Consider the following 56,941-nt stretch of genomic DNA (forward strand, 5'->3'; position numbering starts at 1 on the left):
TTGACATGACTTGGACAAAAATGTGCTGATCCAAAACCCTAGGCCAAAATATGTAAAGTACTCATGCCATTACCTTCTTTTCAAAACCCTATTTGAAAAGAAGGTAATGGCACTAGCTTCTTTTAGTTTTCTTTGCTTTGACCGAAAATGGCACAAAAGAATGTAATTGCATTGCCTTCTTTTCAATTTGTTTAATTAAAAGTTAAGAAGACAATAGTATTGCCTTCTTTACTAATATAATAATTATTTAGAATTGCAAACGTCATTAATTTGTTTAATATATGTGATTATATGATGTTCAAAGCAATTAAAGAATTGATAATGTTCTTCCTAATTCTATATTAATTAGAATACAACCCTTGCAATTTTTATTACTTCGAATTTATTTTTTTTAAATTTTATTTTATTAAATATTAATTAATAACATAAAGTTTTCAAAAAAAAAATCAAATAAGCAAAGATTTTAAAATTTTAAATAGTCATTGCCACAGAGTATTAAAAAAGGTTTTCAAAAAACTTTTATTGAAAAAGCAAAAAAATTGGGTTGTTGAAAGGGATGCACGCTAGCCACGCCTAGTCGATCACATCAGCTACATCAGTCATGCCTAACTTTTATATTAAATTTTGGAAAATAATTGGTTTACTCTCATTTTATACTCACAAATTGTACTCTCTCTCACATGTTTTTGATGTAGTCACATTTTTTTAGACTCATATGATGAAAATAACAAATCCTGATTTGCCACCTCAAACAGTAAAAATGAGGGAGTAGAATTTGGGAGTTGTAGTAAAACTCTTAAACTTTTTAGGGAGCATTGAACGGCTACATCAACTTTTTTTTATTGAAGGGAGCATTAATTGAATTGATTGAACGGCTACATCAGTTTTTTTTTTTTGAAAGCTGAGCAACTTCAATATAATAAAAACAAAACCTCATTTCTTTTGAGGTCTGGTCAGCCGCTGCAAAACCTCACTACTTTTACTTTAAAAATTAAAAAAAAAAAAAAAAAAAAAAACCTTGCCGGAGAACAAAGAACACCGGAGACGAAGAACTCACTGCTAAAAGTTGTCGGAGCCACCGGAACCGGATAACTCACCGCTTCGTCTCCTGGCCGGAGACGAAGAAGTTTTATTCATCTCCGGCCAAGAGACGAAGAAACGTTTCTCCGTCTCCAGGCCAGAGACGAAGACGCTTTTTTTTTTTTTTTTTTTTAAGAACAAAATATGTTTTACTTTTACTTAAATTTAACAAAACAATGTTTTCATAATTTTATTTTATTAAAATAATATTTAAAAAAATAATCTCATATCGGCCAATTCAACTGCAAATAGGTAAACAAGTCACTTTTAGTTCAATTCATAAATAGGTCACAAATACATAAAATATTAATCATATTTTTACATTGCATCAATCATCACTAATTTAAATATTTCGGCATTGTAGTAGTTGATGAATGTCTAAAACTAATGCTTTTTTCCTTGCACATTTTGGTATTTATACTGGTTAATCGTTATATTATGGAGCCAATTTGGTAACTTATGTAATGATTGTTTGTGCTTAGGTGACTTGACAAGAAAATGATGTTTTGAGCCAAACATTGAGTTATTTGATCAAGATTTCAAGTCATCATAGCATGATGACTTTTTTGTGAGGCAAAATGAAGAAAAGAAGATTGAACAACACTCTTTCATGTGCCAAATATTTGTGCCTTAGTGGTATTGATGATATAGGCAATTCAATAGAAAGACAAAGCAAAAGATAGTAAGGTATTTTTACCATATCTCGGTCTAGGAGTGTCCAAATCAAGTGATTTTTATATCATTGGAAAGCTAACTTCAAGGGATACAACTTTGATGAATACAACAAATGCTAATTAAAAGTTTTTGGGGTGAAAAATAGCCTAGAAGTTGAAGCAGGTGCACAGATTTCATTCGTGGCAACCAGGCGATGTACACTGCCTGGTGGCCACTGGGCAGTACACACTGCATTTTTTGCCACGGGTGAAGCCACGCACGCCTATGGCCACACCCGTGGCCAGCCCTCTGCAACTTTTTGCAGCGCGTTTTGACCCATTTTAAGAGGATTTTTCCACCCCAAAACTCATCTTTCATTACATCTTTCATTTCCCTTTCATTCCTTAGTTAGGTTTAGCTCTAGTATAGCTTAGATTAGTGTAGATTTCTTGTTCCTTTCCATTTCCAAGCTCAAGAACACATTGCAATCTTGGATTTCAAAGCTTCAATAGAGAAGTTTTCTTATTATCTCTTATCTTTACTTTTCATCTATGCTTTCAATTACTCCTTTAATATTGTGCATCTATTGTTATATTATGAGTATCTAAGTGTTTTGGGACTAGGATTTGGTTTGATTTCTTTATATTGATGCCTATTTGAGTTGTATTGCATAAAGGGGATTATTTGGGTGATATAGGGTTGTTGTGTGAAATGGGTTTGTTGAGAAATTTGTGTATGATTGTTGGATCCCAATTATATGCTTGATTTGGAGTGTGTTTGTTGCTACGAGAGTAGAGCTTGTACATTAGCCAGACATTCACACACTTAATACCCAATACGAGAGTATTTTGGGTGTTAAGGGGAATCTTTGCCTTGTATTCTTGTTTGGGCATCCTTGGGTTGAATTGTCACGAGAGTGGAGTTCAATGTGAGGTTGCAAGTCCAAATAGCTACTGTTAGTGTTTTTTATATGTCCAAAAACTCCATATTATAATTAGCAATATTATTATGGCATACTAAGATAGGTTTAGAGTCTGTTCGTTTGGTTCTACAGCTAACTGATCAATCAGAAGCAACAACAGAAGAACTGACACTGGAGATCTGATTTAGGAAGTTGTTTCCTTAAAAGGCTCACGCGGTTTTACCAGACCAGTATGGAAAGATGATCAGCGTATATTGTCAAGGAAGGTATGGACCTAACCTTCTGAGATTACATTCCTATTTTACAGTCCTACCTTCTACAATCAAAGTCAACTATGGAGAGTGTTTATTGAAGGATCTATAAGTATCCTTATTTGACAAGAATTAGGGTTACGCCGAAAATAAGAAGAAACACTCCATATCTGCTATATGAGACTAGAACTTTGATTGACATGCGTCTTCTCAGTACAATATGTTCATGGTGATTAAGATGATGAACTTGAGAAGAGTTACTGCTGCTTAAATGAAAGGACACTGTGATCACACTGTTGTGGGAATAACCTTATAGAGCGTCATTGAAGTGGACTGCATCAGAGTGGGCTCTCCAAGTGAAGGGATTTCATTGGACTTCTGTATGCATGGCTCTTCATCTTCAACAATCCACTAAACCTGTGTAGACTGGGTTTGTACCTTGTGTGGGGCACTTGGGTAAGATTATTGTATATCTACCTTTGTACATTGGATTATGATTTAGTGGATTGGTCGCCTATGTGATCGTCCCCCAGACGTAGATACACACCGTATCGAACTGGGTAAACATTCTGTGTCTTTGGCTTTTGCGCGGTTATCTTTCCTTTATATTCTCTTCATGATTTATCGTTACTGATTGTCCCCTTAACTGAATCAATCAGTAATCTAAGTCAGTTATCTAATTCTGTCAATTTACTTAAAATGAGGAATTGCAAAATTACATGTGGTATCAGAGCTTTTAAGTCTACATAGTGACTTGATCCGAAGGGCTGTTTTAGTTTTGCATTCTCTCATTTCTTTTTGTGCGAGTCTGTCTGTGTGTTCGTTGGCTGGTTGTTGTATTCAGGATGGATGCAAGTATGAAACCACCAGAACTAGATGGTCACAACTATTCTTTCTGGAAGGCTCGTATGGAGATATATCTTCAAGCACAAGGTACCAGGGTTTATCGCACCATCTTAACTGGGTGGAGTCGGCCTACTACCCCAAATGCACAAGGAGTTGCTGAAGAAAAACCCATGGAGACTTGGACAGACGATGAAATGAATGACTCTGATCTAAACAACAAAGCATTGAACTCAATTGTAGGATCACTGCATGAATCTGTTTTTACGCTTGTTACAGGAGTAAAAGAGGCTAAACGGGTATGGGAGATTCTTGAAACCAGATTTGAAGGAACCAGTGATGTCAAACAGTCAAAGCTGCAAATGGTTCTGTCAGAATTCGAAGCACTCAGAATGATTGAAGACGAAACCATTTCTACCTTCCACAGTAGGGTTCAGAACTTGATGAACCGAGCCTCAATACTTGGGGAACCGTTCACTGATGAGAGAGTGGTCAAAAAGATCCTTAGATCTTTACCTAAACGTTTTCGAATGAAAGTAACTGCTATTCTGGAACACACAGGTTGGGAGAAGAAGACAGTCGGAGAACTCATGGGAAGCTTACACACATACGAACTGGAAGTTCTTGCTGATGATGATATTGGAAGCAATAGGAAAGGAAAGTCGGTAGCTTTTGTGGCTGAGGCTGATCGAGAATCTGACACAGACGACATAGATGATGAAACCTTAGCTCTTCTAACCAAAAACTTCAAGAAAATCTTAAAAGGTTTCAACAGAAAGGGTCAAGGTCAGCCTACCAGGACACAATACAAAGGCAACAACTCCTCATATCAAAAGGTAGAAACATCACCTTTCTCACAAAACAATCAATCTCAGACTGGGCGATCAAGACAAATCAGAAACAGTTCCACAGACTCAGGAAAACCTCTCAATCGGTCAGTACAGTGTAGGGAATGTGAAGGATACGGTCACATACAGGCTGAATGTGCAACATATCTCAAAAGGAAAAAAGGATATGTCTGTAGCTACTCTCAGTGACGATGAGGAGGAAACTTCAAATGATCAATCAGATGATGATGTGGGAAACTTTGTAGCTTTCTTTACTGCTACAGACCTTCAGTCAAACGGAGATCAATCAGATGGAGAATCATACATATCAACTGATGATTTTGAAGAGAGACATAATCAACTTGAGACAGAATTTGCAAAACTTGTTGCTAGCTGGGAACAACTTGTGAAAGTGAATAAAAATCTGAATGATGAGCTGAAGCAAAGAGATGATCTTCTAAAGAAATTAAATGCAGAACTGATCATAAAAGAAGATCTCATCACTCAGATACGGTCCAGAGAAGGAAAATTAATCAAGGAATTGGAGAACTTGAAGAAAAATATCCAGATGATGGACACCACATCTACCTTAGATAAGATTCTAGACTCTGGCAGAAATCCTAATGATAAAAAGGGTCTGGGATTTGAACAAGGAGAATCTTCGAATAACGCAACAAAGTTCATCAAAGAGGGAATGTCTAAGACCACAGCTGATCGCAGATATGAACAAGGATAGTCATCTCAGTCAGTACAAAACAAGGGAAGGAGGTACGATCAGAGTACTGATACTGACCTGGGCAGATCAACTCATCAATCTCATTATTCGAGGTTCAAAAATAAGATTGTCAAAGTTAGATATTACACTCCCATTTGCCACTACTGTCAAACAAAAGGTCATACTCGACCTGAGTGTTACTTTTTCTACAGAGATCAAAGGAAGGAAAAATATCAGAATAAGACTATTACACCATTCACTATACAGGTTTGGGTCAGAAAGTCAGAAGTTATCTACTACCCCACCATTGTTCTGACTGCGTCTACAACTGATGCTAGATGGTGTTTCGACAGTGGATGTCCCAGACATATGACTGGGAATATCAAGTGTCTGATGGCGGTTCAACCTAGCAGTGGAGCTGTAACATATGGAGATGGACAAAAAGGTAAAATCGTTGGGAAAGGTATACTAAATGTACCAGGTTTACCTCAATTAGAAGAAGTCCTGCTAGTCAGTGGGTTGAAAGCGAATCTAATTAGCATCAGTCAGTTGTGTGATCAAAATTGGAATGTGTGTTTCGATCGTAACTGCTGCAGAGTTAGTGACAAAGCAAATCAACTGGTCATGGAAGGAACCCGGTCCTCAGACAATTGCTATGTTTTGACAAATGAAACTGCATGTCACCTATCCAAATCTGATGAATCGAAACTCTGGCATAGACGACTAGGTCACATAAACTTTAGAGATATGGATAAGCTGATCAAACTGGAAGCAGTAAAAGGTGTACCTAAGATCAGAATTGATCCAGAAAAAATCTGTGGCGCATGTGCCATTGGAAAACAAATCAGAACTCCACAGAAAGCTGTTAGAGGTATCACCACTGAGAAATGCCTAGACCTTGTCCATATAGACCTCATGGGACCAACACAGACTGAAAGCATTGGGGGAAAGAAATACATATTTGTGTGTGTAGACGACTTCTCTCGATACAGTTGGGTATACTTTCTGAGAGAAAAGACAGAAGCTTTCAAGGCCTTTAAGACGCTGTGCATAAGAGTCCAGAAGGAAAAGGATGAATCTATTATAAAAGTTCAGAGATTAAGGAGTGATCATGGAAAGGAATTTAAGAACTCACTATATTCAGACTTCTGCTCCGAGCATGGTATATCACATGAATTCTCAGCTCCTAGAACTGCTCAACAGAATGGAGTAGTGGAAAGAAAGAATCGAACTGTACAGGAAATGGCTAGAGTTATGTTGCATGCTTCACATCTGCCACAACGCTTCTGGGCTGAAGCAGTTCACACAGCGTGTCATACTATAAATAGGGTCTACCTTAGACCAGGAACAACGAAAACTCCATATGAGATCTGGAAGGGAAAGAAGCCAAATTTGAAATATTTTCATGTGTTTAGGACTAAGTGTTATGTGCTGGCTGATAGAGAACAAAGAGGGAAGTTCGAACCCAAAAGTGATGAGAGCATCTTTCTTGGGTACTCTCCAAACAGTCGTGCCTACAGAGTGTACAACAAGAGGACTCAGTCTGTGATGGAGTCAGTAAACGTGGTTATCGATGACAATCCCGAAGAATCAGTAGACTCAACAGTGATAGAGTCTTCTCTAAGCGAGTCAGATGCGAATAATAACAACAGTCAGCTCAAACCACAAGAATCGTTAGACGAAGATCAAGAAAGTTCGGAACAGGAGATAGATCTCATAAATGATGTTGGTAAAGACAAACCCACCAGAACTCAGAAAAACTATCCATCAGATAACATTATTGGAGATCCATCAGATGGGATGAAGACTAGGAGCAGAATAAGAAATAATCTGACAGAAATATCTGGATCTGCTTGCTATACCTCAAAGATAGAACCCAAAAATGTCAAAGAAGCTTTACAGGATGATCTGTGGATCAAGGCAATGCAGGAGGAGCTACATCAGTTTGAGCGGAATCATGTTTGGAATCTTGTACCAAGACCTGATGGTGTCAACGTAATTGGAACGAAGTGGATCTTTAAAAATAAAACTGATGAAGCAGGAATATAGCCAGAACGCTCAAGGTTATACACAGATTGAAGGGATTGACTGTGACGAGACTTTTGCTCCTATAGCTAGACTCGAGTCAATCAGAATCTTGTTGGCTGTCGCATGCATTTTGGGATTTACATTATATCAGATGGATGTCAAGATAGCATTTCTGAATGGGTATCTCCATGAAGATATCTATGTGGCTCAACCTAAAGGTTTTGAAGATCCAGAACACCCTTCTTATGTCTATAAGCTTCGAAAAGCTCTCAATGGCCTTAAACAAGCTCCACGGGCCTGGTATGAACGACTGACACATTATTTGCTCCAGCATGGGTATAAACACGGAAGTGTTGACAAAACTCTGTTTGTAAAAACTACTGGAAGTCATGTAACCATAGCCCAAATCTATATTGATGACATTGTGTTTGGATCAACCCTGCAGAAATACACTGATGAGTTGGTAAAAGTGATGGAGGAAGAGTTTGAAATGTCCATGGTTGGTCAACTGACATACTTCCTAGGTCTACAGGTCAAGCAAAGTTCTAAAGGATATTTTATTTCGCAAGAGAAGTATGCTAAGAATCTTGTCAGAAAGTTTGATTTGGAATCATTTAAATCATCCAGAACACCTATCTCCACCTCTACAAAAGTATCGAAAGATGAAACTGGTATATCAGTGGATAACACAGTCTATCATAGCTTGATAGGCAGTCTGCTGTATCTAACAGCCAGTCGACCAGACATAATGTTCAGTGTTGGAATCTGTGCAAGGTATCAATCTGACCCAAAGGAATCACATCTGATAACTGCAAAACGCATTCTAAAATACGTTAAAGGAACAATACAGTATGGACTCTGGTATTCCAAGGACAGTGAACTGAATCTGGTTGCATACTGTGATGCTGATTGGGCAGGGAATATTGATGATTGGAAAAGTACTTCTGGAGGATGTTTCTTCGTTGGTAAGAACTTAGTATCATGGTTAAGTAAGAAACAGAACTCAATCTCACTAAGCACTGCAGAGGCAGAATACATAGCTGCAGGTGGTTGCTGTACTCAGTTGGTTTGGATGAAACAGATGTTTCTGGATTATGGTCTGCCTCAAGGAACAGTGACACTTTTCTGTGACAATGTCAGTGCTATTAACATCTCCAAAAATCCTGTTCAACATTCTAGAACGAAGCATATTGACATCAGGCATCACTACATCAGAGACCTGGTTGAATCCAAGGAAATTGAATTAGAATATATTCAGACAGACAAACAACTGGCGGACATTCTGACCAAGCCATTGGATGCTAATCGTTTTGAAATTCTCAGGTCTGCTCTGGGAATTTGCAGAATTGACTGATTAAAGCAGTCGGTCCGTCAGAGAGGAGTTGGTATATACGGGTCATTGTTATGATTTGACTTTTCCTAAAAGACTCCTCTCTATTTATGTTAAGAAGATTATTTAACCATATACTTCTCAGAGATATCTTAAAAGATATTAATTCTTTTTCGAATTTCAAATTTCCTTGGGTTCCGTTTCCTTCCTAAAAAGGAGCTGTACCATTGTGTCAATCAATCGCGTCTGCATGATATTTGACAAGCCGCATTAATTAGGGTTCATCACCCTTAAGCCTATATGATACCGGGTCAAGAAGAACAACTCATCCTTGAACACCTCAGCTCTCAACTTTCTATCTCTCTTGCAAATCTGCCTTCAGTGATCTGCTCTTCCCCTCGCACATAACCTTCTATGGCAGACCATGTAAGAAACATCATTATCAAACTTGGAAGCAAGACACATTCTTCAGAGGTGGCTCTTAAGCACATTCAGACGCTGCTGCAGTTTGCTATGAAGAAGAAGCTCAAACTTGATCCTCTTCTTCGCGACGAGACTTTAGTAACTATGATGACCTATTACCCAGAGTTTTATGCAAAATGGTCTGAAGATGATGCGATTGAACTGCTTATGATGGTTTCTGAAGCCAGTGATGAAGTTTCTCCAGTATATATTCCAGAACCCTTGGATGGTAATCGGGCCGGGGTATTCCTTCAATACTTTGCACATCGAGCCCTAGAATTGGTTGAGGCCTCTCGAAGGCAAGCGGAGGCGCAACCTCTGTATCTCGCAGCTGCTCAAAAAGAGGCAACACACAGACAGGAGATCCTCCGAAACAGGTCAAACCTTTCTGAAACTCCTATTGAAATTTCACCAGATAAACCTGATGTTTCTGCTACCCCATCTTATGTGCCTGTTATTTCTGAAAATTTAACTGCTTTGGATTCCGAGAAGCCTCTTATGAATGTTGAATCTTTATCTCTGCCTTTGAGTGAATCTGTTGGTATGAAAACTGATGTCTTGCATGTGTCTGATGAGAAAGCAAAGTCCTCTGATGAGCTAAATCCACTGAGTTTAGTCGTTTATTCTTCTGATCATATTGCTCTGCCTCCTACTGAGAATGTTGATGACACTAAAGAAACTTGCTCTGTTATTGATACTCCTGTTTTACCTGCTACTGTTGAAACTGTTGATTTATCAAGTCCCCACAAGTCTGAGAAAACAGGTGGAATTCCTGTTTACACTGCAACATCTTTAGGAGAGAGTCTGGAACATGTGCGACACTTTGCTGGGCTACCATCGGATTCCATCCCTCAACCATATCGAGTGATTCATCCTTCCGAATCCTCCAGTGAAGATGATAAAATACTGGCTGAAGTGTATGGATCTCAAGCACTTCAATCTGATGTTCCATCTGTTGAGGCAACTACTCATCCTGACTCCGCGAATTTCAAATTCGAGAGATTTCGAATATTATTGGAAGCTCGTCTGCAAATGTTTCTGATTCTAGCCACTCTGTGACTCCAGTTCAGTCCCCAACCAAGGAAACAAGACGGTCAAAAAGGAAGAATGTCCCAGTAAAGGTTGTTGTTGAGACCGGTGATGATAATGCTGATGTGGATCAACCTGAGAAGAAGAGAAAGTCGAGTGATAATGTTAAACCTGAAGGAAACCCTCCTGTTCAACAAGTGTTCAAGACTCTGCGATCGTCTGTTAAGCAGAAAGGATCTACTGCTGTTCAAGCTACCTCTGTACCAGCCCCTTCTGTCAGAAAAGGGAAGCCATCCACACGATCAAGAGGTCGAAGTATCACCCCTGAGGTCCCACCTGTTGAAGAAACTGACCCATCTGTTTACCGGCCTCAGTTTGTATCTTCTGCTGCACAGTCCAAATGGGCCACTATGGTTAGAAGGGATCTTATTGTTCAAAGATCGGTGGACGAGAACCAGCTGAACTCCGTTTGTGACATTCTGCCCTTGCTGAATGAAGTCGGATTGTTGAAAACTGTCACGGACATCTGCCCTTACTCTAAGCTGCTCACATATGAATTCTATTGCAATCTCAATGATGAGATTGACGTTCTCACAGGGCCACGACCGATGTAGATTTTTATCAGAGGAAGGTGGTATGTTTTTGGGCCGGATATAATTAATGAATACTATGGCTTGCCAGCAGTTCAAGAAGAAACTGTTACTGACTGGGACTTAGTTGCCAGAACTCTGACCGGTGGGCAAACAAAATCATGGCCTACGGGTGACAAGGACTATCTGCAAAGCTCCCATCTCACGTCCAGATATGTGATTTTACACCGCCTAGCTCTTCACAACTGGCTCCCATCAGCCCATTTTCACACAGTTGGCAAGCTTCTGGCTGGGTTCTTATTTCGAATTGGAACAAAGATGCAACTTGATCTGGGCAAATGGATTTACTATCACATCCTCACCCTTATTCACCCACGCGAACAGAAGGTAAGACTACCCTTCCCAAATCTGATTTTTGGCATTCTTACCACTCAGGGCCTTGAGCCTATGCCCAGTGAAGTGATCAGCCCAACGTTGCTTTATACTGTTGATAAACGTCTTCTGTCTGGAGATCACATTCGGGGTGTTGTTCCTGTGACTGCCCCATCCAATTTTGAACCTGATGTTGTGCCTGATGACTCTCCTCATGCTAAGGATGTTCAGCTTTCCATACAGTTGAAGGCAAGAGTTGCGGACCTTGAGACGGTGCATAGCATTATTGCAAAGCAACTGACAGGAGCCCGTACTGAGCGGGCCACTGTTCTTCTTCGTTTGAGCCTGACTGAAGCTGCTGCTGCTGCCGATCCTGTGAAGTCTGACAGTGACTCTCCCTCCAATGCTTAACCTTTGGCTACCATTGACAAAAAGGGGGAGTAGTATGAACTCAGGGGGAGTGTTTTTGTTTGAGTACCTTCTGGCCCTGGCTGGGCGTTGTGTTTTTTATCCTAAACTGTTTTGGATCCTATGTTTCTGCTTTTATTCTATGTAATCTGTTCGGACATATGGGTTGCTTCTTTATAATAACCTATCTCAGTTCATTGTGGTTGTAGTCGAGTTGTTTTGCCAAATAATAACCAAAGAGGGAGTTTGTTAGTGTTTTTTATATGTCCAAAAACCCCATATTATAATTGGCAATATTATTATGGCATACTAAGATAGGTTTAGAGTCTGTTCGTTTGGTTCTACAGCTAACTGATCAATCAGAAGCAACAACAGAAGAACTGACACTGAAGATCTGATTTAGGAAGCTGTTTCCTTAAAAGGCTCACGCGGTTTTACCATACCAGTATGGTAAGATGATCAGCGTATATTGTCAAGGAAGGTATGGACCTAATCTTCTGAGATTACATTCCTATTTTACAGTCCTACCTTCTACAATCAAAGTCAACTATGGAGAGTGTTTATTGAAGGATTTATAAGTACCCTTATTTGACAAGAATTAGGGTTACGCCGAAAATAAGAAGAAACACTCCATATCTGCTATATGAGACTAGAACTTTGATTGACATGCGTCTTCTCAGTACAATATGTTCATGGTGATTAAGATGATGAACTTGAGAAGAGTTACTGCTGCTTAAATGAAAGGACACTGTGATCACACTGTTGTGGGAACAACCTTATAGAGCGTCATTGAAGTGGACTGCATCAGAGTGGGCTCTCCAAGTGAAGGGATTTCATTGGACTTCTGTATGCATGGCTCTCCATCTTCAACAATCCACTAAACCTGTGTAGACTGGGTTTGTACCTTGTGTGGGGCACTTGGGTAAGATTATTGTATATCTACCTTTGTACATTGGATTATGATTTAGTGGATTGGACGCCTATATGATCGTCCCCCAGACGTCGATACACACCGTATCGAACTGGGTAAACATTCTGTGTCTTTGGCTTTTGTGCGGTTATCTTTCCTTTATATTCTCTTCATGATTTATCATTACTAATTGTCCCCTTAACTGAATCAATCAGTAATCTAAGTCAGTTATCTAATTCTGTCAATTTACTTAAAATGAGGAATTGCAAAATTACAGCTACGAGAGTGGTATTTGGACACTTTTGTGCATCTCACTTACCCTATGCCTTGATTTAATTCCCTAATCTTTAGTACAATATTTGGCATCTTAGCTTGAATCAACCAAGTCCCGGTCCTTTGTTTTACTTGTCTTATTTGTTATTAGCCTAATCATATCAAACCAACTCCTTACCAATAGGTCTAGCTTCTAAAAGAATAGTTCTAGCTTGTGTTTAACTTCACTTTGCATCAATTCCTAACATTACAAGAGTCATCTCCAGTGGAACGATATCTAAACTCTATACTGTAATTTGATACTTGATGGATGCATGAAAAATGTCCATATCAGTAGTCCTCACTAGTACCTACATTCAAATTGCAACGAACAATATTTAGTCTAATTATAATAAAATAGTTTAAATATACAAATCTAAATAATTTATAATTTCCATTATTACTTTCTCCGAGAATGAGTTCCACAACTTGGTGCCACATGTTGTCGCGATGATCGCCTTAACGGTCTATCACCTCCTTCCTCTAGTGGCTCAAGAGCAGTTGGCGGCGCAAGTTGAAGGTCCAACCCCATCCCACATTGATTAGACAGTGACTCCGTTTGAAAATTTATAATGGGAAGGTAAGTTGGTTCATTATTAAATGTTGGTCGTGGGGACCTGACCATCATATGTGGGATGGCGAACAGGAGTGGTGATTGAGGAAGATGATAAATGCTGCTAGACGGAGTGACGTATTGATTGTGTGCGGTTTGCTCACCATACTGTATATCACTACTCTGACCAATATCGGTAATGTGATGGTAACTGCTACCAACACCACCATACTATATACCACTACTCTGACCAATATCGGTAATGTGATGGTAACTGCTACCAACATCACAATATTGTATACCACTACTCTGACCAATATCGGTAATGTGATTACCTTCTTCTTGAAAACCCTAATGAGAAGAAGGTAATCAGCTTAGTACTTTACACATTTTTATCCACCTTTTTGTTTCTACCTATTTTTGTTTCTTGCTTGTCAAATTTGCACAAAAAATTCAACCACCCTATAAATTCCACCAAAGCTCCCAAGTTTTTGGTGGGTATTATTTAGCTGGTTGGGTGGGACAACTGACCTGAAGATCTAAGACTGGTTCATTTTCAAAGTCAATGATCAAACCCTTAATCTTTGATTAAGGATTGATGAGTTCCTTCCACTCAACCACACTCTCCAGGTTAGAATAAACTCTTTATTATTTTGTGGTTACTACTATTTACTGGACTTTTGTTGGAAGAATTATATTGCAATTTCATCATTTTTCCCTACTTCCAAAACATGAAAAATTGGTAATTTATATCATGGACGAGGATTCATATAGTATTATATATGGACCTTGATTTAAAACGACAATGTGCAAAATTTATACTTAGGTACATAATTTCATAAAATAAAACACAAAAAATCACAACACAAAACATATAACATTATAGACCCTGAATTGAAATTACTAAATTATCCATGTAATTAACACCCTTTTTAACGAAGGACAATATTTAGCAATAACCCTTTTTTTATTTATATTCTTAAAGTATAGAGAAATTTTATCTCATACCCCAATAGACTTGTAATAAAATGTATATTTTAATTAAAGTAATATACATTTGGAATGAAAAATTAAAATCTATGTTATAATAAATAAGGTTTCAAAAATAAGGTTTGATTTAAGTGAATAGAAGACAATGTGTCACTAAAATAATTATAATATGACATTCATACTGATTAGGGCGAATATTCAAAAAAAATAATAGCTTTTAATTTTTTTAATAGTTGAAACAAATCAAATTAAATAAATATTATCATATTTTAATTCTTACCATAAAAAAATAGTTACAAAAAATATTAAAAAATGAAACAAGTTCTATTTTGCATCCAGTAATTTAATTGTTATAATAATAATAATAATAATAATAATAATAATAATAATAATAATAATAATATAAACATAAAATGTCCATCATTATTGTTGTTGTTATTATAATGTTAAAAAATATTTTGCAATGAATAGGTTAATAATAATAAAAAGTTAAGAAAATAATTAATTACTAAAATTTGTACATAAATAAAAAAGTAGAAAGGGAAATATTGTTACATTGAAAATGTCTTATCATCAAGGTTACAAAAATCATTAGGCATTCCTCCGGTGTACACGAGGCGCCTACCGCCTAGGTGCTAGTTTTTTTGTTTAAAAATAAATTGTTTTATTTTTTAAATTATTTTAATGATACTAAATTATTTCAAACTAGACAAATGACCATTTCATCATATAAAATAGGCACACAGTTATCAAGTTGGGGGGAAAACGAATATACACATTTGAAAAATATAAACGTGCATGTATATAGGAAACATTTGATGTTAACTTCACTAATACAAATAAAATGAACTGTAAGTTGAATTTGAAATTTATGTCATTCATAAATAAATTATATAAAACGTGGAAAAAGCAATAAAGGAAAAAAGAATAAATAATATGTAAGTGTAAAAAATGTTACACATTGACCCACTTAAGATTGGCTTAAATTAGTTGTCAAAATAGTTAGTGGATTAGTCTAGCGTCTGGAGTAGTTGAGTCAGGATCAGCGCTAAGAAGTAAGCCAGGAGAAGTGAAACTCATTCAACTCTTTATTTCAGTCAAGACCCTATTCATAGGGTGATTTAAATTAATCAGGAGGAGCTGATTTGGAGGAATTAAAGGGTGAAGAAATTCGGATCATGAAGGCTTTACATTACCTCTATAAAATGCTACTTTGTTTAGCATTTCAATTTGCGTTTTTACAAGCCTATGTACTGAGATTATTCCTCTCTTTATTTTGATTATCTACTACACTGTTACGAGTGAAGAAGGTGGCTCAACGAGGTCATGAAGTGAAGAAGATCGCCTGCAGATCGCCTCTCTTTGTACTCCTGTTTATCATAGTGGATTTGGGTTGATGTGAGTGGCCCCGCAGACGTAGGAGTGAGGCTCTGAACTGCGTGAACATTTCCTGGTGCACGGTTCCTTTTATTGCTTTTATTGTTTATTATCTTTATTCTGTCTAGAGTAGTCGAGGGAGTAATCCAGTTTAGTAATTGATTTAAAATTTAATAGCTACCTTAGGTTAATTCTTGCATTCAAAATCCATGAGCTTTTTCATAATACATCAACATCTTCAAGCACGGACTATAACATTGTTGTGGTGTAAGCGTCTCGGCTGTTATTCACCCCGTATAGTCGAATCAACCGTACCCTTATTGTCCAAGCAGTATTATATGTATTTATTTCATTGAGTAAAATGAAAGTAGTGGCCATTATGACTAGGTTTTTGAGTATCTGATTGAAATAGTTGGAGATACAATGAAAAATGAGGAATTATGGTAAAATAAAAAAATAAAAAAATAAAAAATAAAAAAAAAAGTCTTGAAATGTATGATTTAGATATTAGGGTCCGTTTGGAAAGCAGGAAAATGACTTCTAGAAAATGGTTTCTGGAAAATGAGTCATTTTCCGGAAAACATTTTCATTTTCCAGTGTTTGGTTGCATTTGAAAAACTGTTTTGGTGTGTTTGGTTCATTTTCTGGAAAATGAGTAGAATGGTATAATTAAATATTTTAATTATTTTATTCTAAATTAAAAATTCATTTTATCATTTTATATCTTTAAAAAAAAAAAATATTATGGTTTCTGGCGGAACCCAGTTCCGCCAGAATTTAAAAAAAAAAAAATGAAAGAGAAGAGGCGGAAGATGACTTCCGCCCAAATTTGGCGGAAGTCATTTTCCGCCAAATTGGGCTCATTTTCCCCAGTCAACGGAAAATGTTTTTCGTTGACTGGATTTTCCAAGTGTAGCCAAACACCAAAAACCCGGAAAATGACTTCCAGAAGTCATTTTCCGGATTTCCAAACACAGCCTTAGTCTCAAAATCAATTAGATACAAATTATAAATAATTTAATTATTAATAATAAAAGACATTATGGCTTTCAAAAATATATTGAATTTAATCCATAAATGAAGTGAATTTTTTTTTATATATATAGATCAGAGTATTTTGTACTATTCATTGGATAATTTTTTAAAATATTTAATATCATATTATTGTATCAATAGATAAAAGTACAAATGAGTACTATCATGTATCGTTCATCTTAGTTTTCCAAATTTTAATTGTACATTAAAAAATTAACAAATATTTTAATATCCTACAAATTAGAATATAGATATATCATATATTTACTAAAAATTTGAATCACTATTATTAGGTCAGGTTAATATAACCCTTCAAAAAAAAGTCAGGTTAATATAATAAACAACATTAAAAAATAATGACCTTAACTATACACGAGCTAAATCACATATACAACTAAAACTACAAAAAAAAAAAAAAAAAAAAAAAAAAAAAAAAAAAAAAAAGAAAGAAAGAAAGAAAAGAAAGATTAAGGCCCTGTTTGGTAAAAAATTGGCCTATAGGCCAATTTTGGCTTATTTGACCACTATTAATTATTTGATTTAGTTAAAATATCAATATAAATGTTTGGTTAATTAGCTTTTTGCAACTTCAAAAGGCTAAAATTCAAAAAGCTACTCTAAGCAACTTTTTCAATTAGCTTTTTGAGAAAAGAAATTATACCAAACAGCTATCAGCTAACAACTAATTTACCAAATCTTTTTCTACAATCAGTCATTGTTATAAACTATTTATACCCTCTAATTAACACAATCAGCTAACAACTAACAGCTATCAGCTAACAGCCATTTTACCAAACAGGGCCTAAATAAACCGCTTAAAGTCAAAGTGCCAATAAGTGATTGCCTACCACCGTTTCGGAAAATTATGTTGTGGATCTATGTTCATCTGATCTTGTAAGGTGAATCCGGGTTATATACATAATTTTTAAAATTCTATATTCACAATTACAAAATTCTATATTCACAATTTTATAACTCTATATTCACAATTAAAGAACTTTATATTTACAATTACAGAACTGAATATTTACTCGTTGATTTTTTTTTTAAAATCATTGCTTGTGAATATTAAGTTCTAAAATTGTAAATATAGAGTCCAAAAATTGTGAATATAGAATTTAAAAATTGTGAATATAACCCGAATCAACATTGCAAGTGGTACTCGATCCATGGCATAACTATCCCACTGTTTCCAATCGTTATACCCTGCATTTGCTCATAGCACTGTGCGCCCCGCGCCTCCCAAAACGACGTCGTTTTGTTAAGTTATCTGGGGAGTCGACGCGACAGAGTGTATGTGTATTATGTTATATAATTATGCACATTATGTTATACAATTATGTACATTTTATACAATTATTATGTACATTTTTTATACAATTATGTACATTCGAACACGCGATTTTTTTTAACAGTTAAAAATTTATGTGTATTCTGTTATACAATTATATACATTCTCATATACAATTATGAACATTTTAGTATACAATTATGTACATTTTCAAAACATGATTTTTTTTTAACAAGTTAACGGCAAATACGGAAAAGTGAAATTTTCAAAATATATATATATATATATATATATATATATATATATATATATATATATATATATATATATATATAGGTATGTATTCAAATGAGGACTGGGGTATTATAGAGGATTGTGAGGACGATTTCGGTGCGTTGGATCGGCTTAATGGGTGGTGTAGATTAAGTGAGTTTTTAAAAATTAATTGGGTATTTTGGAGGGGGTGCGGTTTTTTTTTTAGGTTGTAAGGGTAGTTAAGTAATTGTTTTTTTTTTTAATTTGCCCTTTTTATTCGGTGGGTGGTGGTGTCCTGATTAGGTTGTCTCTCTCTCTCAAGATTCCGTGGTCCCCTAGTGCTGCCCCCATTCCAACAGCGGTTCCCTCCCTGCGTGCAGTTGATTGTCACCGTGATGGCCGGCGTTGGTGGTCGTGGACGGGCGAAGCGGACGGCGGCGAGTGGTGGCTCTCGGCGCTCGAAGCGTACGGCGCGGTCTCCGGCGGCGACTAGACCTGGTTAGTTTACTAAGCTCTAGGTTTTTTTTCCCCTTCTTCTCTGTCCAGTGTTTTTTTCTTGCATTTGTGCGTGCTTTTACGGTTTGTGGGGGTGGGTCTCCGGCCGCTAGTAGACGTGGTGCATTTATTAAACCCTAGGGTTTTTTTTCCCCTTCTCGCCCGACCGTTTTTTTTTTTTTTTTTGTTGCAATTGTGCGTGGTTTTGCATTTCGTGGGGGTGGGTCGGTTTGCATTAGGCTGGAACCTGGAGTAATTTTGGTGTGCATGAATGGGTACTGGGTTTGTTTGAAGTTTAGGTTAGTTGGTTTGTGTTTAATCACCGTCATCATCTTGTTGGTGATTTTGCAGCAGCAAAACTGTTGGGAAACAACTTAAACTTCTCTGTTAGTGGTTATGTGCCTCTTGCGTGGTTTTTGTGTTTCCTCTACAATTTTAACAATATCCAGAACAAATCTCTTTGTTTTGCACCCAACCAATCTTTATAATATTACAAATTTTCATTCTTAAATCTCTATGCTTAATTAAAACAGATTATTTTGGGATAGCAGTACTAAGAATTTAGATGTGTATTGTAATCAAGGCTGGCTCGTATTCTAAATATAAATGTACTAAAGAAGTTGCAGAGAACTGTAGGCCACTTCTTTAATATGCCATGCTAGGCACATCTGCGTCATGCACAACTTTAGAAGCCATTTTTTATATCTCTGTCAAATGTCTAGATACAAAAGTGTATTTGGACATATGGCAGCCAAGCTCCTCAGTGTGCAATATGCACATTGGGGCTTATGTGGCATCCCCAATGTACCCAACATGTGCCATTCGTTATTCATTTGGAATACAGCTTTTTTTGTGTAATTTTTTGATTATGTCTTTTAAACTATTTTGCAGTTGATTCTCCCAGTTGCTTTATCTTTGTATATTTTAATTATTCAAAGTGTTATAAGTAAGAATTGATTGTATACTAGTTACATAATATTTTAGACCGGTGTGTTTGTGGGCTTCGGTGGCCTTTTTTGTGTGCAGTGGTTTGTGGTTCTGTGTTCCCTTGTGCATTTTGGTATGTGCTCGGGTGGTGTGTGCTGTGTCGTTCGCTTTGCATTTTGTTTTTTATTAACTTTGTCTATCTGTGTTGGTGGGTGGTAGCTAAGAAGGCAAATGATGGACCTCTACAGGTTTGTTCATCTGGGGGGTTTATTGATGATGATGCTTTTGTTGACCCTCTGCCGATTCCTGTGATTCCTGTGCTTCAAGAGCCTATTGTTGATGCCCCAGAGGGGGATTCCGCGAATCGTGTGCAGTCAGAGGTTGTCGTTGATGCCCCAGAGGCTGTTGGTGATGGCCCGGAGGCTGATCTCGTGGATCCCGTGGACGACGAGCCTGTCGTTGCTGCTCCGCGGTCTGAATGTACTCCGGAGGAGAGTTTGCGGTTTCCAAGTGCCAAAATTAGGGTCCCTCCAGTCCAGTTAGTTAAGGCGTTGGCGGATCTTACCTCTCTACAGAAGAAAGATATTCGTGATCTCGGGTTTGGTTCGTTGCTGGAGCTCAAGATTAAGGAGACCCCCAAGCTCGGTCTCTTCGATTGGGTGAGGGTGAGTTTTTAGAGATCTGGGAGGAGGATGTTGCAGCTATCATGGGGTTCCCACGTGGGGAAGTGGTTGTTACACGCCGTGCTCGGCATGCGAAGAGTAAGTTATTGACTGCTTGGCGTGGGACGTTTGAAAAGGATTGTTATGATGTTAAACCAATGGAGGTAGCCCAGTGGATTCGGGATGATCTTGAGGGTGGGGACTGGTTTAAGCGGCATTTTATGGTGATGGTCATTAGCTCCCTCATATCTTGCATGAGTAATGGGTATTGTAACCAGATGGTATTTCACCACTAGGATGATGTTTCTGCGATTGGTAGTTTGAATTGGTGTCGGTTTGTTATTGAGGAGCTTCTTTCTACGCATGCATTATGGCGTGTAGCTAACGACCACCGGTTTACTGGCCCCATTCTTTTCTTGATTGTAAGTTTGTTTCAGTTTTAAGCCCTCTACCTTGTTTTTATAGCTTTCATTCTATGTCTCGTTGTTGGCTGATGTGTTTGCCTTGTTTTTATTTTGGTTTTTGTGTTCATTTTAGTTGTTGTACTTTGATCGGGTTCGGCATGGTCCTCGTGTTGTTCCTCGTGCTATTCCAGCATTTCGAGGGTGGACTTCCAAGTTGTTGCGTGAGCGAGAGTTGTCGGAGATTCGTGCTGGGGGGTTTGGGGTTGGTGAGTTGGAGCCTGTCCAGGGTGTGGATGCTGATGTGGTTCATGATCAGGCTGCACATCGCGATGATCCGGGTGTGGAAGTACCGGTTAATCTAGGGGGTTCGCCTGGTCCTTCTATGCCTCCTGGTTGCCTGCGCAAGGTATATTTTTGTTCTTTCGTAATAGGGTAGTGTTATATGCTCAGGTTCTTTTTTGTGTGTGCACTTAGTGATTCAGTGTTTTTGATTATCTGTTGCTTTGTTTCTTGTTTGTTTTCATTGTAGTCTTTGGTTGAGCGCTATGCTCATGAGATTGGGGTGATTTCTCGGAGCATACTTACCCTTGTGGAGTTGGGACGGGAGGCAGCCGTATGTTCTGCTCCTGATGCGAATTTATGCTAGTTGGTTGAGGTTGGTCAGATGCTTACTGGTCTAAAACCCAACCCTCTATACCTTTGGACTCCGATGGCACCACCTCGCAGCCCACATTGTCTCAGTTTGATGATGATTTATGGGCTAATCCTGATAATGTTCGTGAGTTGGCTGAGGTTGAGCGTGCCCTTATGGCGAGGCTTCTATTGAATCATATGCCATCGTTTAGTCTTGGGCTTACGCAAGAGTTTGGTGGTGTTGTTGTGGATTTCGGTGCTGATATTGCTATGGGAATTAATCAACAAAGTAGTGGTCTTGGTGTGGGTGTTGACCCTCCGGAGCAGGTATTTTGCTTCTTTGTTGGTCTTTCACTTTTTGTGTGCCGTAGGTGGTTTCTGTTTGTGCCCTTTTTGTTTTTAATGTGTGCTCAACTCTGGTCGCTTTGTGTGTGTTTTTAATAAGTTTTCATTGCTCTTGTGGGCCATTTGAACTGTGTGCAGGAAGTTTCTCGTGAGCACGTGCAGGTGGCTCGTCCTTTGGGTGTGGTTGGGGATGTCCCCGTGGTAGTAGACCGTGGGGATCATGTGCCGGTTGCCTCTCCAGCTCAGGGTTCAGATGAGGGAGCTCCGGGCCATAGTAATGTGGTTGAGGGTAGTGCTGGGCATGTGTTTGATACCCCTGCTGAGGTAAATGTGTGCTTTTGGTTGGTATTTATATTCGTATTCTTTCTTTTTTTTTAAAAAAAAAAATTCTTTTTAATCTATTTGCAAATTCATAGCAAGTTGTTCTATGTCGTGATTCTTCCCCGGTCTGTGTTGCCCCGTTGAATCCTGTTAGGCCAGTTCGACCCATGCCGGATTCTATCCGTGCAGCGGATCTATATGCTGATGTGCCCTTGCCTTCAGTTGATGTGGTTGATGATGGTGTGTTCAGCAAGTGGGTGTTGGAGTGTGGTAGCGACGCATTGTAAGTATTTGTTTAATTGTTAGTCGTTCGGCAGTTTCCCTGGTGTTGTTTTTTCCCCCTTTTGTTGAGTTATGGTGATGGCTTAGGGATGAGGTGTTGTTTTCTCACGGTGGTTGCGTGGTACTTCGTGGGGATTTACGGTCGTTGACTCCAGGGTCAGCTGTTAGTGTTGCAGTGCTTGATGCTTGGTCTGTAATCTTGAATTGTTGTGAGTTTGGCAAGAGGCCTGGTGCACCATCGCGGGTTTTTGCCTCGACTTCCTCCACTATAAGTTTGTATGTTAGTGGTCTCTTGTTTTTCTCTCCTAATTTCCTAGATTGTTTTTGCCGGCATTTAACTTTATGGATTTTGTTGTCGGGTTTTCAGCTTGATATTGGTGGGCTTGCTCTGGATTCACAGTCCGAGGCCGTGCGTTTGTTTTCTCTTGCTTTGTCCGCTCATCTCGCCCTCACCCCTTATAAGCAATGGGGGAGGTGAATCTGGTGAGCATTTCTGACCACTGTCGTCTCTCTTAAACGTGTGTTAGGGGGTAGTTGTTAGCAGTGTGCATTGCTTTTTGTGGTTGTGTGCTGCTTGCATTGTTCTTGTGTGCCCTTAAAAGCCATGGTGGTAGGGCAATCTTGTTAGTGTGCACTGTTTCAGTGGTTGTGTTCCTCTTGGGGGGGTTTTGTGTTCGTATATAGTTTTGTTCTCGTTTACTTGCTTTTTTTGGGTTATTTTTTTATTATGTCTTGTAAACTGTTTTGCAGTTGTTTCTGCCGGTTATGCAAAGCAATCTTTTCTATGTTGTGTGTGTGGACTTTGTGAATGAACGCATTGACATTATTGATAGTTCTGCTTCGACGGAGGCCACTTCGAATAAGTATGGTGACACTCCTGATAATTTGGTATGTTGTGTTGCTATTCTTTTCTTTTTCTGGGGTTTTTCATTGTGCGTTGCTTTTGGGGTGGTAGATGATAATCATTTGTTTTTTTTTTTTTTGTAGCAATTATTGTTGTTCGATTTTTTCCAAGCTGTTGGCCTGGGGTATAAACAGGGTTTGTGCCTTCATTTAGTGCCTAAGAGGATGCAGATGAAGTGGCGTGACTCGCGTAACAAAGTTGACAGTGGTGTTTATGCTATGCGCCATATGGAGTCTTATGGTGGTGAAGGGGTGTCGAGATGGGAGTGTGGTCTAGTCAAAGGCGACGTAGCTGGTCTTGAGCGCTTGCGGTTTCAGTACTTGAAGGCGATTTGCGTTGCAGATATCAATGCCAACCATGCAAGCAATGTGGCAAATGCAGTGCGATATCTTTCCGGAAGCGGGAGTAGGGCCGTAGTGTAGTTATATAGTGTTTTTGGTGGGTGACTATTTTGTTGGGTAGTGTATGGGTTTTTGTATTTTGTGCAGTGTCACGATTTCTGTATTCCTAGTCGTTTTGTTACTGTTTTGACCCTTAAACTCTGTGTATATCTTAGTTGCTGGGTTTTTTTTGTTGTATTAATCTATTGTTGGCCTTCAGTTGTTGGTCTTTTTATGTGTCTCTTTGTCTACTGTCATGTTCCCTTCGAGGATTTATTGTGTGCACTGTGTATTTGAATATGTGCCCTTGTTTGTAGTTTCATCTCGTTGGATCCCCGCTTGTTTTGGTTTGTGTTTTTCTATTATGCAGCAGGTGCGACCTTTTTGGTGTAACTTTTCTTGTGGTTTTTTTTTTAAAAAAAAAACTAAGTGTGTAATTTTTCTGGGGTGGTTTTATTTTTTATTTTTTTTATTTAACAAAGTGGGTTAGTATTCTTGGATTATGCATATTATGATGTTGAATTAAACTGTATGTTCGAATATGGCTCTTATCTATTGGTAATGTGGCCTACGAGGATCTGGTTTGTGCACTAGTTAATAATGTGTGTGCCCCTGGTGTGTAGGTTCATCTCTTTAGACTCCCGTTGGGTTCGGTCCGTGCTTTTTTATACTTTTGCAGTCGCGGCGTTTTGGGCGTAATATTTTTAGGGTGCAGACTGTCATACGGTTTTAAAACTTTGTAATTGCGTATTGGTTTTTTTTTTTTTTTTTAAACGGTGTGGTGTTTTCCTAGGGTAATGCATAGTAGGGTGTTGAATACAGGATTTTTGAACTGAAATCTTAGGTTGGAGTCACTAGGTCTGTTAGTGTTTATTGGCTTGGAGTATAGGGGCGGGGGTAGTTGATGTATTTATTTCTTTAGCAATGTGTGTAATTATTATCGGATAATGCGTAATATATTGTTGAATAAAACGGCATGTTCTTACAGGAATCTAAGCAAATAGTAATGTGCCCTACCAGGAAATATTTTGTGCACTAGTTAATAAGGTGTGTGCCCCCTTTTCTGTAGTTTCAATTCGTTGGTCCTCCGTTCTTTTTGGTCTTTGTTTTTTTTTTTTCGTTGGTGGCTTTAGCGGGCAGTTTTGGTTGTCATGGCGCGCTTCTTCGTCGCAGTAATGGCATATAAAGCAAATCAAGTACAAATGAGCGTTTTACCTTGTTGTTCACAAGCACATCCAAAACTTCATCATGTAAAAATAATCTACTTCTTTTCTCAGGTTGCATAACAGATTCCTGGCGAACAATTTCTCTTCCCATATCTCGAATTAAATCATGCATACAAAGATCTTCTTTTAACAAGCATCTATCAATTAAAGTTCTAACTCCACTTTGAGCAAAGAAACCACAACCATTCAATATCCTAACAATCTCTTCTGAATCGAAATATCCATCCGTAAAAAAGCAAGCAATATCAAGAAAGATCCTTTGACTATCATCGTCAAGTGCATCATAACTAATTTTGAGAATCTTCAAAATATCTTCATGAGGAATCCTTCTTAATTTCTCAAAGTCATCTTGCCATTCTTGAATTGACTTTCTCCCGCAAAAATGTGAACCTAAAACTGTAAGTGCCAAAGGAAGTCCCCCAGCATAACTTACTATCATATTTGATAGTTTTGCATAAGCCTCCAACGGGACTGGATTCCTAAAGGCATGCAAACTAAAGACTTGCAAAGATTCGCAGGAACTTAACCTTTCAACTTCGTACTTTTCATCCATTCCAAGGCAATTTAGCAAGTGAACATCTCTGGTCGTAATTATAATTACGCTGCCTGGACCAAACCAATTTCGCTCTCCAACTAATGCTTCTAATTGACTTATATGGTTTACATCATCAACAACAATGAGAACCTTTTTTAATCCAAGTCTTTTTTTGACCAAACTAGTTCCTCGGTGAACATTGTCAACTTCAAATTTCTTTGTCTTGAGAGTTTCACAAAGAAGCTTCTCTTGTAAGCGGTCTAAACCTTTTGATCTAACATCAGCAAGAAAGCTACTACCTTGGAACATTCTATAAATTTTGTTAAATATGGCTTTTGCAAGGGTTGTTTTCCCTACACCACCCATGCCATAAATCCCAATGATACGAACTTCATCCTTTGCTCCACTCTGTAATAAAGCATGAATTTTACTCACACGATCATCAATTCCAACAGGGTGTTTAGCAACATTCAAGTATGTATGGTTCACTTCCTGCTGGACCACCTCCACAATTTCATTGATATACTCTGATTCAGACCTAACCAATACTTCAAATTCTTATAAATTCTAATAATATGGAGCATTTATAGCCTAAATTCGAATTAAGCCGTCAAAATATTGAATTAAATTATCAATTTTACAAAGCGGTTAGACACATATACATATTTGGTGTTGCTGATAAAATCTGAAAAAGACAAAGAACACAGAGGCATATATACCTGTCTCCGACTTCTTTCAAATGCCATCCTATAAACCCTGCAATCTTAGTGAGTGCAGCTTTCCACGCACAAATTCTATCTGCCCCAAATCGTTCTCCATGTTGAGTGAACGCATCACCAAAACCGCCAGTTTGTTTGCGTACCTGGGAAGGATCAACATGGTAGAATATGGGAAGAACCACCTGGTTTAACATCTCCTTACATTCCAAGATCTTCACCAGCTCCTCCAGACACCAACTGGAGGAGGCATAAGTTTTGGAGATTATGACGATTGAAATCTTAGACCCCTCAATCGCCTCCAAGAGCTGAATGGGGAAGTAGTCCCCTTTACGAAGCTCTTCATCGTCCTTGAATGTGTAGACGCTAAACCTGTCCAATGCAGCATAAAGATGATCTGTAAAGCCTCTCCGCGTGTCCTCACCTCTAAAATTCAAGAAAACATCGTATGTCCAGCGAGAAATTGTAGAGTCAACGGGCAGTCGGTCGCATATGGAAGCAGAAGCCATGGAGTTTTAGGAGAGTGAAGCTCCTTTTTGGTATTGCCTTCTACATTTGCGTGGGTGATAGAGACTAGAGTGGCCCCTTTTGGTTTGACAAACCAGAGCAATGGTGAAGTGGGTGATGTCGCCTGTCAAATCAACAATAATTTAACTTATTTTACATTTAGAAATAATATAAAAAACTAACTTTAGAGTTAATTCCAGCAAGCAATGGTTTTGGAATATGGTAATTTTTCACAATTGATTCTAGATTTTTAATTTGAAAAATTTAGCCATTTAAGTATTAAAATCTTATTAATTGTAGTCTTTTCGTTCGATCCTGGTTAATTAGACATCAATTTGAATGAAAAAAGGGTCATTTCCCCTACTGAACATATATTTCATCTTCATTCATGTCTGAATTATTATGTCCATGCCGAAAACGATGCATATCTCGACGAGAAATCCCGGGGGGACATGGCCGACAGCCCTCCATAGCTCACAACTGACAGCCCTTCCTCTTCACTATATTCGTTCCTTCTATATTCTTCCTCTTCTCCGACGGCAAGACCATGGACCTCCGTCACTTTCCTCCTCCCTCCTCACGCCCTCTCTTCTCCCTCCCTCTTCCGTCTTCTCTTTGTCGACGGTGCAACAGAGCAGACCACGTGGACTACGTGGCTAGGCGGTAATGACGGCAGATGGTGGTGGAGACCATAGACGGGATTTTTCATTCTTGGATGTTCGTCAACTTCATCAACACCTACTGCAAGTAAGTGCGTTTTGCATTATTGTCATGACCCAAGTTTGGATTTTTATTGTTTTTTTTCATTTGTTTTTTTACGTATGTATGCAGAAGTGGTCTGTGGGGTTGTCACGAATGTTGTCGCTGCTCTTTTCAAATGGTTAGTGTCGCTAAAATCTGATATGGAACAAGGTGAGAATAGAAGCTTTTTAAGAATTTCCTCTTTTGTCTGTTTGTTTTGTGTAGCAACCATTAAAGATCTGGTTTTTCTTGCCTTTCAAATCTTTTTCCAAGATTAAATTTGATAAATAATACAATATTGAAACTATCTTTGATGGAAACAAATTGGGAGTTGAGCCATACTCCGTGGAGGTTTCGCCGGCGGGAAGGTCTTCATTTTGGATTATGAAAACAGCAACATTTTCAAGATCACAACACCACACTCTCCGTGTAAGATATTGCCCATGCCAATTTTGAGATTTTTTTTTTACAATTTTTCATCAAGTGATTGTTCATTACAAGGTTGTTTGCCATTGCAGATAATCACCCAATGTTGGCCGTTGGATCACCTGAAAGGTGTTCTGGGTATGTGGATGGGAAGCTGAGAGAGGCAAGGATGAACCACTCAAAAGGGCTAGCCATGGATGACAGTGGAAACATGTATGTTGTAGATGTCATGTCGAGGGAAAACGATGCAGCATTTCAGACAACACCAGCAGTTCAGCAGACACACCATCATCAGAAGAAACAACCATCAAGTCCTCAGACTTGCACGGAACAACGTTGTGAAAGGAATGAGGTTGTGTTTGGGGCTTCCGTGTTTCGATTGGCATTACGGAGAGGGGGTTGTTGTTTCTGGCTTCCGAGTTTCGGCTGGCTACTTGGATGTCAACCGACGCTTGGGAGCGTATCCCGACGTCGGAGAGCCATAAAGAGGATTGGTTGGCCAAGAGTACAAGTGCACTAAAAAAAAGTTCGGGAGTGGTCGGAGCTCGTCGCCGGTCCAGAATAGGAGACCTTTATCCGCCGCTTCAACAAGCACGACTCCAAACCCACCAAGTTCCAATACTACCCAGTGAGTTACGCGTTGAATTTCGACGACGGGTTTGAGCAGAGTGGTTACCTGCAGGGACAGAGCCAGAAATTCTGTTGAGGGCGGGCGAAACAGTATAGACGGATTCAGGAATTTTTTTCAGAAAAGGCGAAACATTAAAACAAAAGAGATAATTACAATATATGGACGAAAAATAAAACACATCGAAACTTTATAAAAATATTCATAATTGTAAAACTATGTTGATGCTAAGATTAGAACCCTTAACCTCATTATTACCAAAGATATACTTTACCACCTACTCTAACTCCCTTCTTGTTAACATTTTATAGTTTTTTTATACTAATACTAAAATATGTACTATATATACATATATACATACAAATACTATATATGGGGTGGGGGTGGAGTGAGGGGGGGCAGCCGCCCCCCATGCCCCCCCTCTCCCTCCGTCCCTGGTTACCTGTATGACGACCATGTCCCCCGGGATTTCTCGTCGAGATATGCAACGTTTCCAGCATGTACATAATAATTCAGATGGGAATGAAGATGAAATATACGCTCAATAGGGGAAATGACGTTTTTACCCTTCAAATTGACGTCCACTTAACCAGATCTGACGTAAACACTACAATTAGAAAGATTTTGATAGTAAGTGGTTAAATTGTCCAAAGAGAAAATTACACTTTTGGTCCTATAACTATTGTGGTCTTGTTAATTTCAGTACTCGACTTTAAAAACTAACAATTTAGTCCCGTAACTATGCATTTTTAACACATTTGATCCACCCGGTCAAATGTCGCCGGAAAAACGTAAATGTTTTTAAAATTTTTATTACTGGGGGCAAAACTGTCATTTTACATTATTAAAAAAAAAGTTATTTGCTCCTTCTCCTTCGTGTACACAATTAATCTCGCTGCCGGAAGGGGAAAGCATCGACTGTTTCGCCGGGAAAAAAAATTGCTTCATCTCGCTGCCTGAAGGGGGAGGGGAAGCAGCGACGGTTTCGCTAGGAAGCCAAGCCCGCTTACGCAGTGCTTGAAGGGTTTGAACTCTCTTTGAATCTCCTTTTTCTTCTCCTTCTTCTTCTTCCCTGATTTTTGAACACTCGCAGCGACGGAGCCAAAGGGGGGGGGAGGGGGGGGGGCAGGGGGACAGCTACCCCACCCCCACCCCATATATAGTCTTTATATATATATATATATATATATATATATATAGTATAGGTTTTAGTATTAGTGTAAAAAAAACTATTAAATGTCAGCAAAAAATGAGTTAGATTAGTTGGTAAAGCACATGTTTTGTAATAATAAAGTTCAAGGGTTCAATTCCTAGCATTAACATAGTTTTACAATTTTTTTTACTCATTCCGCTATGACTTCAACACAGTCACATTTTTAACAACTTTTTTAATATTTCACACACACACACACACACACACACACACACACACACACACACACACACACACACACACACACACACACACACATATATATATATATATATATATATATATATATATATATATATATATATATATATATATATATATATATATATAACATTTTTTTATATTAATAATGAGATGTGTAATTTATAATGTGTTTTCAATTCAAATTATTTTATCAAATTAATTATGTTTCATATTTTGTTATGAATATTTTTTTTTTAAGTTTCGACGTGTTTTATTTTTCGTCTATATCCAACAATATTTTTTAGATAATTTATTTATTTTTAAATTATCTTTTTTTTTTGTTTTAATGTTTCGCTTTTACTGGAAAAAATTTATGAATCCGTCTGTACTTTTTCGCCCCCCTCAACAGAATTTCTGCCTCCGTCCATGAACACTCCTCGTTATTTCTTCTTTTTTATCTTTTTGAGTTTTCATTATTCTAGGCGTGCTGCAAGTCCAGCATCCTTTATTTGTTTTAGGGAAAATGGCATTTTTTCCCACTGTGTTGTTTACTAATAGCACATTTTTTCCCTGTGTTGTTTATGTAACCACTTTATCCCCCTCAATTGTTTTTGAAGTGGCTATTTTCCCCCCTCTCCGTTAAGTAAGTGTTAGGGCGGTTAAATATGAGGGTAAAAATGACATTTCACTTATTATTATTATTATTATTATTATTATTATTATTATTATTATTATTATTATTATTATTATTATTATTTTTCGCCGATGATAGCTTGCTTTTCTTTATAGCTACTTCTGAAGAGGCTGCAGCGGTGAAGGAGTGACTCACTGTTTATGAATCCATATCCGGCCAATCTGTGAATTTTAATAAATAATGTATATATTATCTTTAGCCGGAATACAGGAGATTCGATGTTGCTCGAAATGGCGTTATTGGTGTTCTGAATGTTAATGCCGCCGCAAATATTGGTACTTACTTGGGTTTGCCAATGGGAATTGGTCGTAATAAACGGGAAAGTTTCTCCTATCGGGAAACAAAATTAAGGCATCGTCTAGCTAGGAGGTTGGTACAAGAAGATTCTTTCCTGAACAGGTAAAGAAGTGTTAGTTGAAAAGTGTTGCACAGGCATTACCAACTTATACTATGAGCATTTATTATCTTCCTTCATCATTTTGTGATCACATTGAAAGGATAATGAATCAATATTGGTGGTGCAACCGTGGTAACCAAGGTGGGGGTGTCCGTTGGATTTCTTGGAAACGGATGTGTAAACCCAAATCGGTTAGAGGACTTCGTTTTAAGGATTTAAATAAGTTCGACATTGCTTTACTTGTGAAGCAAGATTGACGTTTATTAACAAACCCTACATCTTTGGCAGCCCAGATTTATAAGGCCAGATATTTCCCGAATGATGCATCATTTCTTGGAGGCAAAAATAGGAGCCAACCCTAGCTACCGATCAATTTTAGCCGGCCAAGATATACTGCGAAAGGGTTGCTTTCAACTTATTTGAGATGGTTCAAAAACGTTAGTCTAGAAACATCCGTGGTTATCCGATGTCCACGATCCCTTCATTCGAACTCCATCACTTGTTCAACATCAGAATATGAAGGTAAGTGATTTAGTAAACCAAGAAACGAAAGACTAGGATTTATCTGTTCTGACTGGTTTATTCGAAGCACGAGATGTTGAGCAGGTTATCAAAATCCCTATTTCCAGTTCCTTCGACGACGTGTGGTGTTGGAGAGGAGACATCAAAGGGCAGTATTCAGTGAAGCATGGATACAGACTTTTGAATACACTGCAAGATGGTGAGCCGGTCTGTCCTAACCGGAGAAAAGTGTGGGATTTAAAGGTTCCTCCTAATTAAGGTCCTAAATTTTATATAGCGTTGTATCCATGGAGTTCTTCCGACCATGATGGCCCTCTTTGCACGAAGAATATAATGTGTGTGGTTACTATTTGTCATCTTTGTAGGCAGCATCCTGAGACCCTACTACACCTCATGTTCGAATGTGTCTCTGTAAAACCTCTGTGGAATGAGATGGCTTGCCCACTGCCGGTTGAGGAGGATGACTTTGCTACATGGTCTATGAAGTGGCTGACTCAATCTGATCATGGACTGAAGCTCAAATGCATTGCTAATTGTTGTTAGAATTTAATGTGTTTTGTGGCTCAAATTTGTGGCGATTGCGTCATCCTCAACACCATCCATGTCGCACACGTTCCTCTCCTCAATCCGCAGCCACGTTTCCCTACCTCAATGTACATGCCACATTTATCTCTCTTCTTGCATGTATAAATAGTTTTAGTTTCATTGTTTTCAATGCATCACATATCAATTGTAATTCATTCTACAAGCATTTCATTTGCTTTCTTTTATTTCCTCACGTATATATATATATATATATATATATATATATATATATATATATATATATTTGTTTTCTTTTACTCTTTTTGAGATTAATATATATATATATTTGTTTTCTTTTACTCTTTTTGAGATTAATATATATATATATATATTTCTATAACACTTGTTAGGAATATAGCGGAATAATGCGGAAGTGAATAATTGAAAATTGAGAATTATAGAAGTTAAATGAGTTAATACCCAAAATAGTCCCTCGACTATGCCATAATTACCAATTTGGTCCTCAACTACCATTCTTATCCAATTAAGTCCTCAACTATGTAACTTTTACTCAATTAAGTCCTCAACTATACAATTCTTACCCAATTTAGTCATCAACTATACAATTCTTACCCAATTTAGTCCTCTGTATTAATTTGACTGTTTGTTGACTGTCAAAAGTCGGGATAAAATTATAATTTTACAAGATTTCTCCTTCCTCTCCATTTAGCAGCGCCAAACCATGCAGCAATACACTCCGATCAGATTTCGATCGTCAAAAAAATCGTTGGAAATCAAATTCATGGGCTATCCAATGCATAACCACTACTTCGATACTGACATGTTTAGAACCCAACCGGAGCTTATTGCTACATGGTTTGGCGCTGCTAAATGAGGAGGAAGGAAAAAACTTGTAAAATTACAACTTTATTTCCACTTTTGACAGTCAACAAACAGTCAAATTGACAAATGACTAAATTGGGTAAAAATTGTATAGTTGAGGACTTAATTGGGTAAGAATGATAGTCGAGGACCAAATTGGTAATTACAACATAGTTGAGGGACTATTTTGGGTATTAACTCAAGTTAAATACTAGGAAAATATATTAAAATGACAAAATATGAAATAATGAATATATATATAATAATAATCTCTTAAAGAAAAAACAAAGAGTATATATATGTATATGCGTAAGGGACAAAGAATGAAAGGATTAAAAGAGATAATGAATAAAGTGGAATAAGATAATGAGCAAATTACAAAGCAAATGCAAAAGGCTATTTATACAATTGAAAGGAGAAAATGGCGCATGAAACAATGGGAAAAAGAGAACATGTCGGCAGTTCGTGAATGCTAGAGTGCAACGTGGATGGTCATGCGATGCGAACTAAAATAATAATGTGGTGTGCCTCAAATCCATACGAATGCGTCTCCCACCTCTCCACGTCGTATGGACATATGCACTCCAGCATTCTCCCCACGTAGCATGTGTTTCCTTTCTTTCATGCGCTTTTGTCTCTTTTCTTATTGTATAAATATCATTCTTTATTTTCTTTGTAAATGCACTCATTTCTTACATCAACATCAATTATTGATTCATTCACTTGCCTTCTTTTCATTTTATATATATATATATATATATATATATATATATATATATATATATATATATATATATATATATATTATATTCTTTCCTTTTGTGTTATAATATATATATTTCCTTTATTCCTAATTCGTTTTGTCATTATTATATTTCCCTATTATTTAACTTCTATAATTCTCAATTTTCGATTCTTCGCTTCCGTGTTATTCCGCTATATTCCTAACAAGTGGTATCAGAGCGGTTTAACTGAGAATTATTTTCAAAGATGTCGACTGTTACCAAGTTCGATATCGAGAAGTTTGACGGGAAAATTAGCTTTTCTATCTGGAAGGATTAGATGGAAGCCGTTCTAACCCAAAACGGTTTGAAGAAAGCTCTAGCTGGGAAGAAGAAGAAACCGGCTACAATGACAGATGAAGATTGGGAAGATTTGGATGACAAGGCACGTTCAACCATTCTTTTGTGCATGTCCAAAGAGGTTCTACGTGAGGTAGTAAGTGACACGACTACATCAGATTTATGGTCCAAGCTAGATACGCTTTACATGGCCAAAACTCTGGCGAACACGTTACGCCTGAAGGAGCGTCTGTACACAATCCGTATGACGGAAGGTACTTCTATTAAATATCACTTGGATGAATTCAATTTTATTTTATTGGACTTGGAAAATATTGATGTCATAATTGAAGATGAGGATCGCGCTGTTTTATTGCTTGTCTCTCTCCCTAAATCATACAAGCATTTCAAAGAAATTATGTTGTATGGTAATAGTAGTGATACCCTTACTTTTGACAGTGTTAAGTCAAACCTATTGTCCAAAGTAAAGTTTGACTTTGAAATTAAGTCTGAGGATAAAGGTGAAGGCTTGACCGTAAGGGGTCGTTCACTTGAAACCGAGAGTAGCAATAAAAATTCTAGATCCATGTCCAAAGGACGTAAGTCCAACAAATCCTGTAAGTACTGCAAGAAGCAGGGTCACGATGTGACTGAATGCTTCAAGTTGAAAAACAAGCATGAGAGAGAAAAGAAGTCTGCTGAAGCTAGTGTTGTTGAAAGTGATTCAGAAGGCGATGTTATGTTATCTGTTAGCTCCGGTTGCAAACGGAGCGAAACCGAGTGGATTCTGGACTCTGGTTGTACATTCCACATGTGTCCTCACAAAGATTGGTTCGTCTCTCTGGAACCGGTTGATGGTGGATTTGTCTTGCTGGGTAATGATACCCAATGCAAGGTTAGTGGAATTGGAAGTGTGCAGATTAAAACTCACGATAACGTTATCAGGACTCTTACCAATGTTCGGCATATTCCTGATTTGAAACGCAATCTGATATCCTTGGGCACCTTGGAATCTCTGGGGTGCAAGTACATAGCTAAAGGTGGAGTTCTGAAAGTCATAAAAGGCTCTCTTGTTCTCATGAAAGCTTCTCATTCTGGAAGCTTGTACATCTTGCATGGCAGTACTGTGACAGGTTCAGTAGTGGTATCCTCATCGATGTCTGATGCGAATCTCACTCAGTTATGACATATTCGTCTGGGGCATATGAGTGAGAAAGGCATGCATCTTCTGAGCAAGAAATACCTCCTTGGTGGTTCAGGTACGGGTAAATTACAGTTTTGTGAGCATTGTGTTTTTGGGAAACAAAATCTCTACTGCTACACACTGTACCAAAGATGTATTGGAATACATACATTCCGATTTATGGGGACCAACTAAATTCCAGTCTATGGGAGGCTGTAGATATTTTATGTCTATTATTGATGACTTTTCTCGTAAAGTCTGGGTCTATTTCCTGAAACATAAAAATCAGGCATTTTCTATTTTCAAGAAGTGGGAAATACTTGTTGAGACTCAGACAGGTAAAAAAGTCAAGAAGATCAGGACAGACAATGGCTTGGAGTTCTGTGAGTCAGATTTCAATGACTTTTGTGCGACAAATGGAATCGCCAGGTACAAGACCTTGCCTGGTAAACCCCAGCAGAATGGTGTTGCCGAACGTTTGAACAGGACTCTATTGGAAAGAGCTCGTTGTATGCTCTCTAATGCTGGGTTATGGAAACAGCGTGATTTTTGGGCCGAGGCCGTTTCTACTGCTTGCTATTTGGTAAATAGATCTCCACATTCATCCCTCGATTTTAAAATTCCAGAGGAAGTTTGGTCAGGTAATCCTGTTGACTACTCTATCTTAAGAGTTTTTGGATGTCCTGCTTATGCTCATTCTAGTACGGGTAAATTAAACCCGCGAGCTGTCAAATGCATTTTTCTTGGTTATGCTTCTGAGTTAAAAGGGTATCGTCTATGGTCTCCTGATTCTCAGAAAATCATTCTGATTCGAGATATCACTTTTGATGAAAATGCACTACTTTCTTCTGGAAAAGTTCCCAGTACAGATGAGACGCAGAGTACTGGTGAGAAGGTGGAGTTTGAGTTCAGGCCTATTGATAGTGTTATTACTGCTGATGGTAATACTAAAGATGATGCATCTGTAAGCATTGAAAATTTAAATGATGCTATTGGGTCGTCGTGGATATTTAATTATTAAGATTAATTGCTTTAATTTTGCTAATTGGACTAATATTTATTTAATTGGGTTAATTAAATGGCCCATTGAATAATTAATTAGTCTAGTTACTTAATTAAATGTAATTGGATGTTCGATTATTTGGCCCAAGTTGGTGGAATATTTAATTAAGTTGGACCAAACTGTTTGGATGAATTGGGTTGGCTAATTAGTGGGTTTGACTCGGTCTTAGCCCATCAAAATTATATGTGGATTATATAATTTTGAGAAATTTGAATATTTGATATTATTTGGAAATTTAATGAAATCATGAACCTGGGCACAATAGTGTCCCGATACATTCCTTAATTTAATTAAAGAAATTAAATTAAATAAGGAATTAAGAGTTGGTTGGAGATTTTCCCTCACACTCACCACTATAAATAGTGGTTTCATTTTCAAGAAGGGGCTCTGAAAATCTGCATACTGAAGCTCTGCCGAAGTCTCGCCAGGATATCGTCTAGAACACGCCCGCAGTTGTGCTGCGTATACCGCGCTGAGGAACACGCCACTTGAACATCGGAAGCCCTTCTTTGAAGATCAAGCTGCATATTAGCCCTTCATTGAGGAACAAGCTACCAACTCCGGAGGCCCTTCAGCAAGGAACTACTCCAGTTCGGCCATACCCCCGAACTTGGCATACTTCCAGTTCAACATACTTTGAACTCGGCACACTTCCAATTCGGCATACTCCGGATTCGGCATACTTCAAGTTCAGCATACTCTGAACTCAGCACACTTCCAATTTGGCATATTCCAAATTTGGCATACTTCCAATAGGCATACTTGTAGTAGAGAATCAGAGGACTTCTCATATACAGAGATTGTACCCCTTCCCGTTTGATATATACTTGATACTACTTGTAACCGATACTTTGAATTTTGAATATATACAATTCGAGTTTTTCGCGTTTACATATTTTGGCACGCCCAGTGGGACCGCTCTGCCTCTCATCTCTCTACTACTATATCTCTACCTACGCATCAAATGGCATCGAACAATCCCATGTTCAGGAGGACCTATGCCCAAGCTACCAAGTCCAAGTCTACGCTCGTAGCTAGCTCTGGCACTACCCAGAAAACGCAAGGTCCACTGACAAGGAACCGCGCAAAGGATTTGGGGGTCCAAGTGCCTGAACCTCAGTCCATGGCACGACGGGTGGTTCGAAGGCTCGACAAGGCCCCTGCTGCCTCAAAGGCAATTGCTTTTGCTGGAAGTCCACCCTCTCCCAAGGGAGCTACCGATTGTGGTAGTCCAACTTCTATGCAAGGGAATGCTAGTAGCGGGAGCACTTCCCCCGTAACTCCGCCACATTCATTATGGAAGGCTGCACCTGAGTGGCCGCATGTCTACAATGTCATGCCGGCCATGGCGACAAACACAGAGTCTGTGGAGGAGCAATTAGCTAGAATTGCTAAGTCCTTGGAAGGAATGGCTGTCACTCTCCAAAATCAAGAGAAACGGCTTAACACCCTCGATAATAGGGTAGGAAGCATCATGGAGGAGCAAGGAAGCCGTGCTCCAGGAAAGCAACCTGAAGGGCAAGAAGAGGTTGGTCAGCAATCACCACCACCTCATGTTAGCCATGTAGTAGGAGAAGCTGCTTCCCACTTACCTGCAACTGAGAAAACTATTCCAGTTACCGAAGGCATGATACCGGTGGATCAGTTGAAGGACTACATAATGGGGGCCATCAAAGGCAAGTTGGATGAAGGCCAACCTTCGTATTCCTATGCTAAGCCCTACACACAAAGAATTGAGGAGTTGAAGATGCCCTACGGCTATCAACCTCCTAAGTTCCAGCAATTCGATGGCAAGGGAAATCCCCGACAGCACATTGCCCACTTTGTGGAAACATGCAATGATGCAGGGACTTATGGCGATCTGTTGGTAAAGCAGTTTGTCCGTTCGTTAAAGGGAACTGCGTTTGATTGGTACACTGACCTTGCGCCCGGCTGCATTGATAGCTGGCATGATATGGAACGTGGGTTCTTAACTCGTTTCTATAGCACAAGGAGAACGGTCAGCTTCTTGGAACTCACCACTACTCGCCAATAGAAGGGTGAACGCGCCGGTACCTACATCGAAAGGTGGAGGGAACTATGCCTGAATTGCAAAGAAAGAATATCTCAAAGTTCTGCAATTGAGATGTGCATCCAAGGAATGCACTTTGAACTCTCCTATATCCTACAAGGGATTAAGCCAAAGTCCTTTGAGGAGTTATCCAGTCGTGCTCACGACATGGAATTGAGCATCGAAGCCAGCGGAGGGCTCAATATATTGAACTTGCCTAGCTCCTCCAATGCACCTGGAAAACAAGAAGTTAAAAAGTGGAACAAACCTTTTCCAAAGCAGGAAAAGAAAGAAGTGATGAATGTGAAGGCTACTCCTATGACAGTCTTCACTAAGGCAACTGAAAGGCCTAGGCCAAGACCATTTTCTGGCCCGTCAAGGGGTGGTAGAAGGCCGACAATTGAAGAAAGGCAAGAGAAGATTTATCCTTTCATGGATTCCGATGTATCTCCCATGTTTGATGAGCTACTCAAACTTAGACTCATTGAGTTGCCAGAAATGAAACGTCCTGAGGAAGCTTCAAGGGTGGATGATCCACACTATTGCAAGTACCACCGACTTCTTGGTCATCCGATTGAGAAGTGTTTTATCTTCAAAGATAAAGTAATGGCACTGGCCAGGGATGGGAAAATTGAGCTTGCCGATGCCAAAGCGAGCTCAAATCAAATCTCGATTACGCCCGGACGGTTCGCTCCGCTGTGTACTGAAAAGGAAAATGGAAAACAACGGAAGCGTCCACTCCCCTTCATTGTTAAGTATGCTGCTGGTCAAAGTTCAAAACCACAGCAAAATGATAGCACATCTGAAGGAAAATGGGTGATAGTCACTCATAGAAAGAAGAAAGTTGAGCCTGGGAGACATCAAAAGCACATAGTGAAAAGTTGGGTCGAGAAAACCTCAAAAAGTACTCATGCCCGCAAATCAAAGACGAAGGGGCATGTCAAGCAACCACGAGCACCAGTTTCTTTGGCTCAATATATGCCAAAAGGATTTGATCTTCAAGGGGCAGGCACTTTTAGCTCCTGCCTAAATACAAATGACAAGCCAGAAGATGGAGGTGAATGTTCATCTCCTAAACACATCGAGGATGAGGAAGTGTTAATGCATAAGGCTACTTCCTACTCCACGGAAATTACCTTCAAGGATGAAGACTTGTTACTTGGAGGCACGCCACACAATCGCCCATTGTTTGTTGAAGGCTACACCCGTGGGCAAAAACTCAAAAGAATTATGGTTGATCAAGGCTCAGCTGTCAACATCCTATCCCTCCGAGCTGTGAAGGACCTTGGTATATCTACAGATGAGCTTGCCCAAAGTCGTCTAATGATACAAGGCTTCAACCAGGGAGGGCAAAGAGCAATCGGCATCATCAGACTTGACTTAAGAATTGGGAGCCTAAGTTCAGGTGTCCTCTGCCATGTCATAGATGCGAGGACATCTTATAACTTGTTACTTGGAAGGCCGTGGATACATGAAAATGGGGTGGTACCCTCGTCTTGGCATCAATGCCTTATGTTTGAAAGGAACGGCATAGTTGAAAAGGTTGTCGCCGATGAAAGCCCTTTCACAGAGGCTGAGTCTTACTTTGCGGATGCAAAGTTCTACATTAAAAGGAAAGTTATTGTTGAAGATATTGAGGAAAGCAATGACGATCCACCTTCCCAATCAAAGTCAAAGGGAAAACAAGTTGTAGAGGGAGATCAACACAACACAAAACTCATCTTCCCGCTTGCAAGGATTGATACACTCAAAACAAATGCAGCAAAATCATCCGAAGAGAAATGTGGTGATAAAGTGGGCCAAATATTCCCCGCCAAACGTACCGAGGGTTTTGACCCTAACGCTTATAAGCTTCTAGCCAAGGCTGGCTATAACCCCAACGAGCCACAGAAGCTGGGAAAGCTTATCCCAGAAGCCGGTGGTAAAGGCAAGGCAAGTCACCAAGAACCTCAAACGCGCAAAGGGTTGGGCTATGTTCCTCCTAAACCAGTACGAATTCTTATAAACAGGGCTGCAAGTAATTGTATCTCCGCGGAAGGAAGCGAGTATGACCCAAAGCTCACTCCTACCAATGATAATGGGCAAGACAAAAAGAAGTCAGTCTTCGACCGAATCAGTAAGGCGGACTCTCGACGCTCAGTCTTTGATAGACTGGGGTCAAGTCCTAAAGCCCTAAAGAGAAAGTCAATGCATGATCGACTTGGAGCTGTTCAAGTTATTAAAGACAGTGCCAATGTTCCTGCTGAAGTGGAACCTCCAAAAAGGCTCAGAAGCATGATTCCTTCTCGTATGAGACGAGAAACATATATTCATGTTACATGCGGTGAAGTATTGAAAGTCCAACCGAAGACCATTGTACACACTCGAGTACATAAAGAGGAAAATGAGGAAAGCGTAGGCTCAAGTGATGACGTACCACCAACCACTCAGGGAGAGGTGGCATCGTCGTTCCATATCACTTTGTGTGATGAGACCCCGATTGAGGGGGAAGATGCAGAAGATGCACCCCATGAGTTAGAAGAAGGGGTACGAGCCGCGGTGGACGAATTAAAAGAAGTTGATCTGGGAACGCCTGAAAATCCTCGTCCTGTCTTCATTAGCGCACTCCTATCTGATGAAGACGAAGAAATCTATGTCACATTGCTGAAAGAATATATTGATGTCTTTGCATGGACATACAAGGAGATGCCAGGGTTAGACCCAAAGGTAGCTGTGCACCGCTTAGCAGTGAAGAAAGGGTGTCGCCCGGTCAAGCAAGCCCAACGACGCTTCCGCCCCGAGCTCATTCCCTCGATTGAAACAGAAGTTAATAAGCTTATTGAGGCTGGCTTCATTCGTGAAGTTAAATATCCAACCTGGATATCCAGTATTGTGCCCGTGCGGAAGAAGAATGGCCAGATCCGCGTCTGCGTAGATTTTCGGGACCTCAATGTGGCATGCCCGAAAGATGACTTCCCGCTTCCTATCACGGAGTTAATGATAGATGCCGTGACTGGGCATGAGATCCTGTCATTCATGGATGGCTCCTCCGGCTACAATCAAATCCGCATGGCGCCGGAAGATGAAGACTTAACTGCATTCCGAACGCCGAAAGGCATCTACTGTTACAAAGTAATGCCCTTTGGTTTGAAAAATGCAGGTGCTACATACCAAAGGGCTATGCAGACAATATTTGATGATATGCTCCATAAAACGGTCGAATGCTACGTAGACGACCTGGTTGTGAAGTCGAAATTGCGCACAAATCACTTGGCGCATTTAAGGCAAGTCTTCGACCGCCTACGAAAGTTTCAACTGAAAATGAACCCCCTGAAATGTGCTTTTGGGGTTGCTGCTGGAAAGTTCCTCGGGTTTACTGTTCGACACAGGGGCATCGAGATTGAACAAGCCAAAATTGACGCCATAATGAAGATGCCTGAGCCGAGAAACCTTCATGAGCTTAAAAGCTTACAAGGGAAGTTGGCTTACATCCGAAGGTTCATATCAAACCTAGCAGGAAGATGTCAACCTTTTAGTCGGTTGATGAAAAAGGGCATCCCGTTCATATGGGACGAGGCATGCAAGAGCGCATTTGAGAGTATCAAGTCATACTTGATGAAGCCGCCTGTGCTAACCGCTCCTGCCCATGGTCGCCCGCTGATCCTTTATATCTCCGCCCAAGATTGTTCTGTGGGCGCCTTGCTTGCTCAAGAAAATGACAAGGGGAAGGAGAATGCTCTCTACTATCTTAGTAGAATGATGACCCCGAACGAGTTAAAGTACTCCCCGATTGAAAAGCTATGTTTGGCATTGGTATTCGCCATCAAAAAACTTAAGCACTACTTCGAGGCTCATACCATCCGGCTTGTTTCCAAAGCGAACCCGGTGAAATATGTTATGGCGAAGGTCGTTCTCTCCGACCGCCTCGCAAGGTGGTACTTATTGTTTCAACAGTTTGAAATTATATATGTGCCGCAAAAGTCTGTCAAGGGGCAAGCCTTGGCCGATTTCCTCGCAGATCACCCAATACCTGCTGAATGGGAGTTGTCTGACGATTTGCCTGATGAAGATGTGCTTATCATTGAAGTCCTACCCCCATGGAAGATGTACTTTGATGGAGCTTCGCATAGAGAAGGGGCAGGCGCTGGAGTTGTCTTCGTCACTCCAGAAGGCGAGGTGTTGCCATATTCATTCACCTTGACCGAGCAATGTTCAAACAACGTTGCTGAGTATCAAGCATTGATACTTGGGCTCGAAATAGCGGCTGACATGAAGCAACTGAGAATTAACATTTATGGAGATTCAAAGTTGATCATAAACCAAGTGTTGGGTCTATATGAAGTGAAAAAGGCGGAGTTAGTCCCATATAACAACTATGCAAAGATACTCATGCAATGGTTAGGGGATGTCACAATTGAACATGTACCGAGGAAAGAAAACAAGCAAGCTGACGCCTTAGCCGCATTGGCTTCAACTATTGCTCATCCTGCAGCCCGAATACAAGTATGTCAAAGGTGGGTGGTTCCACCAATCTTCAATGAAGACGGCTCAGTTGATGAAACTGTTGAACTCCCTACTGCCTCAGTTTATGATATAGGCAAAGACGACTGGAGGCAACTGTTAATTGACTACCTCACTGATGGAAAGTTACCTGAAAATCCCCGTAAAAGGGTGGATATAAAGCGTCGAACTCCTCGCTTCATCTACTATAAAGAAACATTGTATCGTCGTTCCTTTGATGGAATATTTCTCCGATGTCTAGGGGAAGAGGAAGCTTTACAAGCTATGCAAGAAGCTCATTCTGGGGTTTGCGGTGCACATCAATCCGGTCCCAAGTTGCATTTCCACATTAAGCGAATGGGATATTATTGGCCTACAATGGTAAAGGATTGCATAGACTATGCCCGAAGGTGCCAAGCTTGTCAATATCATGCAAACTTTATTCATCAGCCACCAGAACCTCTACACCCAACAGTTGCATCTTGGCCATTTGATGCTTGGGGACTTGATGTGGTTGGCCCAATTACGCCTAAGTCATCTGCAGGGCATGCCTACATATTAGCTGCCACCGATTACTTTTCAAAGTGGGCGGAAGCCGTGGCATTGAAGGAGGTGAAGAAAGAAAATGTTGCAGACTTTCTCCGTGTCCACATCGTCTATCGATTTGGTATCCCGCGATATATCTTAACAGATAACGGGAAGCCCTTTGACAACAAGCTGATGGACAAGATCTGCAAGCTTTTTGACTTTAAGCAGCGAAACTCATCAGCTTACTATGCAGCTGCAAATGGGCTTGCTGAAGCTTTTAACAATACCCTATGCAATTTGTTGAAGAAAGTGGTCTCAAAATCGAAAAGAGACTGGCATGACAGAATGGAAAAAGCTTTGTGGGCGTATAGAACCACATACCGCACACCTACTCAAAGCACTCCATACTCTTTGGTGTATGGTGTAGAAGCGGTCTTGCCTCTAGAGCGCCAAATACCTTCCTTGAGGTTGGCCATACAGGAGGGTCTTACCGATGAAGAAAATGCTAAACTACGCTTGGCCGAGCTAGAAGCCTTGGATGAGAAACGGCTGCAAGCGCAACAAAGCTTGGAGTGCTATCAAGCTCGCATGTCTAAAGCTTTTAACAAAAGGGTTAGGACCCGTTCCTTTCAAATTGGGGACAAAGTCCTAGCTGTTCGCAGGCCCATCATTGTCACGAGAAAAACTGGCCACAAGTTCACTTCAAGGTGGGATGGTCCCTACGTGATTTTGGAAGTTTACACAGGCGGGGCTTATAAGCTAATTAGTGAAGATGGTTTGAAGATCGGTCCAATTAATGGAAGGTTCCTAAAGCTTTACCACCCTTAAACTTGGGTGTCAACACAAGTCATGAAGATGTGATGAATGATTGATCCACCAAAAATGCAGCATGTGGATAAACTGCTAATGCATCTCGCTTTGTCTATGGGCGGGCCCAAATCATGGACGCTCCTGGCCTGCATGAGTCTAAACTGTGAATGGCTCTACTTTGTAAAAAAAAAAAAATCATTTGAACTATGTTTGACTTGATCTCCTTCATAGGAGTACGTAGGCAGCTTAGAAATCAAACTATCTAAGTTCAGTCATAACAAAAACAAATCCAATTCATGTTGCAAGAGTGGTTTATCAAGACAATCATTCGACAAGTCAAAGCAAAGATGTACGAGTAATTGCTAAAAGTCAAGCACAAAAATGAGAAGCACCCAATTATCAAGAGTTGAGGAAAGAAACAACAACAGTCTAGCAACCAAAAAGAAAAACGACTAAAGGAAAAATAACATCAGTCGATGAAAGGCTTAAAGGTAAGCATGTCATCTTTACATGCCTCCAAGCTTCTCTTGGCCTCATTCAAGCTCTCCCCATCTTTTGGAGTCAACAGAGTCAACCCTTAAAGGAGAGACTTCTACCTTGACAATTGGGACTGAACTCGCCTCAGAAGCGATAGAAGTGTCATAATCACAGCCATAGGGGCAAACCCTTCATGAAATTTTAAAGGAAAGAAGCTACAATTTTAAAGGGAAGAAGCTACAGGATACTCCTTGGCACGAATCGAAAATGCCTCATATCTTTTCAATACTCCTTGGCATGAGTCGAAATTGCCTCATATCTTTCAAGACTCTCTGACTCGAGTGGAAATTGCCTCATGGTGGCCTCCAAAAGGTCATGATACATACTGAGTATGGCCTCAGTTTGTTCCCTTGATGAAATTAAATTCATTCTTAAAGCAAGGATGCTAGTTATAAAGAAGCTGCACCTACAAGTATCCATCTCCCGAAAGTCGAGAGCATGTCTGGATATTGCACATGATGTAAGCTGGATTGCAGAGACCATGTCTTTGGGCGCTCGAATTATAAAAAGTCTGATTTTCCACTCAAAGTCAAGTCAAGCCGTGCTTAGAAAGTTTGCCATCTAAAGGCTAAGACTCGAAGAAAATTGCCATAAGAGTGTTTAAGGAAACTCTCATGTCACAATATGTGTACAAGGCAACCCATATAATATATATATTATATGTATGCACCTACCACGTATATATATCATATGTGTTATATGCGTATCATATGCATTATATGCGTGTGTGCATATATACCCACACAATGTTATGCAAAGCGAATATATAATATATATGTTATGCGCACAAAATAAATAAAATTAGTACACTGCATATCTAAATATATATATTATTATATACACCCATCACATGCAAAGCAAATCACCCTTCCACCAGTGGGATTATATAAATATATGCAAACCATGAGAGGGAATAAAGATGGGTTACGTATATTATATATATACACGTGGACACAAATAGAAAGAAGAAGCAAAGTAGCCTGCAAAGTGTATTTTATGTATATATCTACACGCAAAGCAGGGAGGAAAAAGCATGGGAATATGTGAAAGTAAAAGCCTGTAGCACATGCATAGAAAATTAAGAAGTGATGGCATTAAAAAAATTATTAGAGCACAAAGCTCTATGAAGACTCACGGTGTATATTGAGTCTCTCTCTTCAGTTGTGATTAAGCTGGAAGAAAACATGAAGTTTCTTTCGAAGCAGCGCAGGGTACTTTCTTGCCAAGCTCTAGCAAGTTCAGCTATAGCGTCCTTCAGCGTTGAGTCAGGTTGTGATTCTCTTTCTCAGAAGAGGTCGTAGAAGCCAGCAATGGCGGATCTCCTCCGGCGACATCGATGCAAAGTCAGACAATGGAGGGACACAACCCGAGAAAGTTAATTCTCATTGGCTGGGGCAGGGCTTCGTCAAAGCAAGTAACCATGAAGCCAAGTCCAAAGCTTGGAGAGAATTCACTGCGACGGCATCGCTATACCGTGGTGCGACAGCCTCGAGTCAGCACTCTACGGCGGCGAGCTCATCGGCGGCGGTTCGTAGGACGGCGGCAACACGCCGGAGCGCGTGCCGGGAGAGCTTCCCCTGCGGCGGCAACACGCCGGAGCACATACCCGGTGAAATCCCAGCATTGTGGCAATAACAGAGGCGTGCCGGAGCAACACCCTGCGGCGACGGCCTTTCCATGATAATGGCCGCCTTGGAGGTCCAAATAATGGTAGAGAGCATTCTGGGAGCATATTAATTTCCCAGAAATTCCAGCCCAATGCTTTCCGAGGACAGTGCAAGCAAGTTATGGTGAGATACACCTCAGAAGATAATGCTTCTCGTTTCCTTATTCCTCTGTCAAAAAAAATTCGAGTAGATAGTAAATTGCGGAATTAAAGTTACCTCGTAGAGAAGATCGAGTGAAATCAATTGCAGGCTGCTTTGTTGCTTGGTTTGAAGGATGATAAATCATTATGGCTATTTATAGTGTTGGAATACCAGGGATAAGGATGAATTTAAGTGTATCTGTGATTCAAAGTTTGTTTTATCTCAATCCGTTCTGATTATGTGAGTAGAATCCTACAATGAATGCAAGTGTGAATGGCGTGGGAGGTTACTTTGGATTACCATGGAATGTTGACCTCATTCTAGAAACCTGTGGGAGGTTACTTTGGATTACCATGGAATATTGACCTCATTCTGGAGACCTATGTACATCGAGAGATTTCACAAATTTCATATTCTAGGAAATTGATTTTGGCCAAAATTATGCGTTAAAAAATTGGCTAAACTGAAATGGTGGACACACTATGGGTTTTCAAATATTGGGCCGTTATCAAGTTGGGTACTCTACCACTAAGATATAATTAATTGGACTACTTTCTCCGAAATTGGACTCTTGAACTATGTTAGTGTTTCGGGACTTACTTCTCTTTGCATTTGAAACGCGCCAAGCAAGTCACGAAGGGGCAATTTGTAAGCATTGAAAATTTAAATGATGCTATTGGGTCGTCGTGGATATTTAATTATTAAGATTAATTGCTTTAATTTTGCTAATTGGACTAATATTTATTTAATTGGGTTAATTAAATGGCCCATTGAATAATTAATTAGTCTAGTTACTTAATTAAATGTAATTGGATGTTCGATTATTTGGCCCAAGTTGGTGGAATATTTAATTAAGTTGGACCAAACTGTTTGGATGAATTGGGTTGGCTAATTAGTGGGTTTGACTCGGTCTTGGCCCATCAAAATTATATGTGGATTATATAATTTTGAGAAATTTGAATATTTGATATTATTTGGAAATTTAATGAAATCATGAACCTGGGCACAATAGTGTCCCGATACATTCCTTAATTTAATTAAAGAAATTAAATTAAATAAGGAATTAAGAGTTGGTTGGAGATTTTCCCTCACACTCACCACTATAAATAGTGGTTTCATTTTCAAGAAGGGGCTCTGAAAATCTGCATACTGAAGCTCTGCCGAAGTCTCGCCAGGATATCGTCTAGAACACGCCCGCAGTTGTGCTGCGTATACCGCGCTGAGGAACACGCCACTTGAACATCGGAAGCCCTTCTTTGAAGATCAAGCTGCATATTAGCCCTTCATTGAGGAACAAGCTACCAACTCCGGAGGCCCTTCAGCAAGGAACTACTCCAGTTCGGCCATACCCCCGAACTTGGCATACTTCCAGTTCAACATACTTTGAACTCGGCACACTTCCAATTCGGCATACTCCGGATTCGGCATACTTCAAGTTCAGCATACTCTGAACTCAGCACACTTCCAATTTGGCATATTCCAAATTTGGCATACTTCCAATAGGCATACTTGTAGTAGAGAATCAGAGGACTTCTCATATACAGAGATTGTACCCCTTCCCGTTTGATATATACTTGATACTACTTGTAACCGATACTTTGAATTTTGAATATATACAATTCAAGTTTTTCGCGTTTACAGCATCTACTAGCACCGCACCTCTCGTCGAGCCACAACAAGAGTATTCCATTGCTATGGATCGTCCTAGGAGGACAGTTAAAAAACCTGCTAGGTATGCTAGTGACGATGAAACCAACATGGTTGCTTATGGTCTTTCAGTCGCATAGGAAGTTGATGCTGATCCATCCTGCTATTCTGAGGCTCTTCCTATTGCTAAGTTCAAGCAGTGCTTGAGTTTAGTCGGTTGTTCCAGTTGTTAATTCCTACGGTGGATTTGATCAAAAGTGGAGATTGTTAGAAAATAATAATGTGGTGTGCCTCAAATCCATAAGAATGCGTCTCCCACCTCTCCACGTCGTATGGACATATGCACTCCAGCATTATCCCCACGTAGCATGTGTTTCCTTTCTTTCATGCGCTTTTGTCTCTTTTCTTATTGTATAAATAGCATTCTTTATTTGCTTTGTAAATGCACTCATTTCTTACATCAATATCAATTATTGATTCATTCACTTTCCTTCTTTTCATTTCCCACGTAGATATATATATATATATATATATATATATATATATATATATATATATATATATATATATATATATTCTTTCCTTTTGTGTTATAATATATATATTTCCTTTATTCCTAATTCGTTTTGTCATTATTATATTTCCCTATTATTTAACTTCTATAATTCTCAATTTTCGATTCTTCGCTTCCGCATTATTACGTTATATTCCTAACAATTGTTGGTGTGAATGGAAGTCCAGAAATGATGTGGTGTGGAATGGTAAGAGCTGGAATTGCAAACGATTAAAATGGAGGTGGCGTTATTAGTAATGGATTGGCTGGGGCTTTCCAACGCTGGTAGTGCTACGCAAGTATTGCCACATACAGTTCCAGAACCAGCTAGTAGTCCCTCATAATATGTTTGATGTTTACGTAGATGCAACTGTTTTTGCAGATACAGGAGACGCTTTTTATTACGACATTGTGGTGAAGGATTGTAATGGAGCTTTTGTTGGCGCCAAGAATGGGGCTGTAAGATGTATGAACGACATCCATCTGGCGGAAGCTTTAGCAGTGAAGGAAGCCTTATCTTGGCTGATGGAAAAGGGGACATCACAAAATCATCATTTTCTCAGATTCTCAAATGATGGTTAAGTTTCTGAATGGCATTTCACACATGACTATTCTTATGCGGGTTGTGTTTTACGTGAATGTCATATCTTAAAACAACACTTTGAAATGGTGTCTTTTTAATATGTATCTAGATAAGTAAACAAACTAGCTCATGCTTTGGCTAGAGCTACGCGTTCTCAAACTGGTCCTGGTTGTTGTCTATTTTCAATTACGCCTTGTCTTGAGTTTATGATTTAATAATATTCATCCTTTGGGTTTAAAAATAATAATAATAAGGTTTAATTTAAGCAAAGAAAAGATACAATGTATCTTTAAAATAATTATAGTATGACATTCATACTCTTTAGGATGAATATTCAAAAGAAAATAGATTTCACTTTTTTTTATAGTTGAAAAAAAAATTAAATTAAGTAAATATTATTATATTTTAATTCTTACCATAAAAAAATAGTTGCGAAAAGAATATAAAAATGACACAAGTTCTGCTTTGAGTACACTAATTTAATTGTAATAATAATAATAATAATAATAATAATAATAATAATAATAATAATAATAATAATAATAATAATAATAATAATAATAATAATAATAATAATAATAATAATAATAATAATAATAATAATAATGTTGAAAGAAAATCATAATAGAGAGAAAAAGGGAGAAAAGGAAGAATCTCTTATTCATTCATCTGTCTGTCATCATACAACCACAACACCTCTATATATAGAATACAAACGTACATAAATACAGGAACCATTACAACCGTTATATAATCTATAATAATGTCCACATAATGATATATTTATGACACTTCCCCTTGGACATTATTTGTCCATGACCTTGCCTCGTTAAAAACTTGCTAGGAAAACCCCGTGGAAAAAACCTAAACAAGTACAAGGTATATGCATAGAATATTTGAATACATTCATGCCTCGTTAAAAACTTCACTAGAAAAACCACGTGGGAAAAAAAACTAGTTGAAGAAAAGAGTACATGATATATGTAAAAACATATATTGTATTGGTCGCCTCATTAAAAACCTTAACTTAAGAAAACCCTGTGGGAAAAACTTAATTGAGGGAAAAAGAGTACAACCGTGAGCCTTCAAGGCATAATCTTCAGGATTTTGGGTTTGTCTATTGAAGCAATTATTTTGCAACATTTTCTCATTTATATCATACTCATTCCTCGTTAAAAACCACACTAGAAAACCCAATGAGAGAAAACTAGTGAGGAATGATATTTATGTATTTATGTGTTGCAAATAGTGCACAACTGTTAGTCTTTTATGACTTAATCTTCAGGATTTTACGTCCAATCTTCCGGATTGATTCGAGTAAATGTACTTCCTGTCTCCCCCTAAAGATAACAATCTTCAAGTTCTACATGATAAAATATATATCGAAAATTGTAGAAATGGATTAGTCAAATCTTCTAGATTGTCACTAGAGTGAATATCTTGCACAATAATTTTTGAGACTCTTCTGGAGCTCGTATTGGTTGAATTTTGACGCTATATATGCTTTGTCAAATATTCTTTTAACATACTCATATATTATTTGTGCAACTCAAGTGTTATTGTCCTCATTTGGGGCATTGGGGGTAATTTATTGTTTAACCAGTTTGAAATTTTGGCATCACGGGGATCAAACATATATAATAGCCAATACCCAAACAACCTATCAAAACCATACATTTGTTTCTCATATAAATGCCAAACTCTTTTGTAACTCGGAATATATATTAAACATTATTCCAATATTTCAATGTAGGAGGAGCCCTTGATGTTGCTAACAATTTTATCGCAAATATCATGTCTGTTGCGATTATGGAACTTCTGGTTCTAAAAGGTGCTCCAACGACAAATGAAGTAAAAGATTGTTAAGGTATCCTTACTGAGTCTAAACGGTTCCTTATTTGTTTCAGGAGATTATTAGGCAACCTATAACTCGACAAAACCATGATACTTAACCATATAGACAGGTGAAAAATAGGCTAATTGTTGTATAAAATTCCTTCAAGGGAAAAACTCAATCTTCAAGTCGAGATAAAACTTTAGCTAGCTTTTGTTTCAAAAAACTCCGTCTTTAGACATGAACTGATATCATCAAGCTCTTTAGATATTTCATTGATGCTTATACTATCAATATTGATTGAGATAATAAATAAATACATTTATCAACTCTTTATTGAGCACATAATGGTACATGAGGATAATAACCTCATCCGCAACTCTTTAAAGAGTAAATAATGGCACATAATGATACTAAATAAATCCTCATTTCGAGAGTTATAAATCCATCTGGGATTTCTCCAAATAAATTTAACTGCAGATCTAAATTTATTATTCTGCCAATTGTATTATGTAGTGGAACTTAATGCCATTTACCGTGGGAGAGTATATTTAATTAAAATCAATTAAGGGCCTCTGCGTGAACCCATAGGCTACAAACTCGGTTCATATCTTATCACCTCGTTATTCTTATTTCTCTTTCATGCACACACCTATTTGTAACCTTCAAGGTTAACGCTCAACGGTGTAATGTTATAAAGAGAATTATTCATTTTAGCGAGTCGAGCTATGTCTTAATTGCTCCTTTATATGTTAAATAGTCATGACACTTCCAGTGTCTAACTCTGGATCCAAATGATCATATAACGAGCAATTTGTAATGGCAATTGTGTTGTCGACGACTATAAACTTTTTATAAATGTCTCCCATATTTGTAAAAGTTAATGGAAATTTTCTAAAATAACCAGATTCTAGACATTTCCCAAAGATATTTTGATCTGGTCGGTCCGCATCCCTAGTATTACGTTTATTTAGTGCACCTATAAATTTTACTGGGGTTTTTTGTCATCTGGACGAACGTCTGAATGACATAATTGTTCAAACTATTTCAAGAGTGACAATGTTTGTTTACTAAATCTAGTATTATGATTCATATCTTTTTCACCGATAGATGTCCTACACTTCTAGTGTCAAGGAGTATCGGTAGATATGTTTGGTCAAAGTTTGGGGAAGGTATATGGGACCTAGTTACTCTTTTATGATCATTATGATCAATAGGTATGTTTGGCAGATTATTTGCTAAAATCGCAAATAGATTATTTTTGAACTTCTAGTTCAATCTAACTAGTACATGGATTTAAATAATGAAGATGTTTTCATTTTATGAAATTTCTTGGCATTCCATTAAAAGCTAGTATATCTCCCCCTAATGCTGAGAAACAATCTTCATTAAGAATGCAGTCAATGTACCCAATTATATGTATTGATCCCCTATCATGGTCTTTCGGTATTTAATCGATAGATGAAGGTTTCTTTGATAGCCCTTTTAGAGGTACGTTGTGGTGGTGATATAGAAATAGACTGTGCAAAAAAAAAAAAAAAAAAAAAAAAAAAAAACGCAGATAGGGAAATGTTAGTTCTGAAACCATTTACTAGGTGAAAAATGGGTATAGCAATCCTTGAGGGATTGATTTGTGATATGCAGTGAGTTACACTTGGGTAAAAAAAACTTGACTCATAGTAACGTTATAGCAATCGTTTGGGGATTGATGGGATATGTGGATCATTTTTGGTCAAGAATTCATTGTCAAGGTTCATCCTAAAGGGTGACTTAGAGAATTAAAGTCCTTAGTCTACCTTCTGGGCACATATATATATATATACAAAAGTGAGGGCTATAAATTTAAATCTCGTAAACCCAAAACTCATATAGCATAAACTAGCACTATAGACAGGTCATAACATTTAATCACATGCAAGCTAAGGTTTAGCAACGACAGGTGCACCTTAACAGAACTATGTCACTGTTTTGTGGTTTAAAGCTCAATAATACTATGCCCTTCACAATTTTTGTCCTAAAAGTTTGCTTCACGTTGTAGCATTCATGGCCTATAGTGAATAATTGTTACCAACAAGGGACAAACAACAAATTCACTTTTTTTCTATGGTTCACATAGCTACAAAGCAAATTCGAACAAATAGAAGTTCTCAAACTTTGAGCATAATGCAATATACCAATTATATTGCTTACTGTTAATAATAGTTCACTAACATAATTATAGACATGGTCATGAAGCATATCTTAATCAGCTAGGCATTGATATCACATGTTAGATATAAATATTTCAAGAACATTTAAAACTAACCTTTGCATAAGTCAATCCATTATCGAGCAAATACTGTGTATACTTTATTTCTGTCCAAATCATGTCCCTTGTTTGTAGGGAGTGGCACATTTGGCTTCAAGTCAAGTAGATGACATGATATATCTAATAATGCTTTTAATGAGTGCAGTCAGTGCACTGAAGTTTTGGTCAACTTGGCAATGCCTAAACTATACAGCCAATTTGGTGATTTTTTTCACACCAACAAAATTGCAGTGCAAACATAGTGCAAACACAGTGCAATGCCAATATATAATCCCTCATGAGACATTGTCAAATGATAGAACTAATTCTTCAAAAAGAACAATATTTATTTTTATAATCAAGAAAATCAGCTCCCCCAAGCCAAGCACAAGCTATCAACAAGCATTGCACCTTGCCACAAGCACTCGAAGAACTCATATATGTTGCCAAAAAATTAAAGCATACCAATGAATACATTATTATAGAGAGTACAGATAAAGAAAACAAAATGGCCTCATTCTTAAGATCCCTGGTATGCATTAAAACAACTACCTGAGCACACTATGATATAATGAAACTGTGTTGCCAACCTCATAATTTTCTATCCCAAAAACCAATCAGGCATTCAAATACCAAGTCTGATGCAAAGTGAGTATTGCTTTCATCATGCAAATATATGTGTATATTCTCAAATAATCAACTTTTCAAGTTGCTCAAATGAATCAAGATATTGAAATTGACAGAAAATTTCAGGAACTTTGACCCAGATTGTAGAATTTTCTGGGGAAAAACGGTAACACATTTTGACACAAAATTTTGCAGATATGAAGTTCAATAAGTCTAGAATGTACATAAAAATTTTCATGTCAATCAAAGGTCTGGAAGTATTTTTCCCAAAAACTTTCTCAACAGTCCTTCGCGATCTGTTGCGTGTGTTTGTGTGGAATCAAAGCGCTTGTAAATGCCTTGGCGGGATGCAAAGAATAAGATCGGCTGCGGGGTTTTTCTCATACGGCATATGGAGTCGTATGTTGGCCAGCGTGTTCGTGATTGGGAGTGTGGTCTACTAAAGGGGGGCACTACTACGTTGCACAAGCTTAGGCTACATTACATGTCAGAGATTGTGATTTCGGAATTTAATGTGCACGGGCAGCGCAATCTTTCTCGAGCATACCAGTCCATTTCGAATCCTCTTCCCCCCGTGTAGACATGCGGCTTATTTAGTTAGTCATGTTCGGCTCTTGTGTTTACTGACTCTCCTTTGTAGATCTTGTTTCAGTTGTTGTAAGGTTGCCAACATTTGGTCCATTTTTTTAGGCCAACCACTCACTAATCCCATGCAGTTGTAGAATTCGCTCCAAAGTTGATTGGCTACTTTTGTTGCTTCATTCGTTGTGGGGATATTTGTTCTTTTTGCCCACGGTACATCGTACAGTGGGTGTGCACATGCGTCTCTTGTCCATCGTGGAACAATATACTTTTCTGGGATTGATTCATACCCTGTTGTCTTCATAACAACTAGCACGTGCTTACAGAGTATACCAACACGGTTGAATTTCTTGCATGCACACTCTATTTTTGCCGCTTTGGGGATTTCGGTTACTTCAAACATTTTTCCGACTGTTTCCTCAACTTTGTAAGTCCATATGTCACCCACGTTGTTTTTGTCGGTGATGTGGCATGTTAAACTGGCCTCCCATACCTCTTGTTATAATTCATAGAATATGTTTATGGTGTACACTTTAGCACCGTGCTTCTCTATACTGAAAGTAGTTTTAGTTTCAGGGTATGAACCTTCATTCTTTGCGATGAGTCTTTTCTGCTTATGTCTATGTTCTCCGATGGCACTGTTGTATTGTGCCTTGAATTCTACCCAAGCTGCAGTGGTGGTTTGTAAATTTACCAAAATAGCTGTTTTCTGATTCTGATCTTAATGTTGTCCTGAGCAGTCCTCTCATTTCTATGTCGTTGAAGTACGTAGGTATCCATGACGCACGCGCATCATACAACTGGGCAAATCACTTATGTTCTTCAAGTTTGTAGTCTTTCATAAGTGTTTCCCATTTTCTCTCGAATTCATCTATGGTTAACGTGTCATCCCATATGGTACTATTCAGTGCCTTCTTGAAGTCAGTGTTATGCCATAAGGCAACCCCTACCTTTTCCCCAACTTTTGTCATAATGTGCCACATACAAAATCTGTGTCTTGTTGTTGGCATAGTTTGTGGCACTAATATCTTTATTGCTGGGTCTTGGTCAGTTATAGTACATCTTGGTGTGTATTCCATCACAATTTTGAACTTCTTTACTAGCCACTCATACGACTCTACATCTTCTTTCGCAATCAAGCCCGCACCAAATGTAATGCATCTTTTGTGGTTATCCATGTGACACCCCGTAAATCCAAATTCTATTTAAGGATTAATTAAGTAATTAATCCTAGCTTAATTGGTAATTTATTCCTAAATCCTGAAAATTCAATAGTCGGAGGACTAGTAATTGACTAGTCAATCCAAGTCAATGGGTTGTACCCTATGCTTCATGAATTGCTCCCTTGTCTCCTTACACTTTTTCATTTTAGTAAGGGTAAAGAAGACTTTTCACCTTAGGATTGTATTCCAAGCTAACCTAGAGTCATCTTTCATTCTTTTCCCTAACACCCTAAAAAGAAAAACTCCTCCTTTTCTCTAGAAATTAGCTAGCTTCTTCTTCAAGCCAAGTTTGGGCATTCCAAGATTCTTCAAGTTGGTCTCCAAGATTCAACCTTTCTTAATCTTGAGCATATAGGAGGGTAAGATCTTTGGTCTTTTAGTGTTTTTAGTACCTTTTAAGGTATCTTTTTCTAAAGATGAAATCTTTGTTGTCTTTTGGTGTGTTTGTGAAGTAGAAGTTGAAGGAGAACCTTGTTAGAAGAATGTAAAGGTGTGATAAGTGAAGGTTTAGGCTACAAGAGGTAACCCATGCTTTACAAAATATATTTTCTTACCTATTTGATGATTTCTTGACTTCTACATGTGATTTTTGCTATGAAATGTGAGTTTTGATGCATTATCTTATGAGAATGCATATCTAGAGCTTGTTATTAGGGTTCTTGTATGCCATTGCTTGGCTATTTCTTTGATTCAAGTCATATTGTTGTATTTTGTGAGATTTTGGGTGTTTTGGACTTGGTGTTGAAAATCCCCGAAGGGATTATTGTGGTATAGAGGTGTACCGACGGGCGGAGCGGCGGGCAGTGGCCTACCCGCCGCCCCACCCGTGGGGTACAAGTGGTTTGGGCAAAAGTTCCCGCGGGCGGAACCACGGGTGGAGTTCCACCCGTGGCCCCACCCGCGGGGTACAATATTGTGATGTTTGGTAATTCTTTTGACTCGGTAATTGATGTTTTGACTTCCCAATGTTTTTTTGTTGGGCTATTTGAGTGTCTTCTTGATGTTTCGTATGTCTAGAATGTAATGGTAGGAATCCGTGTAGGATTTGGTGTCTTGAATCATGCGAAGTGTTCAACCTTGTGATTCGTTGAACCGTGATGAGTCTTGTACGTTCTTCGGAACTATGTTTGGTTTACCCGTTTGATAAGCATGCTAGTTTGATGTTGAAATGCTAGTGTGTGTGGTTTGTTCCTTCCTATTGTGGATGATAACTTGTGTTGATCATCGTTGATGTCGGATTGTAATCTTTCCTTGATTGAGTATGGTTTAATATCTTCGTTGTGATCCGTTGATTGATTCCTATG

At 38.7% G+C, this 56,941-nt stretch overlaps 1 protein-coding gene and 2 long non-coding RNA genes across 4 annotated transcripts; 2 read left to right on the top strand and 1 right to left on the bottom strand.

Annotated features, from left to right (window-relative positions):
- The first annotated feature begins 2,989 nt into the window (after positions 1 to 2,989).
- On the top strand, positions 2,990 to 28,143 carry LOC109154084. Its single transcript, XR_002049654.1, has 4 exons — positions 2,990 to 2,999; positions 6,890 to 6,897; positions 10,516 to 10,518; positions 28,016 to 28,143. It is a non-coding gene; the product is annotated as an uncharacterized LOC109154084 (long non-coding RNA).
- On the top strand, positions 22,774 to 23,307 carry LOC109154085. The gene is made up of 3 exons (XR_002049655.1): positions 22,774 to 22,786; positions 23,054 to 23,191; positions 23,291 to 23,307. It is a non-coding gene; the product is annotated as an uncharacterized LOC109154085 (long non-coding RNA).
- On the bottom strand, positions 24,722 to 26,650 carry LOC109154079 (TMV resistance protein N-like). Of its 2 annotated transcripts, XM_019301955.1 has the most exons (3): positions 26,068 to 26,650; positions 25,615 to 25,886; positions 24,722 to 25,020 (listed from the first exon to the last, which is right to left on the bottom strand). In XM_019301955.1, exons 1-3 carry the CDS (start codon positions 26,571 to 26,573, stop codon positions 24,737 to 24,739), a joined length of 1,062 nt encoding a protein of 353 aa, XP_019157500.1. In that variant the 5' UTR covers positions 26,574 to 26,650; the 3' UTR covers positions 24,722 to 24,736. The 2 variants fall into 2 exon arrangements, with proteins under 2 accessions (XP_019157500.1, XP_019157499.1); XM_019301954.1 differs by having other exon boundaries at positions 24,722 to 25,886.
- Positions 28,144 to 56,941: the final 28,798 nt, after the last annotated feature.

The sequence above is a fragment of the Ipomoea nil genome, unplaced genomic scaffold (genome assembly GCF_001879475.1).
Source record: "Ipomoea nil cultivar Tokyo-kokei standard unplaced genomic scaffold, Asagao_1.1 scaffold2580, whole genome shotgun sequence".
Lineage (NCBI taxonomy): Eukaryota > Viridiplantae > Streptophyta > Magnoliopsida > Solanales > Convolvulaceae > Ipomoea > Ipomoea nil.

What these genes read in the sequence shown, in the direction of transcription:
- LOC109154079 (XM_019301954.1), bottom strand. Translation starts at nt 26,573, where the DNA reads ATGGCTTCTGCTTCCATATGCGACCGACTGCCCGTTGACTCTACAATT. An exon ending in TTGAAAGAAGTCGGAGACAG is followed by an intron (nt 25,887 to 26,067) that starts GTATATATGCCT and finishes AGTATTGGTTAG; the next exon opens with GTCTGAATCAGAGTATATCA.